At 48.7% G+C, this 72,089-nt stretch overlaps 1 protein-coding gene across 1 annotated transcript; it reads left to right on the top strand.

The window, feature by feature from the left end:
* Positions 1-14,512: 14,512 nt before the first annotated feature.
* On the top strand, positions 14,513-61,339 carry APC2 (APC regulator of WNT signaling pathway 2). Its single transcript, XM_029614072.1, is given in 15 exon segments — positions 14,513-14,653; positions 15,978-16,080; positions 26,688-26,886; positions 28,417-28,525; positions 30,249-30,362; positions 31,118-31,192; positions 38,483-38,557; positions 46,446-46,833; positions 48,367-48,462; positions 50,132-50,271; positions 50,362-50,439; positions 50,881-50,997; positions 52,432-52,646; positions 53,248-56,512; positions 56,515-61,339. Coding segments are annotated over 15 exon segments (7,518 nt in total). The 3' UTR covers positions 58,918-61,339.
* Positions 61,340-72,089: the final 10,750 nt, after the last annotated feature.

Raw genomic sequence — 72,089 nt, 5'->3', positions numbered from 1 at the left:
TTTTGTCACTAAAATAAGTGAACTTCGTCTGTTTGCTATGCTTACATTCACCTTAATTATTGACTCCCCCTTGTAAGTTCTTTCAAAATTTTCACCTTATTTTTGTAATAATTATTATTATCTGGGAAGTGATATATAAATTATTTTAAATAATAAATAAGAATTACCCGGAGATATTCGGTGTTAAGAGTTTAGAAAAGGTTTCCACTAAACAGCTTATAGTACAGGTATTTATTTTTATATTTATAGTATGGCATCGCCAATGTCGCAAACATTGGTAAAATAATAAATATGACTCCGCCCTGCATTAATTAAATTTGTCATTTCCTGTTTATTTTCTGTGACTGCAACAGCTTCCGAAAATATTGAAGTAATTTGCTTTAGTTGCTGTGCTGTGCAGTTGGAAGCCGTGGGGAAGGCCTATGTTTCCTTTCATAGCTCAGCCTATGGTGGAATCTGATTATTCATTTCACTTACAATGAGAGAGGCTGAGGGTCTCTGTGCAGCCAGGACTTAGTATTTGATGGGATCGTGGACCACGTCCCAGATAAATCTGTCCTCTGACACCTTTGAAGATGGACTTGGGGACTTGCCAGTACAGAGACAAAGAGCAGGCCTGCCTTTCTGCTCCCATTGCTTTATTTCCTTCCTTGGGGTACAGGCTGATTTCAGGCCATGGGAGCATCAGGCCCAGTTGTAACGGCAGTGCCTTGTCTGTATGCAGCATTAGCACTTGGCTCTACTTTTAAGGCTGTTTAATTGGTGTGGAAACACCAGGGTGGATATAAGGCCTTTTCCCACCATGACTAAGCAATTCTTGGACTCATTGCACTTTCAGCCAAGGCCTGGTTCTCCTTGCTGGGCCTTGGCCTTGTTACAGCTGGGTTTTGATTCTCTTTACAAGGCTTCAGCCTTGGTTCAGCCTGGATCTGGTGCTCTGTACCAGGCCTTGACACAGCTGGGTGTTGGTACTCTTTACTGTGCGTTGGCGCAAAGAGCCTCAACCTTGGTGCAGCCTGGTTCTGGTTTTCTGTACCAGGCTTCTGGATTCTGGTGCTCTGTACTGGGCCTCACTGCCTTCGCTTGCTGAGAGCTTTGGGGAATGTACAAATGCAGGTCGCAGCTTTAATTCTCTTCTCATCTTTCAGCGATGCCTCATTTAAAGCTAGCAATGATCTTCCTTACATTAATTATCTGCCTGGACGTACATTATCATTAAAAATAGTATCTTCTTGAAAAATCATTGATTTCCTATCGTTGTAAGGTTTCAGATGAAAAGAAATAAGATCCTACGTGAAATAGTACAGAAAGGAACAAGGGAGGGAGGGAACACCCATGCAGATGTGTAAAATTATCTAGCATTTTTTAACATTGCAATATTAAGAATGACCTGAATCTCATCATATTCTGCCCGTTTACATTCGGGTGACTTGTAGGACCACAATGGACCTTGCCCCTGCCCTGCTAAGTTTTGGCCTGATCAGTGCAGTCTTCTGGAAGCCTCTGGCTTTGTGAGGAGGCTTATGCAGATTACCTTGAGAAAGGCTAAAAACAGCTAGAATCAAAGATTGGCTCGTTTGTATGCTTTTTGTTTTACTTTCTTTTATTATTAATTGTATTTTATTTCACATGGAAAACGTTTCTGTAAAATTCTTCTTTTGATGTATACCCTCTGTCTTTTATGATGTTTTTATGTAAACCGTTGTGATGTTTTTCGAACGACGGTATCCAAAACTTTTAAAATAAATGAATAAGAAAGAAAATCTCTTGGTTATGTAAACTCTTTACTTTGCCAGTTGCACTGGCAGCCTAAGGAGCAGAGAATTTCATTTAAAATCCTGCGCATAGTTTAAAGGATTGCATCAGAGCTCCCCTAAGTACCTGGCCAACGTGTTGGTTTCTTATGTCCTGACTAGACAACTTTGCTCATCACAGTTGGCTCTCCTTGTGACCCTCAGTTTGGCAGAGGTAAAATCGTGTCTCACAGTGCTGAAGGCTTTTGCCTTTTTATGGTCCAGCTGTGGAACTCAATCCCAGCTGAGCTATGGTCAGAACTAAATAATTTGACCTTCCGTAAGAAACTCAAAGCTTGTGTTATTGTGCATGCTTTTCATTGTGTTATTGTGTTATTTGACCTTCCGTGTTATTGTGCATGCTTTTCATTGTGTTATTGTGTTATTGTGTTATTTGACTTTCCGTGTTATTGTGCATGCTTTTCATTGTGTTATTGTGTTATTTGACTTTCTGTGTTATTGTGCATGCTTTTCATTGTGTTATTGTGTTATTTGACCTTCCGTGTTATTGTGCATGCTTTTCATTGTGTTATTGTGTTATTGTGTTATTTGACTTTCCGTGTTATTGTGCATGCTTTTCATTGTGTTATTGGGTTATTTGACCTTCCGTGTTATTGTGCATGCTTTTCATTGCACAGAAAGGCTTTTGTCTTTGGGGGAAGTAGTTAGCATTTATCCATTGGTGATTATGGATCTGGATTTGGGTAGTTTTTATCTGATGTAATAACTGCTCATGCCCATGTTTTTTTTTTGGGGGGGGGGGATTGGGTTTATACCTTGCTCAGAGCTACCTTTTGACGGATTGAGTAATAAAGTTGAAATGAATAAGTACATACATGCACCCTGAATCTCACCTCCAGGCCTGATGGATGGAAGCTGTGACCAGGGCTTCTGCAGGGCAGCTCTGCCAGGAGGCCCGCAGCGTGGCAGCAGATTAAGCTTGACATATCTTCTTTGTGTTGGGTGCATGAGGTGCTGTGGGTCTGTATTGTGGGAGCAGGTCTTGGCAGCGGGGGAGGGGGTGGTGGGGGGATGGATTTGGTGCGGTGGTGGGGGCCACTTAAGTCACTGAATGAACGGAACAGCTTTGACACGTGGAGTCTCTGGTACATGTGGGATTTATTATCTGGGCTTTCAGCAGGTACGTGCGGGGGCTTTGGAGGGAATGGTTTGCAGGACCAGGGGACACATTCCTAGCTGTTAGCTGGCCCCAGCGGTTTATGGTATGACTGGAGAGCAAACTGATGTTAATTTAGTCACCTCCCAGCTAAGGCAGCCTTAGCCGATGAATAAAGGGGGTGGGTGGGAATAGAAGACCTTGATCCCTCAGGCTTCTGTTGTCTTCCTCATTGAGGCTTCCCTAGGAGGCCACTAAATGGATTGCAACAATAGTAAATGATGGCTGATAAGGACCAAAATGCTGTTTTATTCCTTCTCATTGAGTCCAGACGAAAAAGCTGATCCAGCCAGAGTCCTCAACAAAGGACTTCTCTGGTAACTTTCCGTTGCACTGTAAGTTGCACGCAAAAGCATTTTTTTTAGGTAATTTTTTTATAACTGGAAGGGATTAATAGACTGTTACTGGTGCAACCGCCTTAATGTTCAAAATGCAATCGCCTCTATTACATTTGCTATATTTGTTTTTGTTTTTGGTTCTTCTTGCCAAGTTCCAAGAAAATCTTTCACCACCGGCTGTTTGCTTCTGCCTTTGATGGGAGAAAAGAAAATCCATGGAATATTTTCCAGTAAGATAGTGCGAGACAATGAAAGGCTTGCTGCTTCGCTTGGTCTTTCCGAGTAGTGTGATTGGTTGTTGCCATAGCACCCAGACAGTCTCCCCTGCCTGTGATTGGTGACTCTGCCTTTATTCACCATCAGGGGAAGGCTCGCACAAGCCTTGTTCACAACACAAGATTGATGAGGCCTTGGAGCCTGCAGGATTGAGGCTTTGTCTCCAGCTTCTTGGTGTTTAACACAAAATACATTTTCTGCTGTTACATTTCTTTTTCATTGTCCTCCCTGGATATGTTTTGTCTTTTTTTTTTGCCTCTGTTCCCCTACCTGTGCTTTCCTATTACTCGGAGATCTATGATTTCAGAGCAGTATGTGATGTTCATGGAATGTGCATGGTTACCATGTCCCTTCCCCAAAGAGCTTGCAGTCTTTTTAAGCACAGGGGTAGTTTAGTTACTTGTTTGTGGAAAGTGTTTTCAATCAAGATTTGTTTCCATAGGCACAGAATGGGGAAGATGCTGCCTTCAGATGGGTTTTTTGGCTGGGAGAACAAAAGCCATTAAGTCAGAGCTTCCCAAACCTGTCCTGGGGACCCCACAGCCAGCCGGGTTTTCAGGATAACCACCATGAATATGCATGAGTTAAGTTTGCATACACTGCGTCTCCTTGATATGGAAATGTATCTCATGCATATTCATGGTGGATATCCTGAAAACCCGACTGGCTGTGGGGGTCCCCAGGACAGGTTTGGGAAGCCCTGTCCTATATAGTCTCTGCTTCCAAGATTTCAGAATCACAGCTGAGATGTTGGCAATGAATAGCACATTAGGACATGAAGAAAAGAGAGACCGTTGACAAAGAGGCTGAAAGAGGTTAGGGTCTAGGGATTTGAGGGCCTCGGTCTCATGGGAGAGTGCAGCAACCTTGTATTATAGTGAGGTGGAGCCCCCTCAGTGTCACCTCAGCTCTGAGCTTCCAGTGAAGTGGGAGAGAAAGGAACGCCTCCAGCCTCTTCCAGGAATGGAAGGATCATATTCAGAGCCCTTCTCTGGGGAGAGTAGCAGGAGGCAAATTCTCGAAAGCCGAGCTGGGCTTTCTGCAGATAAAAATGGGGTTGACGTGGGTGGAATGGCTGAGCCTGCCCACGTGGATTTTCAGCCAGCTAGTAGTCTGCAAGTCTTCCTCTCCCAACCAAGTTATGCCTGCCCTAAACACCTCTTTTTACCGCTGCCAAAGCAATGCGCGCGCTTTATAACTCTATAGTTTGTTTCCGTAACGCACGTCATTTGATCATCAGATATTTTTCAGTATTGAGAGGTTTTGTCTGAAAATACAAAGAAATGTTTTGTACAATAAATCTTACATTGGCGATTTTCGGACTGTTTACGCTGGGGCAAAGCCTGAGGCTACTTTTTATCCATAGACTTCGCCCTGAGTTTCAAGTGAAAGTTTGTGTCTATTTCTGCTTGGAAAAATTGCCTTGGATGTAAAGCACCCATGGACAAGACTGGTACTTCCATTAGGCAAATTAGGTGCATGATCGAAGTTTCGCAAGGAGTGCCAAATACTCTTGCATCGGTCCTTCCCCTGGAAAACAATGCAACGTGGAGTTGAAAATGGAATTTTCCAGTCCCTCCCAAAACGCTCCACTGGGAATGCTTCCCCCGAGCATGGCTAACAGTACGCACGGACTTGTAGCCGGCTTGAGGGAGAGCAATTGCAGGCGGACAATTTGCGTGTGATTAGCTTTGGAAATTGTCCTCGTTATTGTTCAGTGAGTGTGTGTGTGATGACTGGCATGGGTGTGAGGCCATTACGCTGTGGCATAGTTGATGCAGCCTCCTAGGCGAACCCTACGAGGCCTTTGCCGACAGCTGGTGAATGTACCCTGAAGCTTCGCCCATGCCAGCCGCCTCCCTTGTAGGTCGAGCCCTTGGGCTTGGGTGGCCAGCGGGACTTAGGTGGGTCCCAAGTGCAGTATAGCCAACGAGAGTCCAAAGCCATGCCGGGGTCAGGACAGGCAGCAGGCCGGAGATACTGGGACAGGCCAAGGGTCGGGGCAGGTGGCAGTCAAGCGGAGTCAGGTGCAAGGCAAGAGGTCAGGTCCAGGAGGCAGGGAGTCGTGATCAGGTCAGTATCAGCAAGTCAGGCCAAGGATGGTCAGAGACACACAAGAGACACTGGACAAAACAGGCAGGACAGGACAAGGCTGGAGGACAGGAACGCAGGAACAAGAAACCGGGAATGCAGGAGCAAACAGGAGCCAGGAACGCAGGAAGAACATGCACTGCTCTAGGCAGGGGACCCATTCCTGAGGCGAGGCAATGCTGCCGGGGCCTTTGCTTACAGAGCCCAAAAGGGCTGGCATCATTGGGAGGCGCTGCTCTGAAGTTTCCTGCTGTGGGGCCTGTATTATGTTCGCACATGCGCGCCTAAAGGGAGGCAGCAGCCTAGTTGGGATGGCAGCGTGAGCAACGGTTGGCAGTGTGCAGGGACGGCGGCGTCTTGCTGTGACAGGAGGCCTCCGGCAGCTTTTGGCAGCAGCTGGAGTGAGTGCGGCGACCTGCAGGGCAGTCCTACGAGCCATCAAACGTAACAGTGTGACTGTCTCACTGTGTAATTATACCTCAGGTTCAGAACCAATAAACTCTTTTTATTTTCTAAACCCTGCAGTCAGGGGCTTCAAAATCTGAGCAGGTGTTTGGATGGATTCATTTTTATACAACCATTTGTACAGGGCTGGTTTCAGGAATGTCAAGGCCGATTTCCCAACTTGCATTAATTTGCCCCTCTCTGAAATCTCTGCTTTTTAATTAAGACAGTGGGGCCCACCTTTAATTGAGGCAGATGTCCGGCGAAACCCATAAACTCTGCTTACGACGATAAGAAGTAGGGCCTGGTCATAATTTGCTACCTGCGTGTAGTGATTTCTTTCTGCACATTCTGCTCATTGCCGCCTGCAGTTTCATGCTGTCAGTGCTAAATATAGCACTAGAAGACTTAAGGCGAATAATATAATCGTGTCCTTCTCCTGGTGGCGCTCGTGTTGTGTTAGTCATCTCGACATGTCGCTCTGTCAATCTGAGTTATTAGGGCCATCGGGAACCAAGTAAGATGTGCAGTCAGCTCATTAGATATGAGGGATGTGTGTGTGTGTGTGTATAGATACACACCAAACGGTTCCCGTTCGTACAGTGCTTTCTCCTCCTCCTTCTCTGCTCACATCTCTTGTGTCTTTGTAACCCCTCTCCCTCCCCATTGCCGCCTTTGTGTTCATTGCAAAGATTTTGGCACATTTCTCATTCAGCACACTCAGCTCTGTTAATGGAATTTCCATTCTTTTAAACAAAGCTCACAGGGATAACACTACCGTGCCTTGCAAATGCTATTTGATGTCTCTTTCCATTGATTTAGCATCTCTGGTCACTCCATATAAGAACATAAGAAATTGACATGCTGGGTCAGACCAAGGGTCCATCAAGCCCAGCATCCTGTTTCCAACAATGACTAATACAGGCCACAAGAACCTGGCAATTACCCAAACACTAAGAAGATCCCATGCTACTGATGCCAGTAATAGCAGAGGCCATTCCCTAAGTCAACTTTATTAATAGCAGGTAATGGACTTCTCCTCCAAGAACTTATCCAAACCTTTTTTAAACCCAGCTACACTAACTGCACTAACCACATCCTCTGGCAACAAATTCCAGAGCTTAACTATGCGTTGAGTGAAAAAGAATTTTCTCCGATTAGTCTTAAATGTGCTACTTGCTAACTTCATGGAATGCCCCCTGGTCCTTCTGTTATCCGAAAGTGTTAATAACCGATTCACATCTACTTGTTCAAGACCTCTCATGATCTTAAAGACCTCTATCATATCCCCACTCAGCCATCTCTTCTCCAAGCTGAACAGCCCTAACCTCTTCAGCCTTTCCTCATAGGGGAGTTGTTCCATCCCCTTTATCATTTTGGTTGCCCTTCTCTGTATCTTCTCCATCGCAACTATATCTTTTTTGAGATGCGGTGACTAGAATTGTACACAGTATTCCAGGTGCGTCTCACCATGGAGCGATACAGAGGCATTATGACATTTTCCATTTTATTAACCATTCCCTTCCTAATAATTCCTAACATTGTTTGCTTTTTTGACTGCTGCAGCACACTGAGCTGACGATTTTAAAGTATTATCCACTATGATGCCTAGATCTTTTTCCTGGGTGATAGCTCCTAATATGGAACCTAACATCGTGTAACTACAGAAAGGGTTATTTTTCCCTATATGCATCACCTTGCACTTGTCCATATTAAATTTCATCTGCCATTTGGATGCCGAATCTTCCAGTCTCGCAAGGTCCTCCTGTAATGTATCACAATCCGCTTGTGATTTAACTACTCTGAATAATTTTGTATCATCCGCAAATTTGATAACCTCACTCGTCGTATTCCTTTCCCTGGCTTGTTTGGTCATCAGAACGTTTTTATCTGCCGGACCAAACTGGAGCTGTGAACCAGCTAATTGTTGTGAGCGGCCTCAAAGGCCTTGCATTCTGTTACGTGACGGGGTTGTTTTAGTGTGCCCTTGGGCCTCAGCCCGACCCCAGACGGATCCAGGACCGGACCGTAGGTTGACGGTGTGTTCCACCATGGCTGACAGTCTTACCCTCTGCCAGGCTTGCAAGCTCCCAAGGCCAACAACAAGATGATGTTGGAAGGTGAATGGTCCTCCGACCATTCCGAGCCTTTTCGGACCTGCTGCATGGAACAGCATGGCGCAGCAGGCCTGGCCTGAGGTTGAGGGCAGACGGACTTTGACACGAAGACAAGACAGCAGGATCATTTTAACGGCATCGCGGACGAAGACTTGACACCAAGGCTGATGCAGATGGCATCACAGGCGAAGACATGGGTTGATGCAGACGGCATCAAAGACAAAGGCACAGGTTGATGCAGACGGCATCACAGACGAAGGCATGGGTTGATGCGACGGCATCACAGATGAAGACTTGGGCTGATGCGACGGCATCACAGACTAGATGAGGAACTAGGCGAAAGCTGGAAGGATAGACTTTGGCATTGTCTCTCAGGGCGCTCTACTCAGCCCACCTTCACGGGCGGACCCAATGGGCTGGTCGCGGACCACCCTGTCCTACTGCGCGCCCTACACAGCCTGAGGAGGCTGGTCATGGACCACGCTGAGAACGGGACGAGCGCAGGGAAGGATCCAGTCGAAGCAGAACTCCAACGATGAAGCCGGTGTGGTCCGAAGCTCCACAAAGGCTGGCAGGACATGACGGCTCAGGAGCACAGGACACTTGTCCACCTGTAGGCTAGTCCATGCTCGGGCAAGACATCATCCGAGGGACCCCCGGCCTAACAGGTACTGGAAGGCTCAAGAGCGCTGAAGATGAAGACACAGGAGCAGGATATCAAGGAACCTGGAACATCAGGAAACGGATGATCAAAGCGAGACACTAGGACACCTGGACAGGGACCTCAGGCAATGAAGACATAACTTAACGTAGTGAGACAACAAGAACTCCATGGAGAAGACAAAGAAGTCCTGACAGAGCTCTGGCAGGCAGGAGCCTCCAGAGTGAAGCAACTCCGATGCAAGGCCATGTGCCCGACGGTGGTGCTCCGCCGATGGATCCGCCTTGTTTTTGAGTCTTGTTTGTTCCTGGATTGGTTATGGGGCCGAAAATTTTTTTCAGGACTTTGTGTTCTCGACCCGCTGGAGGCGCCAGTTTGCCATTGCTACGACCTGCTGGAGGCGCCAGTTGTCTGGATTTCTTTTTTGAAACGACCTGCAGGAGGCGCCTGCATCCAGACTTTTTTGTCATATTGGCCAGTTTGGGGTTTTTACGACCTGCAGGAGGCGCCTGCTCCCCTACTGGTGCTGCTGGTTTTTTTTGTTTTCCCGCCCTGGGTTCCCTCCCCCAGGTCTTCTTGGTGTTTCTTGGTGCTTCTTGTCTGGGTCTTGTTTGTTGCTTGTTGTGTCTTGTTCTTTGTTGGTTGCTCGTTTGTTCTGTTCTTTGTTTGTTCATTGTTTGTTTTGTTTTCCACTTGTTGTTTCCCGCTTGTCGTTCCTGCGTTTCGTTCCCTCGTTTCCCTTCTCTCACTCTTTGCTCTCTCGCCCTTTGCTCTTTCGCTTTCCGCTCTCTCGCTCTTTGCTCTTTCGCTCCTTGAGCTCCCTTGCTCTCCGCTCCCTTGCTCTCTGTTCCCTTGCTCTCCGTTCCCTTGCTCCCTCTTTTATGTTTTTTGTATTGTCGGTCGCGCGGTCATCGTTCGCCCGGTCTCTGCCCGCGCGGTCACCATTCGCCCGGTCACTGCTCGCTTGGTCTTGTGTTCCCTCGGTCTCATCTGCTCTTGTTCTCGTGCTCTTTGGTCTCGTCGTGACTTCCGTGTTTTTGTGGTTTCCTGCTATTTTGTTTTGTTCATGCTGTCCCCGGAGTTACCAGCATCCATTTTTTGGACCCTCGAATACCTCCATCCGGTACGGATTGATACCCTTATCCTTGAACTGTTCATAGGAGGTTTGAGGAGGGGGGCTTTGAGGAGGGGGTACTGTTATGAATTCTCTGCCTGCGGGTCTCCCCGTGAGCACGCACTCACCCCATGCTGTTTCTTCATCCGACGCAGCTCGTGCCGCCGACGTCGGGCCTCCCAGTGTGGCTGGAGCCGCGGACTTATGTTGCTCTCTCGGCCCGGAGGCCACCCCGGATATCCTTTTTACCGGGGCCGGAGCCGCGGACTTGTCTGCTCATCTTCGCGGCACAGAGCCGCCGCCGACTTCCAACACCCTCGCGGCTGGAGGCCACAAAAGTCTCGGTCTTTCCTGGCGGCTGGAGCCGCCCTCGAGGCTGCCCGCAGTGGCTGGAGCCGCTGCCTACGTCAGGCCTGCGTCTCAGGCCAGCCCTGCTTCCTCTGCGTCAGTGCGTCGGTGCAGGCTGCTGTCCGCGGTCCTGCACAGCTCTCCTGCTTCTCCTTAGGCGCCGGTGCGCGCCTTTCTGCTGGATTTAAAGGGCCAGGCACAGGAAGTGTGCTGGCCCCACCTAGGGAGTGGACTTCCTGCTTCAGCCCTATAAAGGCAGAGCTCCCTTCTTCAGATGGGCCTGCCAGGCTGAAATGTCCTGAGGTGGGAAGCACAGCTGCTCAGGTGTCAAGCATGTATTAGCATCAACTAGCAGACGTTTATTTACAGGAAATGTACCCATGCCACATCTGAAAAAGGATCCGGGTAGCCTCAACTTCAAATGTATTTATTTTTTTATTTATCAAAACAAGCAGACAAATAATATATTTCTATAAACAGTGCCATTATGGTGAACAAAAATATTAACAATTTATACAGAAAGAAAAGGAATATCCTCAGCTTTATACTTCAGACATAAATGATAAATACAGATATATATCGCCCAAGTATGACAAACTATTCTACGCAGCCCTCATCATGAACACAGAAGATACCCGATATTTACTCCAGATTGTATCCTACATAGTCGCAGTCTTATGCAAAGTAAAAGTTGACTTCTCAGTTAAAGCTATTTCATGTACTTATTTGTACCAATGTGACAACAAAGGGGTAGACTTCCACTGCATTGCAGCAGTGAAACAGGCCACACGAATAAGATGATTACAGAGTTTACATTGATAAACATTGAGAGAGGTATCCATCCACAGCCCTATCTCTGGACAAAGTTTCACCTATGGGCAGGACCTCGCCAATTCTGAGTTCAGTCTTTTCTCAAAAGGCTCTGATAAGGCACATGTGCACCAAATATGAAAATAGGAGCCCGCATGCCCACATCCCTGCCAGCAAAGTCTAGAGGACAGTGGTGAAAACTTGGTGAAAGGTAAGGGATATCTATAAATCCTACGCACAAGTTTGTACATGAGTTCCACGTGTCTGCTACAAATAGAGACATTCTGGTCCATTTTTAAAGGCTGGCGCATGCAAATCCTGGGAGATACGTGCGTGTGGCCGGGCCCTGCGCATGCTGAGAGCATCTTAAAAACAGCCCGGCCACGCACGTATCTTCCCGGTACGCGTGGAAATGCCGGGCCGGGGGAAGGATGGGGGCCGGCCAGGACAGCGCCGTGTTGTGTTGTCCCGGTGAAGAGCGCGCCAGCAGCCATCCAGTGCACGCAACTGACTTCTGCCCAAAGGAGATTAAGTTTTAAAATAAAACAAATAGAGTAGTTAGGTGGGGCTTAGGGGTCAGGGTGGAGAGGGGAAAAGGGAGAAAGAGTAGTTAGGGGTTTAGGGAAGTTCCCTCCCAGCCCGCTCCTTAATTGGAGTGGACTGGGAGGGAACTGGGCAAAGGTCCGATCGTGTCGCCACGCATGAGTTAAAAAAAAATTTTCCACCCCTGTGCGTGCGCGTGGGTATTGGATTTTATAACATGTGCGCAACGATGTGCGTGTGTTTATAAAATCACCGCGTCCATGTGCATGTGCCGGGAACTGCGCGGGCCTTTAAAAATGTACCCCATTGTGCGTGGCCTTCCAGATTCTTCTCCAGTTTTCAACATTAAGATCAAATCCGGGATCCTCATGCCACTGTATCATGAGGGACGTCAGGGGCCCTCGTTCCTCTTGCTTCATAATACTAGCCCTGTACGTACAATGGGACGATTACCTTTACTGCTTTCCTCGGCTAGAATCAGCATCTGCTCCATCTGTGAAAGCTTTCTCCGAATCTTGGAGATCCTCTCGACTTTAGCGAGTGTGGCGTGGATTTTATTATAAATATTCCGGGTCTGCTCACGGAGGCCAGACTTCCTCTGAAGGGAGTCGAAAGAAAGAAAGCCATCCTGTATCACCTCAGAGCGGCCCTAGGGATTGCATCCCACCAGCCTCCGAGCTCTGCACGACGCATGGCTGTGGCTGTGCTAGGGTTACCTTTGAGCAGCGTAACATGGTGAAAAAGGCCCCCCCTTCCCAGATATACTCCTGATCTTTAAGTTTCTTTCTCTTTTAAAACTGTTTCTTTATTCAGACAGAGCAATGGCACAGCACAGAGGAACCCGGCTTGAAATCCGAACAGCCTTGATTGCGGGTATCTCATACGTTGCCATTAGTGTGATAGAAACAGTGATGTAGATCATTCTTAAGAACATAAGAACATAAGAACATGCCATACTGGGTCAGACCAAGGGTCCATCAAGCCCAGCATCCTGTTTCCAACAGTGGCCAATCCAGGCCATAAGAACCTGGCAAGTACCCAAAAACTAAGTCTATTCCATGTTACCATTGCTAATGGCAGTGGCTATTCTCTAAGTGAACTTAATAGCAGGTAATGGACTTCTCCTCCAAGAACTTATCCAATACTTTTTTTAAACACAGCTATACTAACTGCACTAACCACATTCTCTGGCAACAAATTCCAGAGTTTAATTGTGCGTTGAGTAAAAAAGAACTTTCTCCGATTAGTTTTAAATGTGCCCCATGCTAACTTCATGGAGTGCCTCCTAGTCTTTCTATTATCCGAAAGAGTAAATAACCGATTCACATCTACCCGTTCTAGACCTCTCATGATTTTAAACATCTCTATCATATCCCCCCTCAGTCGTCTCTTCTCCAAGCTGAAAAGTCCTAACCTCTTTAGTCTTTCCTCATAGGGGAGTTGTTCCATTCCCCTTATCATTTTGGTAGCCCTTCTCTGTACCTTCTCCATCGCAATTATATCTTTTTTGAGATGCGGCGACCAGAATTGTACACAGTATTCAAGGTGCGGTCTCACCATGGAGTGATACAGAGGCATTATGACATTTTCCGTTTTATTCATCATTCCTTTTCTAATAATTCCCAACATTCTGTTTGCTTTTTTGACTGCCGCAGCACACTGCACCGACGATTTCAATGTGTTATCCACTATGACACCTAGATCTCTTTCTTGGGTTGTAGCACCTAATATGGAACCCAACATTGTGTAATTATAGCATGGGTTATTTTTCCCTATATGCATCACCTTGCACTTATCCACATTAAATTTCATCTGCCATTTGGATGCCCAATTTTCCAGTCTCACAAGGTCTTCCTGCAATTTATCACAATCTGCTTGTGATTTAACTACTCTGAACAATTTTGTGTCATCTGCAAATTTGATTATCTCACTCGTCGTATTTCTTTCCAGATCATTTATAAATATATTGAACAGTAAGGGTCCCAATACAGATCCCTGAGGCACTCCACTGTCCACTCCCTTCCACTGAGAAAATTGCCCATTTAATCCTACTCTCTGTTTCCTGTCTTTTAACCAGTTTGCAATCCATGAAAGGACATCACCACCTATCCCATGACTTTTTACTTTTCCTAGAAGCCTCTCATGAGGAACTTTGTCAAACGCCTTCTGAAAATCCAAGTATACTATATCTACCGGTTCACCTTTATCCACATGTTTATTAACTCCTTAAAAAAATGAAGCAGATTTGTGAGGCAAGACTTGCCCTGGGTAAAGCCATGCTGACTTTGTTCCATTAAACCATGTCTTTCTATATGTTCTGTGATTTTGATGTTTAGAACACTTTCCACTATTTTTCCTGGCACTGAAGTCAGGCTTCAGTGCCAGCACGGTGACTGGAAGCCGCCACTTTCCATCCCTTCTCTAGATCGCTCCCAGACACATAGACGGAGAGGTGAATCCGTTGACTGCCCTGCTCTTTGAGAACTGATTTGCTGAGTCTCTGTGGGGTAAAGATGCTGCCGCTGTGGGAGTAGGCATCTGGCTTGTATGTGGCCTTAGGGATATTGTCTTAGATCAGGAACCACGTAAGACACCGAATGAGAAACAGAAACAGGGAATATGGATAAAATGCTTATTGTAAAGTAACTATACATTTAAAATAATTGGTAAAATGCAGAATTGAAGTTCTAGATTTGGATTATTTTTTTCCCCGCTGTTTTGCTGTGCCAAAGATCCTGTATCTCTGCAGATCTGCCCAGGACACATGTGGTGCGTCTTTTCCCGTTTGCAGGAGCTGAGGATGTCAGGCTCTGTTGCATCCTATGAGCAGCTCGTGAGGCAGGTGGAGGCTCTTAAGAAGGAAAACTCTCATCTCCGCCGGGAACTAGAGGGCAACTCCAACCATCTCTCAAAGCTGGAAAATGAGACCTCTGATATGAAGGTTAGAAGCTGCGAGCTCTCTGCTTCAGCCACAGATCTCGGCTTTTGGTACCTGTGGGCACTGTCGGTGCTGCACCGCCCCACTCCCCATCGGATCTGATTGCTTAACACCCCCATATCCAGCAGATCTCAGATTCCATTCTCCCCCCCCCCCCATCATCCCACCTACCACCAAATCCATTCTCTTACCTCCAACCTCTGACCCCACTTCTAAACAGCTCAGATTCCAATCTCCTCCCACCCCACCCCCACCTACCTCCAGTTCCATTCTCTTACCCACCAGGACACCCAAACCAATCCTTTATATCTCACTGACACCTCAGATTCCATTCTTTCCCTTTCCCTTCACCTTGGATCCGACTTCTTATATCCTCCACAGATCTCCAGCTTCATTCTCCTCCCCCCCCACCCCCAACCTCCTATCCAGTCCCTGCACGCTCAGATTCCATTCTCTCTCCCCTACCTCCAATTCTATTCTCTCCCCATCCCTTCTCCCCCCCCCCACCCCCCAACCCTCGATTTTATTTTCTCTTCAGCCCTGTTCCTGATGCACCTTTTGCCCTAACACCAGGAGGGGAGGCCGGTCAGCCGCTCTTCTCCCCTGCAGGCCACAGGGAGAGAGGAGTGGCTGCTCAGCCCTGCAGCTTGGACCTGGGAGTTGGCGGTAGCTAGGGCCACTCTTCAGTCCCCAGGGGCCGCCTCAAGGATGGAGCAGTGGGCGGCTTGTCTATGAGTTGGGGGTGGGGGGTGGGGTGGGGTGGGGGCTGCTGTGTTGGGGAGCAGTGCTGAGCATAATGGGGAGGGGCCCGAGCTATTAGGCTGCGCCCGTGCAGGTCACCCAACTGGAGCCCGCATGGTTCCCATCCAATCCGGAAAGCACAGGAACTCAAACCGACCGCGCTGTGCGGGATTCCCTAGATTGCCGCATGTGCCCAGCGCACCTCCTCTGCCCCCAGGGAGAAACCCCCCCCTCATCCCTTCAGTTTTGTCATCAGAGGGGTCCCCGATTGATCATTTCTGCACTGATGATTTGGAGGAGAGAGGGTGGCAATGACTCTTATTTAATCCCAGCAGGCCGCATGGGGGGAGGACACTGGGGGCAGCCGTTTTTTTTCTCTTCTTCCACAAGGCTGCAGGGAGCAGCAGAACAGATGAAACTGGAGTCGGCAAAGCCGTTTGATCTGCATGCGCCCCCCCCCCGGATTTCTGCCGCCCCAGCAGCGGTCGATAAATCCAGGCCTGCTCCAGCTCTCTCTCTCTCTCTCTCATTGCCAGGCACAGCGCCGCATGCGTTTCTGCTTCTCACTAATTCTCTCTCTTTCTAGGAGGTTCTGAAGCATCTGCAGGGTAAATTGGAGCAGGAGACTGGGGGGGACGCCGAGGTCATGGCCTCCTCTGGCCAGACAGAGTTCCTTGAGCAGCTGAAAGGTGAGAACATTCGGACCTCGGTCTCGGACCTCCAGTACGGGACGGATTCTCCCAGCTCCAACCATTCAAAGATTTCTGACGCTCTGCACGGCTTCCAGTTCTGTGTTTGTTTCTTCTTTTTTTTTTTTTTGTTTGCAGTACCACAGCCAGCACCAGCCTTCCCCCCCCCCCCCACCAATTAAATCTGCTGCAAAATTTTACAAAAAAACCAACCCCCCCTTTGTACCTCTTATCCCTCAACAGATTCCCAAAGAGGGATCCCCAGTCCCCTGCCCCCCACCATTGCTCCATTTTGAAGTCAGGTACTGACAGGGGATGGAAATGCACCTGCCCCCCCCCCCCCTCGCCCCACGACTGTGGGGTTACAGGCTGGGAGGTCCATATGAGAGCTGGAAAGGGCTGGGGCATTTTTTTAAAGGTTAGCAGCGGGTTTAGTCGGCGGGGTAGGGAAGCTTGCTGGCATCTTTTAGTGCACGCTGTAAATAGTACGCACTAAAAATTAAACAATGAACAAGCGAAATATTAACCGGGCAGACTGGAAGGGCCAATTGGTCTTTATCTGCTGCTATTCACTCTGTTACATTTGTGTCAGGAAAAACAGACAGGCCAATATTCAGTGAACCAGTTAGTGGAGAAGTTATCCGTCTAAAGTTAGCCATATAACTTGTCCCGTATATTCAGTGGGATAAACGTCCCGCTGCATATACCAGTCTAAAGTTATCTGGCTACATGTACCCAGATAACTAAAAATCCTAACCGGCTATTTGAATATAGCCAGTTAGATTGTTTAGTTATCCGGCATTGTGTGGCCAGCTAACTTAAGAACATAAGAACATGTCATGCTGGGTCAGACCAAGGGTCCATCCAGTCCAGCATCCTGTTTCCAACAGTGGCCAAAACCAGGCCACAAGAACCTGGCAATTACCCAAACACTAAGAAGATCCCATGCCAGTAATAGCAGAGGCCATTCCCTGAGTCAACTTGATTAATAGCAGTTAATGGACTTCTCCTCCAAGAACTTATCCAAACCTTTTTTAAACCCAGCTACACTAACTGCACTAACCACATCCCCTGGCAACAAATTCCAGAGTTTAATTGTGCGTTGAGTGAAAAAGAACTTTCTCCAATTAGTTTTAAATGTGCTTCTTGTTAACTTCATGGAATGCCCCCTAGTCCTTCTATTATTCGAAAGTGTAAATAACCGAGTCACATCTACTCATTCAAGACCTCTCATGATCTTAAAGACCTCTATCATATCCTACTTAACCAGATATCTTCAGAAGATATCTGGCTAAATAGTGATGTTTAAAAAAAAAAAAAAAAAAGAAGTAATGCGGTCTGCAACCTGATTTTCACCTTCCCACCCCCACTTCACATCCCTTCCTAAATCGTGAAAATGTCCCAGAGCCCAATGCCGGCCCTCCCCTACCTCCTTTCCTTAAAATTTTGCACTGCCACTGGAACCTCCCCCTCCCTCCCCCCCAGTCCTAACATGTGGTGTGGACCCTCCTCCTATCCCCCCAAAACAAAAAATCCTTGTTGGGAGCGGGGTCCAAACTTACTTGCTCCCGGCTCCAATGCAGCTTCTGTCATGGAGCTATGCTGAAAGCGTAAACTAAACAAGGTTTACACTTAGGAACTGTGTGCAGTTTACACTTCCAGCACGGGAAGGAACTGTGTGCAGTTTACATTTCCAGCACGGGAAGGAACTGTGTGCAGTTTACTCTTCCAGCACGGGAAGGAACTGTGTGCAGTTTACACTTCCAGTGTAGCTCACTGACAGAAGCTGCACTGGCTCACCAGGAGCGGGTAAGTTCAGACTCCACTCCCAGCAAAGATTTTTTGGTTTCAGGGGGATGGGGGAAGGGTCCGCGGGGGTAAGGGGGGGCTGTCATGCCAAATTTTAGGCTTGGGGAAGGGTCAAGCGGCAGCACAAGATTTTAATGTTTATAGAAACAGGGAAGAAAGAGTCGGGGGCAGCATCGGACCCTGGGACATTTTCACTATTTAGGAGGAGATGTGAAGTGTGAGGGGTGCAAGACCTGAGAGAACTTCTGTGAAATTTGGGGAGTGAGAAAGAGGAAATTGGACCGCAGGCCCTCCCCTTTTTTTTCAATTTATTTTGAAGAAGGAAGTAATCCAGGCACACAAGGCCGGATAACTTTAGACCTGCTCTGTAGCGGATCTAAAGTTATCCATCTAATTTATCTGGTTACGACTGAAAATCATCTAAGTTAGCTGGATAAGTTAGTCACAGCCCGGAACCCCTCCAGAATGCTTCTTTTTTATTACCTAACTATAATTTAGCTGGATAAATGGCCAAATATTTGAAAAGTTTCCATTTAGACAGATAATTTGTGAGTTAACTTCCTAAATGGCTTTGAAACTGGACCTTGGGAGCTCTGGAATGGGCCAGTATTTGTTCACGGATGGTTAAGGACGAGCTTTTCAGGGCGATATCCCAGGAAAAGGGCTATAAACTCCTTTTCCACTCCAGATAGCTTTAGTGAAGATGGGCAGAAGGGTATGGGAGAGCGGCATTTACACGCTTGGTGGGATTTCCCAGAAGGTGCTTCATTCACAAGAGGAAATGACCAAACAGATTGATGAGATCGCAGATGTTAATCTTCCACAAGGTCCTCTCGTGGTGCTTTTAGGTCTCCTAGTCGCCCGTCTCCAAACCTGCACATCTGTGGAGTGCCACAGGGATTGGTATTGGGACCAGGTCTGTTCAATATCTTTGTGAGCGACATTGTGGAAGGGATAGAAGGTAAAGTTTGTCTCTTTGTGGATGATACTAAGATCTGCAGCAGAGTGGATGTTGCGGTGGAGGTGGACCCTTGAGCCGAGGTGGGGTTGATGCTACCCACAGGGCAGGCCCTACGGGTCCCCACCATCGGTAGGCAGAGCTGGCTGACTGACGGAGGCCGGCTGGAGCTTCACCAATACCAGCCCTCGTTACCCGCAGGTTGAGCCCTTGGGTACCGGGTACCGGAGCCGGCTGCAGATAGGTGGGCTTCCATCCGAGGTCTTCTTATGAACAAGGAGGAGGTCAGCCAGGGACCAGCAGCGGTAGGAGTAGAAGGTCTAAACTGGACGAGGCAGAGTCCCAGAGACCTGGGCGCCAAATGGAAAGAGAGGCAAACAGGGGGAACCCGAGTAAGAACAGGCCAAAGCCTGAAAGGCCAAGTCCAGAATAGATATAGCAGAGGCGTCATTGAACAGGCTAGAGTCAGGGCAGGCGGCAGGCAAGGTAGAATGATAAGGCAAGGCAGTGGTCAGGTCCAGGAGATAATGATGTAGTCAGGCAAAGCAGAGGTCGGGTCCAGGAGATGATCAGTAGTGTGGTCAGACAAAGCAGATGTCGGGTCCAGAAGAAGATCAATAGCGTGGTCGGGCAAAGCAGAGGTCGGGTCCAGGAAAAGATCAGTAGTGTGGTCGGGCAAAGCAGAGGTTGGGTCCAGGAAAAGATCAGTAGCGTGGTCGGGCAAAGCAGAGGTCGGGTCCAGGAGATGGTCAGTAGCGTGGTCGGGCAAAGCAGAGGTTGAGTCCAGAAGTCAATCTGCAGAACAAGTAGAGTAACGCAGGACACAGGAACAAGGAAGGATATCAGGACCAGGATCAGGAACATGGATGAGACAGGAACCAGGTACATGAAGGAATCACCAGAGGAGGCAACGAAGTATACGACCAGTGTGGAGACCTGTTGTAAAGGCAACTAACTGTGGCTGGGCCCGGCCTTATATACCGGGACCCAGTGACGTCATCATCTGGGACCGCAGGTTGGTTTCCTGCCGCAGCCCCTTTAAAGGAAGAGGAGATGCGCGCATGCGCGCCTAGAGAAGGGCGTGGTGCAGGATGGCGGCATCTCCCCGCGGACCATGTGGGGAGGCCCGCCGCGGAGCACGGGCATCCGTTGAGGAGCCAGGAACATCGGGGGTGGCCCGAGGTCGAGGATGGCGGCCCATGGCTGCAAGGGAAGTGGAGCCAGACGCTGGAACAGGCGAATAAGAGTAAGAGGCTGGCCACGGGCCTGCCGCAGCTGGCACACGCAACAGTACCCCCCCCTTATGCCCCCCTCTTGGAGGTCTGGGTTTGCCCGAATGGGCACGGTGAAATTGTAGGAGGAGGCCTTTATCCAAGATGTTATGAGCTGGCTCCCAAGAATTTTCTTCTGGGCCGTAACCCTCCCAAGAGAGGAAGTATTCCCACTGATGGCCCCTATGGTGGACATCCAGAACTTCATGGACCTTGTAAGTAGTATCAGCAACCAAGTGAGATGGTTCAGGTACCTTACGAGAAGGCCAGGAAAGAATCACCGGCTTCAATAGTGACACGTAGAATGTGTTGTGGATACCCAGGGTCAGAGGCAACCGGAGCTGGTAACAGGTCCGATAAGAAGGGTGACTGGGAAAGGTCCAATGTATCTAGGTGCAAATCTTCGGGATGGTACTTTGAGCCGGATGTATCGCGTACTTAACCAGGCTTTTTGACCAGGAAGGAATTCAGGAGCAGAGCGTCGATGGGTATCAGTGGACTTCTTAGCCCAGGCCGCTGCTTGACGCAGACGAAGATTTGTCTGATTCCAAAGGGTTTTAAGGGCATCAGCAGTGGTCTGCGTGGCTGGCGAGGGCATCGCCAGCGGAATAGGTAATGGAGGCCTTGGCTGCCTACTATAGACGATGGTGAATGTCGATACTCCTGTGGTAGAGGCGATCTGGGAGTTGTGGGAAAACTCCGCCTAGGGGGGAAGTGCTGCCCAGTTGTCCTGCCAATCATTTATATAGGCGCATAGAAAGGCTTTTAGGGAATGGTTCATATGTTCGGCTTGACCGTTGGCCTGTGGATGGTAAGTTGTGGTAAGGCTGATGTTAAGGCCAAACTTGCAGCATAGAATGCACCAATAGCGGGCTACGAACTGGGGGCCTCTGTCCAAGACTATGTCCTTGGGTAGGCTGTGCAACCGAAATACATGAAGGAAAAAGAGGCGCGCCAATTCTGGAGCAGAGGGTAGGCCAGGCAGTGGAACAAAATGGGCCATTTTAGAAAACCTGTTGATGATGACCTATATAACAGTGATTCCTTTAGACGGCAGCAGATCCACAATGAAATCCATGGAAAGATGTGTCCACAGCTCCTCCGGAGCAGGAGATGGCTGGAGAAAGCCCCAGGGCCGACCAACTGGGGGCTTCTGCTGGGTACAGGTATTGCAGGAGTCAACATATGCTCTGGCATCAGTGGCCATGGTAGGCCACCAGAAGAATCGCTGGAGTAGAGCAAGAGTTCATGCCCATCCTGGATGACCGGCAAATTTAGAATCATGCGCCCATCGGAGGACTCTCACAAAGATGGCAAGGCACAACTGTTTTCCCTGCTGGGACCGGGAAAGTTGCGGATAAGCAGATACATGCGGGATCGATGATGTGACTAGGCTCTTCAGGAACATCTTCGAGTTCAAAGAGGTGAGACAGGGCATCCGCCTAGAGGTTTTTCTCAGCTGGGCGATACCAGAGTTTGAAATTAAACCTGGAGAAAAACAAGGCCCAGTGGGCCTGACGAGCGTTGAGACACTGGGCATGACTCAGGTGTTCGAGGTTTTTATGATCCGTGAAAATTGTAAACTTGTGCTGAGCGCCCTCTAACCAAGGGCGCCATTTCTCTAAGGCAAGCTTAATTGCAAGTAGCTCCCAATCTCTGATACTGTAATTCTGTTCTGCGGGGGAGAACTTGCGGGAGAAAAAGGAACATGGAGTCAGGGTCCCAGATGTCGAATGTTGGCTCAAGACCGCCCCAGCCCCAATAGCAGAGGCGTCCACCTCGACCAGAAAGGGGCGGTTAGGGTCTGGGTGACGTAGACAGAGTCCAGCAAGGAAGGCCTTTTTAAGACATTGAAAAGCAGTGAGGGCCTCTTGGGACCAGTTCCGAGTGTCACGGCCCTTGCAGGTCATAGCTGTGAGGGGAGCCGCCAGAGTAGAATAATTGGTGATGAAATGGCGGTAGTAATTCGTGAACCCTAGGAATCGTTGTAGAGCTCAGAGACCCACTGGTTGGGACCAATTTTGGATTCCTCTAAGTTTCTCTGGGTCCATGGAAAACGCTAGTTGTGAAATAATGTACCCTAGGAAGGGCAGACTAGATTGCTCAAAAAGGCACGTCCCGTTTAGCAAAAAGATGGTTCTCACGAAGACATTGGAGGACCGTATGAACATCTGCATGGTGAGTAGCTAGGTCCTTAGAAAAGACAAGAATATCATCTAGGTATGCAACAACTTTAACATACAGGAGGTCTCTGAAGATCTCGTTGATCATTCGCTGAAATACAGCAGGGGCATTACAAAGGCCGAAGAGCATTACCAGATATTCGTAATGCCCGTCCCTGGTATTAAAGGCCGTTTTCCAGATGTCTTCAGGGCATATGCGGACCAGGTTGTAGGCTCCACGTAAATCTAATTTAGTAAAGATGGAAACCCCTTGGAGACAATCGAACAATTCGGAGATCAGAGGCCGAGGATACTTGTCTTTACGAGTTATGGCATTTAAGCTGTGATAGTCAATACAAGGCCTTAAGGATCTGTCCTTCGTGATGAAGAAAAATCCTGCTCCGGCGGGAGAAGTTGAAGGTTGAATGAACCCTTTAGCCAGGTTCTCTCAAATATACTCCATCATGGCATGGGTCTCGGGTTGTGGCAATGGGTAAGTCCGGCCTCGAGGAGGAGTGGTACCAGACAAAAGTTCGATTGGACAATTGAACCTACAGAGAGGCGGAAGGATATCTGCCTTCTGTTTTGAGAAGACATCCTCAAAGTCTGCGTAGGAAGCTGGAATGCCGGAGGAAGTGGTCACTAGAGAAACTGGTGACAGGCAGGGCTCCATTCAACGAGCTGGAGGGATCCCCAATCAAATTGGGGGGAATGACGGTGGAGCCAGGGTAGTCCCAGGATGTGGAATTCCACCTCTTCAACATGGAAAGCGCCAGTAAGAAGGTGAACTGGCTCGGTTAGCAAAGAGATCCGGCTGGGTAGCAGCTCACCATAAATAGATGCAATACATAAAGAAGTTTCCAGGGAGCGGGTAGCAATACCTAGGATCTGAACTAAGTCCTTGAGAATAAAATTTCCCCCTGCTCCGGAATCAATCAGAGCAAGGACAGGGAAGGCCCGGGAGTCCCAGGTTAATGTAACTGCAAGAGACAACTAAGGGGCCGGAGAAGTAGTGCCCAAGTTCAGAACCCCTACTGAACTTAGGCCCGGAAGTTTCCTGGACGGACTGGAGAAGACTGGAGACGGTGGCCTGAAGCTCCACAGTATAAACATAGGCCCGATTGCCTCCGCTGGAGGCGCTCTTCTGGGGACAAACGCCCATGGCCCAACTGCATGGGCTCTTCCACTTTAGCCAGAGAGGAGGTCCTGCCAGAGGTGGGACTCATGGTAGGTGGTGAGCGGGAGTGCTCCAAGGTGGACCTCCTGGGTGTTCGAGCCTCCCGATGGCATTCTTGGAGGCAATGGTCAATGCAGCCTGTCAGGTTTTTGAGGTCCTCAAGGGAGGATGGGAGCTCATGGGCTGCCAGTTCATCTTTGAGCTGAGGAGAAAGTCCATTCAGGTAGATGGCTCGGAGGCAATCTTCTTGCCAGGAAAGCTCTGTAGCCAGAATCCGAAATTCTATGGTATAATCAAACAGGGTCCGTTGACCTTGCCGCAAATGAAGAATATTGGTGCTTGCCACAGCCTGCTGTCCAGGATCATCAAAAGTCCAACGGAAGACAGTCACAAAGCGAGATAGTTCTTGTAGGAGCAAGTCCAATTGCTCCCACAGGGGCGAAGCCCATGCCTACGCCTTACCCTCCAATCGAGACAGAATGAAGGTAACCTTCGTGAGTTCATCTTGGAAGATGGATGGCTGCAGAGCAAATTGCACATAGCATTGGTTGATAAACCCTCTGTAGAGCTTGGAATTACCATTGAAATGAGGTGGAGCTGGTAGGGCCAGCAAAGCCCTGGAAGAGGAGGGAGACCGCTGTTGGTTGGCCGAAGCTGGTACTGGAACTGAATGACCAGATTGGGCATCAAGCGGGGCATGGAGACTCTCGATGGAGGTGGCCAATGCCTTGAGAAACCGCTGCTGTTCTTGCACTTTAGAGGCCAGGCCAGGGATGGCCTGGAGGGCATATGGCTCCGCCGAGTCCATGGCCTTTGCAACCTGTTGCGTAGGAGGTGGACCCTTGAGCCGAGGTGGGGTTGACGCTACCTGCAGGGCAGACCCTACGGGTCCCCACTATCAGTAGGTGGAGCTGGCTGACTGACAGAGGCCGGTTGGCGCTTCGCCAACACCAGCCCTTGTTCCCTGCAGGTTGAGCCTTTGGGTACCGGAGCCGGCTGGAGATAGGTGGGCCTCCATCATTCTTGTGAATGAGGAGGAGGTCATCCAGGGACCAGAAGCGGTAAGTGTAGAAGGTCTGATCTGGACGAGGCAGAGTCCTAGAGACCCGGGCAGAGACCCGGGCAGAGTCCTAGAGACCCGGGTACCCTGCAGGTTGAGCCTTTGGGTACCGGAGCCGGCTGGAGATAGGTGGGCCTCCATCATTCTTGTGAATGAGGAGGAGGTCATCCAGGGACCAGAAGCGGTAAGTGTAGAAGGTCTGATCTGGACGAGGCAGAGTCCTAGAGACCCGGGCGCCAAATGGAATGAGAGGCAGACAGGGGATGCCCGAGTAAGAACAGGCCGAAGCCTGAGAGGCCAAGTCCAGAATAAGTATAGCAGAAGCGTCATTGTACAGGCTGGAGTCAGGGCAGGTGGCAGGCAAGGTAGAATGGTAAGGCAAGACAGTGGTCAGGTCTGGGAGATAATCAATGACGTAGACAGGCAAAGCAGAGGTTGGATCCAGGAGATGATCAGTAGCTTGGTCAGACAAAGCAGAGGTTGGGTCCAGGAGAAGATCAGTAGCATGGTCAGGCAAAGCAGAGGTCAGGTCCAGGAGATGATCAGTAGCGTGGTCGGGCAAAGTAGAGGTGGGGTCCAGGAGAAGATCAGTAGCGTGGACAGGCAAAGCAGAGGTCGGGTCCAGAAGAAGATCAGTAGCGTGGACAGGCAAAGCAGAGGTCGGGTCCAGGAGATGATCAGTAGCGTGGTCGGGCAAAGCAGAGGTCGAGTCCAGGAGAAGATCAGTAGCATGGTCGGGCAAAGCAGAGGTCAAGTCCAGGAGATGATCAGTAGCGTGGACAGGCAAAGCAGAGGTCAGGTCCAGGAGATGGTCAGTAGAGTGGTCGGGCAAAGCAGAGGTCAAGTCCAGAAGTCAATCCGTAGAACAAGTAGAATAACACAGGGCACAGGAACAAGGAAGGATATCAGGACCAGGATCAGGAACACAGACGAGACAGGAACCAGGAATACGAAGGAATCACCAGAGGAGGCATCAAAGTACATGACCAGCTTGGAGACCTGTTGCAAAGGCAACTAACTGTGGCTGGGCCCGGTCTTATATACTGGGACCCAGTGACGTCATCATCCAGGGCCGTGGGTTGATTTCCCACTGCGGCCCCTTTAAAGGAAGAGGAGATGCTTGCTGGGCAGACTGGATGGACCATTTTGGTCCTTTTCTGCCATCATTTCTCTGTGTCTGTTTCTTGCTCACTCATTACTGGCTGCTGATTTCTGTCTCCCCCCTGAGAGTTGGTTTCATAGACTGCAGCCTATACGTGGGATGCAACAGAGAATCTTATCCACTCTGGTAGGGAGAAAGTGTCCTCTCATGCCAAGGGTTGGGGCCCATTCCATGATTTTGTAAGCAAAGATCTAGCTATATGTCCAAAAGCTGAGGCCCTGGAATCATTTTATTCACCCCTGAGCTCCCCACGAGAGTTCAGGTATAAATAATACATGTGTTGAGTCAATTTTTTCCCCATAAATTGTTTTATTTCAGACTGCCAGCAAAATATGGTACCTATACATATATATATATATATATATAGAGAGAGAGAGAGAGAGAGAGAGAGAGAGAGAGATACACACACTACAATATAAGTACATATATCTGACATTATGGATTAATAGAAATGGAAAATACCTGGGTTGTTGTCAATTAAAGCTCATATATGTTGATATTCAAAAGATTTACCTGGCTCCCATTTGACTGGTTAAATCTGTGCAGTTAAAATCACCCAGATAAACACATTTTACTGAGTAAAAATGGGGCTGAGGTAATAGTGTTCCTGGAGTGGGCTTTTGAATTTAGCCGATTAGTGCAATTTAGCTGGGCATCCCCACCTGTGCAGAGAGCAGGCTTAAATTTGCCCACTCACAGCTGGATTGGTCAGATTTAGCTGCATCTTCTGCCGCACAGTTAGCCAGGTAAGCGTGGCTGAAGAGTCATTTAAAGATAACTGGATACATCTACCCCGTTCTCTCATCAACTCTGCAGGTTTTTGAAAGTCCACCACATAGTACTGCAGCCCCAGTAGGGACCAGGCCCAATCCCCCTCCAAACAAAAACAAAAAAAAAAAGCCACCTGCCTTGCAGAATCGTAGAGAGATCTTGCTTTTTTTTGGGGGGGGTATATATATATATTTTTTAAATTATTTTTAAGTACAGCTTTGTTTCTGCTTCTCTCAGCTCTTCAGATGGACATCACAAGTCTGTATGACTTGAAGTTTCCTACCCCTGCCCTGGACCAGACTTCCGAAGTGCCCGCTAGGCCAGGCTGGCCAGCAGAGGGAAGCCCGGAGCACTCTGCCACTCTCCAGAGGAAAGGCAGCCTAAGAGACCTGAGCAGATCAACCTTAAAACATCTGGATGAGCTGGACAAGGAAAGGTACAAAATACTTCTCAACAACAACAAAAAAAACCCCCAAACAAACCCAGATAAGTGCACCAGCATTAAAGAGTATAGACCTCAGATCTTGTTAATTTCAGAAGCAGCTGTCGTTGACTGATGCTGTGACCCTGGGGTTGTTGCATCACCTCCCTGTGCTGTAGCTACCTGCTAATAAGTGTCTAGCTGAGATGCCAGATTCCATCTTCCTATAAGGCAGGGGGTCAGTCTTCCGTCCTGCAGTGTAATTAATGACACTGCAAGGTTCCACGGTGGGCCCGAGTCCCTCGAGAGTGACCCGCATTTCTTTCTCTAGCTATGGTTAGAAAGCGACTGTGCTGTTCGTACGTAGAGAGACGGCAATTTTCAAAGGCATTTCAGCAGGTTAAACTGTGCTTTACCCGCAGGAATAGGGTCTCTGAGAATTGCTGCTCCGCGCGCCCTTTTATCTGCACATAGAGTAGGTGTCCCAGAGGGTGGCGTCTGGGTGGGGTTGGCACTTAGCCGCCTGCTTTTTTATTTTAAAAAGCATGCACATAATTTTTCCGGCTCAGTTTTGAAAGGTGACATTTTTTTCTCTTTGAAGTCTGACATGAGGTCTGCGGGTGAAAGGTATCCCCGCAGGCTTTACACTTCTGTGCGTAGTCTGAAAATTGCCCTCAGAGTGAATACAAACATCCAAACGGTGGTCGTTTGTCTTCTGTCACAATATGACATAGGTGGCAAATACACATGCATCAGCTAGGCACAAGAAACAAACCTTTCGCAAAAGAAAGCTTGCTCTATAACAAGAGGTCCCTCATTGTAAAGAAGTGAGGGAAAGATCGGCTGAGGGTCTGTGGCATTGTCCACATGGGCCTAAGGGTCCTTACCTGCAGGCTGCAACTCCCAGAAACCAGGTGAGCCAATGCCAGCAAGTTGGTGGTGGCTGGATGCTGTCCAGCAGGGCCATGGGGTGTTTAGGCAGCAGCCTCCCTGGTTTTGGTAGCTGTTTGGATCACTGAATGGCTTGGTGATGAAGCATGAGGGGTAGGGGCAGGGAGTTGGCTGCTGGATTAAGTATGGGATCTCGTAAGCTCATCTACCCAGACGAGTAGAGGGAGCAAAGAATAAACCGACTTGAGTAAGGTGTGATATCCTACAAGTGGCCAAGCTTCTGTACGGAGATGTATCCCTAACAGTGCAGCCGGGAATCGCTGGGCAGACTGGATGGGCCAGTTGGTCAGTTTTCTGACCTCGTTTTCTCTGTTCAGTGCTGCATGTCTGCTGGTAGGTGCACAAAGTATTACAGACAAATGCTAAGCACCACAGGAATTTGGGCGGGTGGAGCTCTGGGCAGCCTCACAGCCTGTACATAAGAAATGCCATACTGGATCAGATCAGTGGTTCATTGAGCCCAGCATCCTGTCTCCGACAGAGGCTCATCCAGGTCACAAGTAGCCGGAAGGATCCCAAAGAAGAGGTCCGATCCTTCTTGCCCATGAAGTAGTGCAGGTGTGATCCAAAATCTTTCTTTATTTCCTTGTTTAGGTGCTTCCTTCTGAGTGAAATTGACAAGGAGGAAAAAGCAAAACTATGGTACTACACCCAGCTGCAAATCCTGTCCAAGCGTCGGGAGGCGCTTCCCCATGTAGAAACCGTGAGTAGAGTGTAGTGTAAGGATCTTGAAGCCTAAAGTCAGCCATGTAACACTAAAGAATTTTCCTCCTGTTCTCCCTGCATTTTGTCAGAACACACACACACACACACACACACACACCAATCTGAAGGATGTGCACATGGATGCTAGAGGATGGGATGTGCACATGGACGCCAGTGGGTGGGATGTGTTCACAGGCACCAGCAGGTGGGATGTGCACATGGACGCCAGTGGGTGGGATGTGTTCACAGCCACCAGCAGGTGGGATGTGCACATGGACGCCAGTGGGTGGGATGTGTTCACAGGCACCAGCAGGTGGGATGTGCACATGGACGCCAGTGGGTGGGATGTGCACACAGGCACCAGAGGCTGGGGTGTGCTCAAGGATGCTAGCAGGTGGGATACACACATGAGGTCCAGAGGATGGGATGTGCATATGAACAGCAAACAGTATTCCAAAACCTATTCTCCAGATGATAAAGATTTCACTCAGGCCGATTCAGTAAAACATGTGGGAGAGCCGGCGCTCTGAGTTGAGCGCCTGCTCTCCCGACACGCGCCCAGGCACCTCTCCCGGGCATGCGATTCTCTCGTTAAATTAGGTGTCGCGCTAATAAGGAGGCGCTAGGGACAATAGCGCGTCCCTAGCGCCTCCTTATTAGCGGACGTGGCGGCTGTCAGCGGGTCCGACAACCGACGCTCAATTTTACCGGCGTCAGTTGTCAAACCCGCCGACAACCACGGGTTTGGAAAACGGACGCCGGCAAAATTAAGCATCTGTTTTTGAACCCGCCGACCGGCGGGCAGATTTTTTTTTTTGGGGGGGGGGGGAGGATTTCTGGGATTTTTTAATTTTTGGGGCCTCCGACTTAATATCGCTATGATATTACATCGGAGGGTGTACAGAAAAGCAGTCTTTTCTGCTTTTCTGTACACTTTCCCGGTGCTTTCTAAGGTATTTCTGAGAGTAAATTGTGCAGCTTGGCCGCACAGTTTACTTTCAGTATTACGGGGAAATAACTAATAGGCTCATCATCATGCATTTGCATGTGATGAGCGCTATTAGTTTCGGGAGGGTTGGTCGCGCTTTTCCCACGCGCTATTATTACCCCTTACAGTATAAGGGGTAATAATAGCGCGTCTAAAGCGCGAGGCCAGACGGGGGCTAAAAGGTGCGCTCGGCCGAGTGCACGGTTCTGTATCGGCCTGGCTGTTTGTGATCTCAGAATCCATCAGCTAAGGAAATGATTATGATATTACTGAGATTTGATTGATAGCATCATTGATTGAGTAAGGCAGCAGACGACCATCCAATGCTGGGCCCTGGGGAACTGATTCACAGACCTTAGGGGAAAAGCACAGGACGGCTTCTATAGCCAAGTCCAAAAACAAAGCAAGTTAAAAACAGCAGCATTGTCTGAATTATCAAGAAGGCTGCTCACCCAGTAAAAATGTTGCTAGCAGTAATTTTGTTATAGGTTTGACAGTTGATTGGTTGATCGTTAATTGACATAGGGTTTGGGGGTGACCTGCACGGAGCACCAGTCGCCACCATGGGAAATTTGCTGGGCAGACTGGATGGACCGGACGGTCTTTTTCTGCCATCATCACAATGTTACTATGTGTGTGTCTGCATTAGGGAATACTGAGTGCATGTTCCTGAAACGGCTCTCTAACAATCTCTTCTTTACATATTTTTCTCACTTTCATTTTCCGGACTCAGTTCTCTCTGCAGATGGATTTGATCCAGCAGCAGCTGGAATTTGAGGCTCAGCACATCCGGTCTCTGTTGGAGGAGAGGTTTGGGACGACAGATGAGATGGTGCAGAGGGCCCAGGTACTGGAGAACTTCACGTCTCCCCCTCAGAGGGGATTCAGCGTTTGGTACTGGGCTCAGCTCCAGGGTAGAAAGGCAGGAGATGAGCGTTCGCGGTGTTTGTGGAGCGGATTTATTGGGTGCGCAGTCTGGCACACAGATTGTCCTCCTGACAGGGGGCCAGAGTTCTGACTTGGCAAAGCCCTTGTGCTTATGGTTGGCCTGCAGACCATGCATCTTACTGGCCAATAAGTCATTTGTTGCACCTTATCTGCATCAGCTCGTCAGGGCAGCCAAGTATGCCTTCTCCTGATGAGCAGTCCCAAGCCTTTCTTTCTTATCCCTGATGGGAGGCGACAATTTTTCTGCTCCCATTACCTAAGGCCACGCCTTTGTGCTTGTGCAGCTTGCACGAACGTGTCAGGCATGAGCTCTGAGCCATCACTCATACCTGGGACTACTTTTCCTGCCAGGCCTCGCAGCGGCACTTTTGTGGGATCCTGACACCGCATGCATCTTCATTCCTGGAATCCCCCCTCTTTCTAGGAGGAAGAACCATCCTTAGTGAATGGGTCAGAGAATGTATGCAAGCCCCTGCTCCTCATACACATTTCTAAGCGGAAAACAATGCATCCCTCTGGAGGCCGAAGTGCCCACTACGTGGCCTGGTTGCCCAAAAGCTCAGAGAGCCAATGGCATTGTGTCAATTACAGCAACACAAACAGTCTCCCACGGGCAGCCGTGAACTTTAGGTCTCGTTCTTTAAATCCTTGCAGATCCGGGCATCCAGGCTGGAACAGATCGAGTCAGAGCTGGTGGATGTTCAGAAGGTGCAGCACGGGCAAGCACAGGTGCGCAGAGTTTGGGGGTTTTTTTTGCATTTAGAGTTCACACCTGTTCTAATGGGGGCAGCCATGTGTCCACAGCTTGTGTGCGACCAGGACTCGGACTAACTGTTCTACCGAGAGAGGGAAAAACCTGTGCGGCAGAAGTGTGGGTATGTGTGAGCACAGCTCAGAGTGATTGTTACATAAGATCTGCCTCATCTGGGTATGTTAGCAGGGAAAATCTAAGCAGAAAAATACCTGTCCTAAAATTACCTTGGTAACTTTACCTGGCTTAAGTTCCGCTGAATATCCAGGCAAAGATACAAAGGAAACTTTACTGTTCACTGCACCACTAAGTAAGAACCTCAGTAATGCCTATGGGCAGCCATCCTGCTGTGCGAGACACTTACTTTGGGGCCAATGCAATAAAATGTTCTTAGCGTACACATGGCACCCGCAAGGGGGGCGCCATGCAATAAACAGATTAGGGGGTTGAGCTAGCAAGGAGGCACTAGGGTCGCTAGCGTGACCTTAGCGCCTCCTTCCTAACGCGACCACACGGTCTGCCGGTTATGAACACCGATGACGATAAATAATCTGCGTGCTACAGGGATGTGAGTGAATGAGAGTAGGACACAGCGTGACTCTTTTATACCTGAGGGGGGGGGGCACATAATTTGCGTGCTACAGGGATGTGAGTGAATGAGAGCAGTGTTGGATTCGTGGACCCTTGAGCCGGCTGGGACAGATGATGATGCACCGTGGGAAGGCCCACAGTGGATGTCAAAGACGGGAGGCAGCAAAGGGCAGGAGACCAGAGGGATCTTCTCCACTGAAAGCCCGAGGTCCTCCCAGGAGGAGCCCGTGAGGATCCGGGCCTCTTGGACTTACGTGCGGTCTCCTGTGGGCCGGTGTCTGAAGAGGAGTTCCAGAGTATTGAAGAGAGGAGAAGCTGAAGAGGAGTTCCAGAGTATTGAAGAGAGGAGAAGCTGAAGCCAGGAGGCCAACCGGAACTTCACCACTGGAAGCCCGCGGCCTCCCCGGGAGGAGCCCGTGAGGACCCGAGCCGCTTGGACATAGGCAAGACCCCTGGACGGTGCACAACCAGATACCGGAGGAAGAGAAGAGTCGGAGGCCAGTGGACGAGCCGAAGTCAGAAGCCAGAGGATGAAGGACAGCAACTAGCAACCTCTGGGAGCAGAGAGAACCTCGTTGCAAGGCAAGGAGTAGATCTAGATGCAGGGTTTAAATACCCTGAGAGCGTCTGACGTCACCCCAGGCTGCGCTATTCCTTCCCACGCTGGCCGCTTTACATGTAGAGCCCCTGTGCAAGCGCATCTAGGGGGGGGGAGCTAGCCATGGAGCATTGGTGGCATCTCCCTCGAGGAGGGAGCGCTGCGGGCCGGAGCCAGGCAGGCCTGTACAGGCCGCAAAGACGCCGCAGCGGCCCGGACTGTCCCCGAGGTAGCTGGAGGGACCAGGGCACGGCCCGGGACTGCAACATCCACGGCTCAGAGTGACTCTTATACCTGGGGTGGGGTGGGTACATAATCTGTGTGCTACAGGGATGTGAGTGAATGCGTGCAGGACTGAAGGTGGAGCTGCAAAGGTTAAAAGTGTTCAACAGGCTTGGACCTTGTTTAAAAATACAATCCTAGAGGCGCAGTCCATATCTATTCCACGCATTAAGAAAGGTGGAAGGAAGGCAAAATGATTACCATCATAGTTAAAAGGTGAGGTGAAAGAGGCTATTTTAGCCAAAAAAACATCCTTCAAAAATTGGAAGAAGGATCCTTCTGAAAAAAATAGGATAAAACATAAGCATTGTCAAGCTAAGTGTAACGTATCAAAAAGAACAATAGACAATTTCCACAACAACACACAGTATCCGAAAAGGAAATGTCACTTGTATTTAATCACCGATCCCAAAAAATTCAAAATGATAATTATCATCAATTGTATGTGATTTTAGTTAAACCGCATCATCAAGCCTGACGGCGTGTGCTCTATATTTCAACTCGAGAACCGCCCGGTCTTCTAATCATTTGCGGCAAAATTAGATCTTTGTCAAAATCTTTTTTCTTTAGCTTTTTCTATTTTTCTTTAGTTTTCTATTAGTTTTCTCAAATGCATATTCATTATATCTTACATATCAACCTTTGGTCTTCTATTCGGCCGTATGTTGAGCTTGAATTAAAAGATTCTGACATCAGCAGTGCTTATTGAATAGAAGACCAAAGGTTGATATGTAAGATATAATGAATATGCATTTGAGAAAACTAATAGAAAACTAAAGAAAAATAGAAAAAGCTAAAGAAAAAAGATTTTGACAAAGATCTAATTTTGCCGCAAATGATTAGAAGACCGGGCGGTTCTCGAGTTGAAATATAGAGCACACGCCGTCAGGCTTGATGATGCGGTTTAACTAAAATCACATACAATTGATGATAATTATCATTTTGAATTTTTTGGGATCGGTGATTAAATACAAGTGACATTTCCTTTTCGGATACAAGTTAAGTGTAAAACATTGATAAGACAGGCGAAGAGAGAATTTGAAATGAAATTGGCCATAGAGGCAAAAACTCATAATAAAAACTTTTTAAAATATATCCAAAGCAAGAAACCTGTGAGGGAGTCGGTTGGACCATTAGATGACAGAGGGGTTAAAGGGGCTCTTAGGGAAGATAAGGCCATTGCAGAAAGACTAAATGAATTCTTTGCCTCCGTGTTTACTAATGAGGATGTTGGGGAGATACCAGTTCCGGAGATGGTTTTCAGGGATGATGAGTCAGACGAACTGAACCAAATCACTGTGAACCGGAAAGATGAGGTAGGCCAGATTGACAAACTAAAGAGTAGCAAGTCACCTGGACCGGATGGTATGCATCCTAGGGTTCTGAAGGAACTAAAAAATGAAATTTCTGATCTATTAGTTAAAATTTGTAACCTATCATTAAAATCATCCATTGTACCTGAAGACTGGAGGGTGCCAATGTAACCCCAATATTTAAAAAAGGCTCCAGGGGCCTGACTTCAGTGCCTGGAAAAATAGTGGAAACTATTCTCAAGAACAAAATTGTAAAGCATATAGAAAGACATGATTTAATGGAACACAGTCAACATGGATATACCCAAGGGAAGTCTTGCCTAACAAATCTGCTTCATTTTTTTGAAGGGGTTAATAAACATGTGGATAAAGGTGAACCGGTAGATGTAGTGTATTTGGATTTTCAGAAGGCGTTTGACAAAGTCCCTCATGAGAGGCTTCTACGAAAACTAAAAAGTCATGGGATAGGAGGCAATGTCCTTTCGTGGATTACAAGCTGGTTAAAAGACAGGAAACAGAGAGTAGGATTAAATGGTCAATTTTCTCAGTGGAAAAGGGTAAACAGTGGAGTACCTCAGGGATCTGTACTTGGACCGGTGCTTTTCAATATATATATAAATGATCTGGAAAGGAATACGACGAGTGAGGTTATCAAATTTGCAGATGATACAAAATTATTCAGAGTAGTTAAATCACAAGCAGACTGTGATACATTGCAGGAGGACCTTGCAAGACTTGAAGATTGGGCATCCAAATGGCAGATGAAATTTAATGCGGACAAGTGCAAGGTGTTGCATATAGGGAAAAATAACCGTTGCTGTAGTTATACGATGTTAGGTTCCATATTAGGAGCTACCACCCAGGAAAAAGATCTAGGCATCATAGTGGATAATACTTTAAAATCGTCGGCTCAGTGTGCTGCAGCAGTCAAAAAAGCAAATAGAATGTTAGGAATTATTAGGAAGGGAATGGTTAATAGAACGGAAAATGTCATAATGCCTCTATATCGCTCCATGGTGAGACCACACCTTGAATACTGTGTACAATTCTGGTCGCCGCATCTCAAAAAAGATATTGTTGCGATGGAGAAGGTACAGAGAAGGGCAACCAAAATGATAAAGGGGATGGAACAGCTTCCCTATGAGGAAAGGCTGAAGAGGTTAGGGCTGTTCAGCTTGGAGAAGAGACGGCTGAGGGGGGATATGATAGCGGTCTTTAAGATCATGAGAGGTCTTGAACGAGTAGATGTGACTCGGTTATTTTCACTTTCGAATAATAGAAGGACTAGGGGGCATTCCATGAAGTTAGCAAGTAGCACATTTAAGACTAATCGGAGAAAATTCTTTTTCACTCAACGCACAATAAAAGCTCTGGAATTTGTTGCCAGAGGATGTGGTTAGTGCAGTTAGTGTAGCTGGGTTCAAAAAAGGTTTGGATAAGTTCTTGGAGGAGAAGTTCATTAATGGCTATTAATCAATTTTACTTAGGGCATAGCCACTGCTATTAATTGCATCAGTAGCATGGGATCTTCTTAGTGTTTGGGTACTTGCCAGGTTCTTGTGGCCTGGTTTTGGCCTCTGTTGGAAACAGGTTGCTGGGCTTGATGGACCTTTGGTCTGACCCAGCATGGCAATTTCTTATGTTCTTATGTTCTTATACCTGGGGTAGCACATAATCTGTGTGCTACAGGGGTGTGAGTGAATGAGTGGAGGACTGAGCGTCACTCTTTTGCCTGGGGACGGGGGCACATACGGTAATCTGTGTGCTACAGGGATGCGAGTGAATGAGTGGAGGACTCAGCATGACTTTTATACCTGGTGGGGCACATTATCTCTTTGCTACAGGGATGTGAGTGAATGAGTGCAGGACACAGCGTGACTGATATATCTGGGGACGGGGGCACATAATCTGTGTGCTACAGAGATGTGAGTGAATGAGCATAGGACTCAGTATAACTCTTATCTGGGGGAGCACATAATCTGTGTGCTACAGGGATGTGAGTGAATGAGCATAGGACTCAGTATAACTCTTATCTGGGGGAGCACATAATCTGTGTGCTACAGGGATGTCAGTGAATGAGTGCAGAATCAGTGTGACTCTTATACCTGGGGGGACACATAATCTGTGTGCTACAGGGATGTGAGTGAGTGAGTGCAGGAGTCAGTGTGACTCTTGTACCGGCGGGGCACATAATCTGTGTGCTACAGGGACGTGAGTGAATGAGGGCAGGACTTAGCTGGGAGGACACATAATCTGTGTGCTACAGGGATGACAATGAATGAGTGCAGGACTGAGCGAGACTCTTATACCTGGGTTAGTACATAATCTGTGTGCTATAGGGATGTGAGTGAATGAGTTGAAGACTGAGCGTCACTCTTATGCCTGGCGACGGGTGCACATAATCTGTGTGCTACAGGGATGTGAGTGAATGAGTGGAGGACTCAGCATGACTCTTATACCTGGGGGGGGGGGGGGAGCGTACATAATCTGTGTGCTACAGGGATGTGAGTGAGTGAGTGCAGGAGTCAGTGTGACTCTTGTACCGGCGGGGCACATAATCTGTGTGCTACAGGGACGTGAGTGAATGAGGGCAGGACTTAGCTGGGAGGACACATAATCTGTGTGCTACAGGGATGTCAATGAATGAGTGCAGGACTGAGCAAGACTCTTATACCTGGGAGGACACGTAATCTGTGTGCTACAGGATGTCAATGAATGAGTGCAGGACTGAGCGAGACTCTTATACCTGGGTTAGTACATAATCTGTGTGCTATAGGGATGTGAGTGAATGAGTTGAAGACTGAGCGTCACTCTTATGCCTGGCGACGGGTGCACATAATCTGTGTGCTACAGGGATGTGAGTGAATGAGTGGATGACTCAGCATGACTCTTATACCTGGGGGGGGGGGGGGGCGTACATAATCTGTGTCTGCTACAGGGATGTGAGTGAATGAGTGCAGGACTGAGCATGACTCATATATCTGGGGACGGGGGCACATAATCTGGGTGCTACAGGGATGTGAGTGAATTTGTATAGGACTCAGTATGACTCATATCTGGGGGGGCACATAATCTGCATGCTACAGAGACATGAGTGAATGAGGGCAGGATGAGTGTGACTCTTATACCTGGGGGGCACATAAGCTGTGTGCTACAGGGATGTGAGTGAATGAGTGCAGGACTGAGCGTGACCCTTATATATGGGGAGGGGGCACATATTCTGTGTGCTACAGGGATGTGAGTATATGAGTATAGGACTCAGTATGACTCATATCTGTGGGGTCACATAATTTTTGTGCTACAGGGATGTGAGTGAATGAGTGCAGGACACTGCGAGACTCTTATAGCTGGGGAGCACATAATCTGTGTGCTACAGGGATGTGAGTGAATGAGTGCAGGACTGAGCGTGACTCTTATACCTTGGGACGGGGGCACATAATCTGTGTGCCACGGGGTGTGAGTGAATGAGTGGACGACTGAGCGTGATTCTAATACCTGAGGTTGGGTTCATATAATCTTTGTGCTAAAGGGATGTGAGGACTGAGTGCAGAACTCAGCGTGACTCTTATACCTTGGGACGGGGGCACATAATCTGCGTGCTATAGGAATGTGAGTGAATGAGTGCAAGACTCAGCCTGACTCTTATAAGAACATAAGAACATAAGAACTTGCCATGCTGGGTCAGACCAAGGGTCCATGAAGCCCAGCATCCTGTTTCCAACAGAGGCCAAACCAGGTCACAAGAACCTGGCAAGTACCCAAACACTAAGAAGATCCCATGCTACTGATGCAATTAATAGCAGTGGCTATTCCCTAAGTAAACTTGATTAATAGCCGTTAATGGACTTCTCCTCCAAGAACTTATCCAAACCTTTTTTGAACCCAGTTACACTATCTGCACTAACCACATCCTCTGGCAACAAATTCCAGAGCTTTATTGTGCGTTGAGTGAAAAAGAATTTTCTCCGATTAGTCTTAAATGTGCTACTTGCTAACTTCATGGAATGCCCCCTAGTCCTTCTATTATTCGAAAATGTAAATAACAGAGTCACATCTACTCGTTGAAGACCTCTCATGATCTTAAAGACCTCTATCATATCCCCCCTCAACCGTCTCTTCTCCAAGCTGAACAGCCCTAACCTCTTCAGCCTTTCCTCATAGGGGAGCATCCGGCAGTTCTGTGAGGTCAGGAGGGGTAAGAGGGGCTGGAGCATGTCTCTTCTCCCTGCTTTATTCTATTGTGCTTCCTGCTCCAGACCCTCTCCTCCTGTCCTCTGCAGTGCTGCTCATTGCCACGTGGCCAGGAGGGAAAGAGCCACAGATTGGCCACCCCTGCCGTAATGGTATTCCCCTGGGATCCCTGTGGGTCTGGCAGGCTGCACCAGTATGGGAGCACTAAAGGTTGGGTTCCTTGGTGGCCAGGCTGCCTGCAATGAATTGAGTCCATGCCTTTTTCTCTGTTTCTGTCAATATCTGAGAAACAGGAGAGTCCAGAGAGTGATGGGGGCCCAGCAAGCTCTACGCACGACGAGGAGGAAGCCGGAGCAGCAGAAAGCAAGGTACGGTGCTGTGACAGTGTGAGGAGGGGAGGGGCAGGGCAGGGAATGGCGAATGGGATCTAACCCAAGTGATTCATGAGCGGAAACTGTGAACCGATAGCAAAATGTATCAGTACTCCAGGTTCAGGCCCTCATCTTATATTAAATATGTTTTTAAAATCAATTGGAGAAAGTGACAGTTTTGTTAGGAAGAATTGCTCTTATCCATGATAAAACGTCTCTATAAGCACTTCCAGCAGCACCCACTCTTCCCTAACGCTGATCCGGAAAGAATAAGTGTAGCACAAACAACTGAAGAGTGGCCTCGGGGGGAGCAGACAGTGACATCCGATGCATCCCAAGTTAGGAACAGATCAGAGACATGGGACCACAGAATTGGCTGGCAGCTGGGTTTGCCTGGTGGGGTCGCCGGTGCTGGCGATTACTTTGGTTTTTGTACTGTGCTTAGAGATGCATATTTAGCGCGCCGTAAATAAACTCTCAAACCGTCAAGCCCCGTTCCCTGTACGTACCTGGATCAGTCCAGACAGTGGGTTATGTCCCCAATCCAGCAGATGGAGTCAGCACAAGCTTTGAGGGGGCGTATCCATATATACTACTACCCCCTCTGCAGGAGTTCAGTATCTTCTGACTCCAGCAGATGCGAGTAGGGGAATCAGGCTTCCCCTCCTTTTCCTTTTTCTTCACTTTCTAGCTTGATTATGGCTTGTTGTTGTCTTTTTCTGTGGATCAAGTTTGGATCAAGTTTGTATTAAGTTTAAAAAAAAAAAAAAAAAAAAGGCAGAGTTCTTTCAACTTCTGGGGAGTGGCTTATCTTCCTTGTCTCTTCTCTGCGGCCTTGCTGTTTATTTCTCGTTGCAGCCAGGGGTAAGTTTGTTTTTCCTTTGTAGTTTTTTCCTTCACAGCTCAGCCCCCGGTGCCCGCGAAAGCCGGTGGAGCCGGCCTCTTCGCTCTTTACTCCCTCACCCGCGGCCATTTTACAGCTCCTCATGGGCTGCTGAGCCATTTAGGGAAAGATGTCTGGGGCGGGTCGTGTGGCCGGGAAGGCCCCCCCGCGGCACCCTCCTCTATTTTCGGACAGCGGGCAGTGCGGGCCGACCGGGCCCCCCCGCAGCGGCGCTTTTGTGCGCGTGGCCCCCCCCCCGTGGCTTTTTCTTTTCTCCTACAGCGATCCCGATGCCGCGGCCGTCCCGCTGTGCGGCCTGCGGAGACCCGGGGTCCCGGATTTCCCGGGAGGGCATCTGTGCACGATGCCTCCCCGGGGGGGAAGGTACCTCACAGTCCCTGACTGATTTCTCTTTTTTGCCCGGGCGGCGCGGGCCGGCCACTCCGCCATTTTTGGCGGGAACGGCGGCCATTTTACATTCTGAGCGCCCTGAGGCGCAGGCCACGAGGGAGAACGGATCCCTGGAGGACTCTACCAGCAGGGGTGTTCCCCCGATTTTGGTGCAGGAACCAAGCACTCAGAGCCAGGGAGCAGGAACCACGCCGCCCCCGAAGCGCACCCGAGCAGGCCGGGGTTCTCTCCGGAGTTTATCCTGCTCATGCATACCGCTTATCTGCAGGGGCTGGAAGCACCTGTGGGACCCCTCCCTCCTAAGATCCCTCGGATGTCGCCCTCGACGCCGGCCCCCCCCGACCCTCCGGGAGTGGGGGCCTCCCGCCTTCCTACCCGGGTCCGATCCACGCCCGCGGCAGTGGGGGCGGTGCCAGACCCAGCGGGACATGGACTTGACCTCTCGGACGGGGGACAAGGGGACGGCACGCAGGAGGGGGATGATCCGCGTACCCTACGCCTCTTCCAGAGGGAAGAGCTGGACGACCTCATCCCGCAGATCATCCAAGAATTAGATTTGGACCCGCCACCAGACCCGCCTGCCCCAGTAGCTCCCGCTGTCGTCACTTCTTCAAGGAAGGGAGATCCTGTCCTGGCGGCACTCCGGCTGAGGGCTCGGGCTTTTCCCATTCATGACTCGTTTTTACAACTTCTCACCAGGGAATGGGACACCCCGGAGGCCTCCCTGAAGAGCAGCCGGGCTATGGAAAAGCCGTACCCGCTCCCCGAAGATTTTCTGGACCTCATCAAGGTCCCAAAGGTGGACTCCGCAGTGTCGGCGGTCACGAAGAGGACGACTATCCCAGTGACGGGAGGTGCGGCGTTGCGGACACACAGGATCGTAAGTTGGAAGTTTTCCTTAAGCGGGTTTTCGAGGTCTCCGCTCTGGGTATGCGGGCGGTGATGTGCAGTTCGCTTGCCCAGCGGGCTAGTCTCCTTTGGGTGCAACAACTCCTCACGTCTCAGAACCTGCCGTCCGATGAGGCTGCCCAGGCAGATCGGCTAGAAGCCGCAGTGACGTATGGGGCGGACGCCTCGTACGACCTTTTTCGGGTCCTCGCAAGATCCATGGTTTCGGTAGTGGCAGCACGACGACTACTGTGGCTACGCAATTCGGCGGCTGATACGTCCTCTAAGTCGAGTCTGGGCTCTCTTCCCTTCAGGGGCAAGTTCCTCTTCGGGGAGGATTTGGACCAGATCATCAAGTCCCTGGGGGAGAACGCTGTTCATCGGCTGCCGGAGGATAGGTTTCGACCATCCAGAGCATTTTCTTCTTCTCAGACCAGAGCCAGAGCGCAACGGCGCTACAGGGGATACAGACAGGCGGGCTCCCGGTCATCCGCCCCCAGGTCTCAGCCCTGGTCGCGCTCCTTTCGCGGGCGTCTGCCCGCACGCACTACTCCCGGAACCGGGAACCCCTATACCAAGTCTTCACAATGATGCCAGTCTCGCCCACTCCCCTGTCCCCAAGATTGGGGACCGACTAACGTATTTCTACGCGGAGTGGGCACGGATCACCTCGGACCAGTGGGTCCTGGATACCATAAAACACGGCTACGCATTGGAATTTGTCCGCCCCCCGCAGGGAAGGTTCATCTTTTCCCCCTGTGGCTTGGACCTCAAGAGAGGAGCAGTGCAGCTGACTCTGGACAGACTCCGGGAGATAGGCGCTATTGCGCTCGTGCCCTTCGGAGAGGTGGGCTCGGGCCACTATTCCATCTATTTCGTCGTACCAAAGAAGGACGGTTCCTTCCGGCCTATCCTAGACCTCAAGGAAGTCAACAAATCCCTTCGAGTCGTTCGGTTCCGCATGGAAACGCTCCGGTCAGTGATTGCGGTGGTGCATCGGGGGGAGTTCCTCGCCTCCCTGGACTTAACAGAGGCCTACCTGCACATTCCCATCCGCCCGGACCACCACCGTTTCCTTCGTTTCAAAATTCTGGACCAGCATTTTCAGTTCACGGCTCTCCCGTTCGGATTGGCGACGGTGCCGCGCACCTTCACCAAGATCATGGTAGTCGTGGCGGCAGCTCTCCGGAAGGAGGGCATCCTGGTTCATCCTTATCTGGACGATTGGCTCCTCCGGGCGAAGTCATTCGATCATGGACGCTCAGCGGTGACTCGAGTAGTACGGTTTCTACATTCCCTGAGATGGGTAGTGAACTTCTCCAAGAGCTCCCTCATGCCCTCGCAACGCTTGGGTTTTTTTGGGGGGCGACCTTCGACACCCTACTGGGCAAAGTTTTTCTGCGCCAGAACAAAGCTCAATCCTTGCGGGATCACACACGACGGTTCTCTGCGTTACCAGAGCCCACCTCCTGGGACTACCTGCAACTCCTGGGAGTGATGGGGTCCACCATCGACCTTGTACCTTGGGCTTGTGTCCCTCGATCTGCCAAATTGGGTGGTGGTGACCACCGATGCCAGTCTAGCAGGCTGGGGTGCAGTCTGCGATCGAAGCGCCATGCAGGGGACGTGGTCCACGGTGGAGGCGAAGTGGTCAATCAACCGTCTGGAAACCAGAGCGGTCCGGCTAGCTCTGCGACATTTCCTCCCGCTTCTTCGGAACCGGGAAGTCAGAATCCTATCGGACAACGCTACCACCGTGGCCTACATCAACCGACAAGGAGGCACGCGCAGCCCGCGCTCGAGGCGGCGCTGCTGATGCAATGGGCGGAGCGTCATCTCGTCCGGCTAGCGGCCTCGCACATCGCCGGTGTGGACAACGTCCAGGCGGACTTCCTCAGTCGTCAACTGCTGGACCCCGGAGAGTGGTCTCTCTCCGACAAAGCGATGCAACTTCTCGTCCATCGGTGGGGGGCCCCCCACTTGGATCTGATGGCGTCCGCTCTCAACGCCAAGGCTCCACGCTTCTTCAGTCGCCGGAGAGAGCGCAGCGCGGAGGGAGTGGATGCCCTGGGCCTCCCGAGACCGCCACATCTTCTGCTCTACGCTTTTCCACCATGGCCCCTGGTGGGCAGGATGCTCCGCAGAATAGAAAGCCATCAGGGGACCGTGGTTTTCATCGCCCCAGAATGGCCCAGGCGACCCAGGTTTGCGGACCTGCTACAGCTGGTGATCGACGGGCCAATCAGGCTGGGGCACCTCCCCCAGCTCCTACATCAGGGCCCGGTATTTTTCGAGCAGGCAGAACTCTTCTGTCTTGCGGCCTGGCTTTTGAGAGGCGCCGCCTCCGGCGTCGGGGCTACCCGGAGGCAGTAGTATCCACGCTATTGCGGGCACGAAAGACATCGGCCTATGTTCGGGTCTGGAAGGTGTTCGAGCTGTGGTGTACCACCCAGGCCACGAGACCCGCTAAGGCTTCTGTACCTCAGATCCTTCAGTTTCTACAGGCGGGGGTGGAAAAAGGGCTCGCCTATAATTCACTACGGGTTCAGGTGGCCGCCCTTGGTTCACTGTTGAGCGATGGGGGCTCTCTTCTACAGTATCCTGACTTTGCTCGTTTTCTCAAGGGTGGCAAGCATATGCGTCCTCCGTTACGGGACCCTTGTCCCTCCTGGAGTCTTAACCTTGTGCTTTGCTCCCTGTCGGGACCACCGTTTGAGCCGCTGCACAGCACAACGATAAAGGATCTCACTCTCAAGACTGTATTTCTTGTGGCCATCTGTTCCGCTCGACGCATCTCGGAGCTGCAGGCTCTGTCGTGTAGAGAGCCCTATCTCCGTTTCTCCGACTCTGGAGTTTCGCTTCGCACCGTTCCCTCCTTCCTTCCGAAGGTGGTTTCTGCATTCCATGTGAACCAGACGGTGGAGTTGCCATCCTTCTCTTCCTCAGAGCCGAAGTCTCTCCGTCTCTTGAATGTCAAGCGCACTCTGCGCCTCTATCTGGAGGCTACAAATGAGTTCCGGACCTCTGACCATCTCTTCGTACTCTGGGCCGGTCCTAAGAAGGGGTCTCAGGCCTCGAAGACTACCATTGCCAGATGGCTGAAGGCCGGCATTGCTGCTTCCTACATTGAGGCGGGTCGGACTCCCCCACCCGGAATCGTAGCGCATTCTACACGTTCTCAGGCGGCACCTCGCCTCTTCAGTCTCTGGACACTTTGGCGAGCAGGTTCTCCGAGCAGGCCTCGCAGGACCCCACCCGATTTAGGGAAGCTTGGGTACATCCCACTGTCTGGACTGATCCAGGTACGTACAGGGAAAAGAAAATTATTATTTACCTGCTAATTTTCGTTCCTGTAGTACCATGGATCAGTCCAGACGCCCACCGCGTTTGGGTTCTTGATCCTGCTCAGCTCTGCTCTTCTTGCTTGCAGTGTTCTGTGTCTTCACAGTCGTTTCTTTTCGCTGTTTTTCACAGCTCCCTACAAGTTGGTAGGATGTTTGCAGTTACTTGTTGCGGTTACAATTGTTTTCATTATCTGTTTCCACAAACTTGATCCTTCGGGGGTTTCTACTCTGGCTTTGATATACTCGATACTGAACTCCTGCAGAGGGGGTAGTAGTATATATGGATACGCCCCCTCAAAGCTTGTGCTGACTCCATCTGCTGGATTGGGGACATAACCCACTGTCTGGACTGATCCATGGTACTACAGGAACGAAAATTAGCAGGTAAGTAATAATTTTCTTATGCTCATGCAGCGCCAGGCCTAAGTGGCAGGTTAAGCAGAGGACCTGAGAGACCAGATGTTTGGGCAACAGCCCCACCAGTCCTGGGCAGCAGTTGGAGGTTATTCCAAAGCCTTCTGGTTGAAATGGGAAGCTGGGCAGGAGCTGGGCGTGAGCTAAGTTGTGGGGGTACAAATGAGAGAGAGAATAAAATGTCCTGGAAAAGGAGATCCTAAAAGCTTAGTAGTGTGGGCAGGAGTAATGGGGCAGACGGGATGGGTCGCTCGGGCTTTTTCTGCCGTCATCCACTATGTTAGTTATGTAAATTACCTGAAGCATGGACTCAGGGAGAGATACTTTTTTTTTTTTTTTTTAACATAATTACATTTGTATTGAAGCAGCCAGTATGCTAAAAAAAAAAACAGGAATAAACATGTTGTTCCAGAAATGTCATCCCTGGAAAAACAGGCGGGACCCATGGTTCAAGATTTTCACAAAAAGAATCCTTTTTACCACCACCCTCCCCCTCTCCCATCCTCACCCCCATGCCAACCCCCCACGATTGCTTCTTAATAACAGCGTACCACCTAGAAGTGACTGTATTCATATCCAAACGAACAAACTCTTCAAATGTTATCACGACACCATTTGACATATGGTTCCCACATACTTAAAAATGAATCTAAGGCGTCCTTCCGCGAGGCTGTTCATTTCCCCATATAATATACATTCCCACCCACATTTAGTTAATGGCAGCAATGAAGGCACGGACAGTTTCCTCCAATAGGCTGCAGTTTTGCATTTAGCAGCAAACACAAGTGGAGCAGGCAGTTTCCCTTTTTTAATAGGTAGATCAGTATTTAATAGTTTATTAAAACATTTGTATGCCACGCTGCCCATTGTTCTAAGTGACTCACAACAAAATATTCAAGTGTAAGATAAAACATTAAAGTTAGACAAATAAATACAAAATCAGACTAAACAGAAAAGCATTAAATACAGTGAACATTAAAAACAATGAAACACTTAAACCCAAGTCACCAGCCAAAAGTTAAAGAATATCCACAATCTCCCCTGCAGATGACCATCATTATTCACATGGGCTTTTAAAAGTCTATCATTCCATTAGAGATCTGTCCTCAAAGTGCGCAGCACGATACAAACCAAACAGCAATACTCCATGGAGACTTACCCCCTCCCCCCTCCCCTTAGTTTCCCAATCTCCTCTTCATTGCCTCCTAACCCCAGGATCATCCTTCATTGCCTCTCTCATCTCCTTCCAGAGGGGAGAAGGCGGCCACCGCTTTCTTCACTCCTCTCAATCTCTGTCCCCCAGCGCTCCAGCCTCCCCCACCTCCAGTGCCTTGCTGCCATCCCCTAGTCAACATCTTCACCACAGCCCCAGGGGTGGCTCTCGTTTTCTCTCCTCCCTGGGTCTCTCCCAAACACTAAGCTCCCGCTCTCCTCAGCCTCTTCTGTCCCTTCCTCAGTCTCTCGGGTAGGAAAGAGAAAAAGCAAAAAGACCTTAAGCTTCCTTAGGTACTGATGGGATAGATAATTTTAATAACAGGGTGGCCAGGATAACAGTTGCAGATATATTCCAAAATTAAATAAATAAATAAATTGAGTACAACAAAAAGAAGAGAAGTTAAGAATAACATCAAAAGAGAGAATAGGGCCAAGATGCAGTCTATTTAGTGCTGCTACTCCTCTTATTTAGTGCTTGTGAGACACTGAGCACCTAGGGATGTTGCCTCTCGATCCTGATCTCTAACCACTGGTCCCTTCTTACACCCCCTGGGTTTTACGCACTGAAAATATGCAGAATCCTTAACTGAGCAAAGGGATACCATCTCCACCTGCAAGGTACCTGTGACCTGGATTGGCCACCGTGGGAGGCAGGATGCTGGGCTCCATGGGATCTTGGCCTGACCCGCTTGGCAATCCTTATGCTCTTATGTTCTGATGTGATCCTCAGGTGGAGGTTGTCTTCTGGCTCTTGTCTATGTTGGCGACACGAGATAAGGAGGACATGTCTCGTACCCTGCTTGCCATGTCCAGCTCACAGGACAGCTGTATCGCCATGCGCAAATCCGGCTGCCTTCCGTTCCTGATCCAAATCCTGCATGACACGGACCGGGATGCCACAGCTCCTGCTGGGAGCAGCAGCAAGGATTCCCGCATGCGCGCCAACGCAGCTCTGCACAACATCGTCTTCTCGCAGCCGGATGAAGGGCAAGCCAAGAAGGAGATGAGGGTTCTGCACGTGCTGGAGCAGGTTCGCTCCTACTCAGAGACCTGCTGGGACTGGCTGGAGATGCAGAATAAAGACAGCGGAGGTGGAAGGGAGCTGGATGGGAACTCTGGTAGGTACCTGGGAAGTTAACAGGGAAGGGGGTGAGACAAACCACCGGACCCCCATGGGACGGAATGGGCAGTTCTGAGCTGCAGTCGAGGGAACGTTTTCCTGGCACAAACCCCTAGAATGAGGCGTCATGAGATGAGGGTGAAAGGGGGGGTAGACTCGGGAGTAATCTAAGGACATATTTCTGTACTGAGAGGGTAGTAGATACATGGAACGGCTTTCCTATAGAGACTAGAATAGTTTCTGAATTGTAAATGGATTATAAAGTTGAATTAGTAGGTAACAATGGGGACAATTTTAAAACCCCACAAGAAGCTTGTAGATTTGAGGGTTCTTTGTAGCTTGCAGATGCAGAGTAACGCCCAGGGATATCCTGCCTTGCCAACCTCCTCCACCCTTTGCCTTCTCCCGGTGGCCAAGAGTGTGTATGCTGAGAGTGATTTTCAGCCTGAGGAATGTACCCAGTTAACTGCTTACCTAGACAAATTCCTTTAAAATTTGCCTTCCTAATTCCTAGGTATAGCCCCTCTCCTTTGCTGTAATATCCCCCCCCCCCCAACTTTCTACGATACACATGTAAGGGGGATAACATATCACCCATTCTGTATAGACTCCACTGGTTACCAATTGGCCCACATATACCTTTACAAAGTGCCTGCCTCATTTTAAAATCGCACCAAGGTGCATGTCCAAGTTATTTGAGTAACTGTCTCACGTGATACAGACCAGTTTGGGAGCTATGTTCCTCACAGGCTTGCTTATTAACTATTATACAATTAAAATCAGTGCATCTTACTATGACATGCGAAGGAGCATCCAGTAATATGGAATGAGCTGCCTTTGGAGGCAAAGGAGCATTATGGGTACTTGGTCTTCCGCAAAACTCTGAAAACCTGATTTTTTTCCCAGAAGACTGTCGACTGAGCCAATATGTGCATTGTTTTCAGCCTTAACATCTTGACTGCTGTAATGTCGCAGTATAGATGATAGTATTACTGCCATTGCTAGAGGATTAAGATGCTGGGGCTTTTCTATGCTATGGATACTTTTGTTGTTGTTTGTGAATGCCTGGGTTGTGTTTGAGGTTATTCTGTTGGTTGGTGGGTATCTTAATACTGATATAATTTAGCATCGCTCTGACGTGTTTAATTAGGAATACTGTACATCCTGGACATCGCTAGCTTTTTATTTCCCATGATTTGTTTATCTTGCTCTGTATTCAGCACTGTATGCTGAAATATTTATGAAATATTATTTTTATTGTAGTTACCCACTAGGAGCGTACACTGCAATCTAGTGGGCTAAGCTGATAACAAGTAGGCACAGGCCCTCCCTTCCCACCCCAGTTCTGATCCTTGAGTCCTCACCGGTAGGAGAGAATGCTGTTACTGCAGTACTTCTCCAAATAGTGCTGCTGAAGGCACTTCATTGTTCACCAAGCCATGCTAAGCCATTAGCAGTGAATCTGCAGGCTAGGTGATATCAGTGAGTTAGCCCCTAAAAATGGTTTATCAGCCACTTTTTCTTCCTACAGGACCAGGATCTATTGAGCCACAGATCTGCCAGGCCACTTGTGCTGTGATGAAGCTATCGTTTGATGAGGCCTACAGACAAGCCATGAACGAGTTAGGTATGTTACATGCACCATGAATAAGGCAGATATGTTACAAACACGCTGGGGCCATTATTTGATACAAAGCTGAGCTCCTAAATTAGAAGCTATATTCAGCCAAATTTAGAAGCCTAAGTATTCTGTTGAAAATTCACATATTTTAGGACCCTAACGGTTAGGCCCCTATATTAAGCCTGCTATTCATTTGCCTAGATTTAGGGTCCTAAATTATGTGCCTAATTCTGAAAATCAGTACTTAGCTCCTAACTTTGTTTCTCTGCCCTAACTTTGACCCCTAATGAAAGTAGGAGCCTAAATGTAGGCACCCAGCCATAGTAAATTTTCGAAAGGGCAGTTGAGGAATCTATCTCCAAAAGTTAGAAGCCTGAACCCTTTGAAAATTGATCCCATCATGACTAAGGCAGGTATGTCACACAAACACACACAATGACTAAGGCAGGTATGTTACACACATACACGCCATGAACAAGGTAAATATGATATATGCATACTTACACCATGACTAAGGTTCGCACACACACACACACACGCACCATGATTAAGGCAGGTATGTTACATATATATATGCCATGAACAAAGTAAATATGTTATATGCACACTCACACGCACCATGACTAAGGCAGGTATGTCTCACACACACACACACACACACACATGCACAATGAATAAGGCAGGAATGTTACACACACACGCACATAATAACTAAGGTAGGTATGTTGCACGCACATGCCATGAACAAAGTATGTTTAATGCACACTCACATGCACCATGAATAAGACGGGTATATCACACATTAACACCTGTTGAATGAGTTAAATATGTTACATGCACACTCACACGCACCATGGCTAAGGCAGGCATGGCACTCACATACATGCCACGAACAAGGTAAATATGTTATATGCACACTCACACACATCATGACTAAGGCAGGTATGTTACACACATACATACGCACAATGACTATGGCAGGTGTGTCACATGCAAATTCACACGCACTATGACTAAGGCAGGTATGTTACACATACACATGCCATGAATGAGGTAAGTATGTTACATACACACTTACAACCATGACTAAGGCAGGCATATCACACACATACATGCACAAACCATGACTAAGGCAGGAAAGTTACACACACACACACACACACACACATGCCATGAACAAGGTAAGTATATTACATGCACACATACCCTGTGAATGAGGCAGGTATGCCACACATACACACACACATATGCCATAAATGAGGTGGCCTGTGTGTGTGACATATGCATCTCATTCATGCATATGTGTGAGTGTATATTGAACACACATACATTCATGCCATGAATAATTTGGGTATGCTATATAAATGCACAAGCACATATGTGTGACCCGTGAATATGCCAGGTAGAACTGGATCTACTCTTTGGGATCCCACCAGGTACGCGTCACCTGAATTGGCCACTGTTGGAGACAGGATGCTAGGCTTGATGGACCTTTGGTCTGATCCAGTTTGGCATTTTTTTATGTTTCAGGGTATATTCGATATGCACAAGTCATGAATGAGCAGACTATATTGCACAGCAAAACACACATGTGCTCTGAGTGAGCCAGATAGGTCACTCAGATAAACAGAATTTCAGTCCTTCCTTGCCAGTTCATTTTGTCCTGTTCCTGCAGGCGGATTACAGGCTGTTGCTGAGCTTTTAGAGGTTGATTATGAGATGCACAAGATGACAAATGACCCGCTTAACCTTGCCTTGAGACGCTATGCAGGCATGGCCCTCACCAACCTTACCTTCGGAGATGTGGTGAACAAGGTAGGACTGGACGGGATTGTTGCAGGAAGGCAACTGGCACAGCAGCTGAGCAGAGGTCCTTACTGTAAATCCTCCTCTTTTCCTTGGCAGGCAACTCTGTCCTCCAGGCGGGGCTGCATGCAGGCCATCGTGGCTCACCTGGCATCGGAGAGTGAAGAGCTTCATCAAGTGAGTGATCCAGAGTCTTCAGCACGGGCGAGGGAGCTGACAGGCTGAAGAGCTGGAATAGGAGGAAGGGAAGAGGCAGTAGTAGGTGGTGGTGATTAGGGACGAGTGGGAATAAACAGGCCGTTACTATGGAAGGTGCAGTGCTAGCTAGAATGGAACTGTTTGATTGGTCTCACCTATTTCCCAGAATGCACTAGCCAGTTGGAAGCCTGACTGATCCCGCACGGGAATCTTTTCCCAGGTCCATAAAATCCTTCGCTAACGTCCCTGTTCCGTGATTAGGACAGGGAGGGTGAGGATTTTTTTTTTCCCAATGAGAGTATAAAATCGGGAGCAGCCTCAGCTGCAGGAGGCAGGGACCGAAGGCAATGGGCAGGCCAGCCTCAGTTTTTGCAGATTGCTGTGCGGGGCACTTAAGTCCCTGGTGCCCTTTTTTCGCAGGTGGTCTCCAGCATCCTGCGCAACCTGTCCTGGCGGGCAGACATCAACAGTAAGAAGATGCTTCGCGAGGTGGGCAGTGTGAGCGGCTTGGTGCAGTGCGCCCTGCGAGCCACAAAGGTACAGGCCCGTTCTTAATCCATGGATGCATTTTCATTCCCCTTCCAAGCACTTGGGGCTGGGCTGTCACAAATCCTTCATTTTGGTGGACTAGGGTTTCTGAGACACAAGGGGGGGCAAGCCCCTCTATCTGTCACTGTTTCTGTGGCCTTATTTAGAAGTTGTGTTCTTCACAGTCTCTAATCCTTGCCAGAGCAATTTTGAAAACTCAGCAGGCAGGGACCGCAGATACAATAGTACACACGGGCTTTGCACCTGTATGTCCTTTCCCTTCCCTGCCTGAACCCCACTCCTGGCCCCCATCTCTTTTTAACAGTCAAAAGTGTGCATGCACATTTGGGCGATATTGAGGAAGAGAATTCTTCACATGGGGCAGTCTAGCCGTATAAACCATTATTGACACAGCTAGAGGTCTTTGAAAACTGTCCTCTGCATGCCTGTGACCTGCTGTTCAGTGAGATACGGAGTTTGAATGCATGTGGGATTAAAGAGAGGTAACTCTCTGCAGAGGGAGGGGTGCAGTCAGGCCTGCTATATCTGAGCCTTAAGTCAGTAAACTTCTGGAAATGACAAAAGTTCCTGTTCGCCTCCTCCCCCCAGTCCTGCCCCTCCTTTCCCCCTCCCTGCCGCCATCTAATCCTATCCCTTCCCTGGACCTCCGATTCCTTCCCTCCCAGCCCCCCTGCAGATCCACCCTTGTCCTGGACCTCTGATCCTTTCCTTCCGGCTCTTGCATCCTCCCCTACTCCCCTGCAGACGTCTAATCCCGCCCCTGCCCTTGACCCCTGATCCCTTCCCTCCCACCCTCCCGTAGACATCCAGCCCCACCCCTGTCCTGAATCTGTGATCCCCTTCCTTCTTGCTCCCTCCGCCTCAGGCTCTGGTATCAGCAGAAGGCAGTGAGTGCAAGGACTGAGTTAGACTGTGCACTTAACTGGCACCACAGCGACCCTGGCCCCTTCTGGGCTTTCACACAGGCCTGTGAGCACAGGGCCGACTGGGAGCCATTCTCACTGCATTCACTGACAGCTGTGCCAGAGTCCTGAGGATTTGTCAGGGAGAGGGAGTTCCACCTGAGGGACAATGCGGGGATCCTAGCGATGGCGCTGGCGGGGAAGGGGTTTGAGTTCCATGGAGCATGGCATCAGCATCAACAGTACTTAGGGGGTGGCAAAAGCCAATTTCTATCACTGGGTGCCATCACAGTATTCGGTGACTGAAATTTGGACTGGCGTTTGAGGAGAACAGAGGCATTACATCCCTCCCCTATGAAGAAGTTTATTTAATAAAGGTCCCCACATGCTTCAGAGGACAGCAACAGAGCCCCTCCCTTTCTGTTAGTTAAGTGCCCTCCTGGTCTTAGACCTCCAGCCTCGGAGCTGCCTCACTGTAAAGATTTTTTTTTTTTTCCCCCCCCTTGGCTTTATTTGCTAGGAATCAACATTGAAAAGCATCCTTAGTGCCCTCTGGAACCTGTCGGCCCACAGCACAGAAAACAAGGCGGCTGTGTGTGCAGTGGAGGGCGTGCTGGGCTTCCTCGTCAGTACCCTCACCTACAAGTGCCAGAGCAACTCGCTGGCCATCATCGAGAGCGGAGGCGGAATCCTGCGCAATGTGTCCAGCCTCGTCGCCACCAGAGACGATTACAGGTCTGTGTCTGGGCTCTCCGGGGGCCATGCACGCTCACTTCAGACGTGCTATGGTTTATTTCTCACAGGTCAGAGAACCTGAAAGCACAGAGCTGCTTTCAGGGCACATGGAAACATGGTGCTTTGCCTAAATGGAAGCCTTTGTAACTTCGGCTCCTGAACTCCACGCACACGCAGTGGTGATCCCTTGGAATAACGTGTGAGCATGTGTGTGTGTGTATGTGCATTTGTGTAGCCTGCATTGCCTCTGCTTGTGCTGTACTGGTTCTATGGTGGGGCACAATGTGTATACCTTTCCCTTGGGGAAGTAAGGCTCCCCATTTCTTATGACAGAGCAGAAAGAAAAGGAATGAATAGTGATGTCTCTCATTTAGCCATGTAATCTCACTGCACGATGAATATATATGTTCTTGGATTTTCTGTTCATATCAACTACCACCTTTTTTGTGAAATACTGCTTAGGGCCAATCGTATCACAATCTCTCTGATTTATGAAATATATCTGGCATAGTTTTCTACTATTACTCTCAGACATAATGTATTTTATAGTGTTTAAAGTGTTTACAATTTTAGCATAAAGATCTCCTGTCTTCTCTTACAGACAAATTCTCCGAGACCATAACTGCTTGCAGACTTTGCTTCAGCACTTGAGATCTCATAGTTTGACTATTGTCAGCAATGCTTGTGGGACATTGTGGAATCTGTCAGCCCGGAACTGCAAGGATCAGGAGTTGCTGTGGGATCTGGGAGGGGTAAGCATGCTCCGCAACCTTATCCATTCCAAACACAAGATGATCGCCATGGGCAGTGCTGCTGCCCTTAGGAACCTACTGGCCAATCGACCCCTGAAGTACAAGGATGCAGCTGTCATTTCTCCTGGGTCCTGCATGCCTTCTCTGTACATGAGGAAGCAGAAGGCCTTGGAGGCAGAACTGGATGCCAAGCACTTGGCAGAGGCCTTTGATACCATGGAGAAGCAAGGCTTGAAGAATCAAAACATGAAGAAGCCTCTGAGACACATTGAGAGTCTCGTAAAAGACTATGCCTCAGACTCCGGTTGTTTTGATGACGATGAAGCTCCCAACGTATCTAGCAGTGTTGAAATGGGAAATAATTCTGTATTGTCGATGTTTCTCAACTCTTCATTCCTGCAAGGACAATCAGTACCCAGGAGCATCACCCAAAGCAGGTGTACAGAACCAGAAAAAGAAAGCATCAGTTCACAGTTGGAGGTGAAGAAGTCCCAGAATCCAGAGGATGAGGCTTCCAATTCAGCCGAAAAGCTGGCTAACAAGATGTCCACCACGGTGGCCAAGATTGATAAACTAGTAGAAGATATCTCCACCATGCATACCTCTTCTGATGATAGCTTCAGCCTGAGCTCTGAGGACCATGGTATGGACTGGCACTGTTGTTCTGATGAACTGCATGAAACTCGAGCTCAGTCTTGTTCACCTTGCAGGTTTTCTGACTCCAGCAGCTTTGTAAAGCATGAGTTTCCCAGTAGAGCCCTTACCCTTCTGCGCCTGAAAACGGCCTGCACTAGCTTATCCACTGACAGCCTGAACAGCGGCAGCACCAGTGATGGATATTGCACCCAGGAACACATGAAACCGTGCTCTAGAGCCTCCTTCATTGACTACAAGCAAGAGTTCCAGAGGAACCAGAGACGGCCCAGCAGGTTGGATTTGAAAAGTGTATTAATGAACAAAGCAGAGAAAAATAACTTGCCACAGAATCAGATGAAGGAGTCTGTGGAGCAGGAAAAGGTGGATTTGAAAGCCTTCCATGAAAAAATGAAGAAAACGGTCACTTTCCCAAATCCAAGCAACATTAAAGACCCTGGGGGCAAAGATCTTCAGCCAAAAAAGGACACAGCTAGCAATCTCTCAGCTGACACACTGGTTCATACCATTAAACTTTCACCATCTTACCAGCATGTGCCTGTGCTGGAAGTCTTGGTTAAGAGCGGTTTAACTCCTGGTGTGAGATTCCCCAGCAGTAGCAACTCTTCAACCTGGTTCCCTAGTGGCTCACCACAGATAGGTGAGGATCTCAGCACCACATCTGAGAAACTGTCTGCTCAGACTCCCACACCACAAGGACCAGAATCTTCCCAAAAATACTCAGTGGAAGATACTCCAGTCTGTTTTTCCAGATGTAGCTCTCTGTCTTCCCTTTCTTCGGCTGACAACATTTTAGATGAGCAGAACCATAGTGAGAATGAAATAGACAGCGACTCCTCCTTAGAAATACTGGCAGTGGAAGCGAGCAGCATCCAGTCCAAGAAGAGCAAGAGGAAAGGTAGAGAAAGACTCATCCCCGAGGGCTCCACAATGACAGCCGTTGGACCTGGCATCTCACAGCCTATTGCCATCCCTTTCCCAAAGCGAGAGAAGCTTTTTCTGCGGGAAACATCTCCTTCAAGGAATGAAGACATGACTCCTTCAAGTTCCTCAGAGAATTACATCCAAGAAACCCCTCTAATGATGAGTCGCTGTAGCTCTGTCAGCTCACTGGGAAGTTTTGAGAGTCCCTCCATTGCCAGCTCCATTCAGAGTGATCCATGCAGTGAAATGATCAGTGGGACCATAAGTCCCAGCGAACTGCCTGACAGCCCTGGACAGACAATGCCCCCCAGCAGGAGCAAAACACCATCTTTTGACCTAAGCAGCCACCCAGAGAAGGAGACCAGTCAGTTCAACATCCAGTGGGAGAACAATGTCAAAAAGTTCATGGAGATCACTGATTTTAAGGAAAGGTTCCAGTTTCATCCAGACATTGACTCCATGATATATTTCACTGTGGAAAAGCCTAATGAAAATTTCTCCTGCGCATCAAGTTTGAGTGCTCTCCCACTCCACGAACATTATGTTCAGAAGGAAGTAGAGTTGAAGCTGATCCCTCCCTTTTCAGAAAAGAACAGCCTGAAATTTGTAGCACATGAAAAGAGAGAGGAAGGCAGAGATGAAAGACTTTTGGGGCGGATGAATGCAGCTGAACCTCATGAGCTGAACTCAGATGATGACATTGAGATTTTGAAAGAGTGCATCAATTCAGCTATGCCACCAAGGCTCAGGCGGGTGAAGACTACTCTCCTCTCCAGTCTGTCAACTCAGAACTTGAATGCTCAGACTAAAAATCCTCTCCAGCTGCCGGTTTATATGCTGGTGCCAGCTCACACTCAGTTAGACAAGAACCATCAGCTGGACAAAGACATGTTCCGAGATGACTCTTCCTTCACTGATTCTGCAGAAGGGACCCCCATTAATTTCTCCAGTGCTGCCTCCCTCAGTGATGAAACGTTGCAGTACCCTTTGAAGGAAGAAGCAACAAGGAAGCAACATGTAGGGAGAAGGTTGAAAAAAAAAGGTCTTATGGCATTGGGGAGTTATAGTGCCAGTGACATGCAGCTGCAGAGAGAGAGGAGGACACTTGCTTCTCAGGATGGAGCAAGTCAGAAAGGAGAGTCTAGCGCCAGGGTCCCCACCAAGAACAATAACACCCAAAAGCACAATGTGCCAGGAAAACCTTTTAACTGGTTACAGACAAAGACCAGTCATGCAACTGATGCGAAAAAAGGCCAAAAACCCTTAGTGAAAAATAGACCAAAATTAAATTTACACATTGAAAGGCAAGGTAATATTAACTCTCAACTAGAGGGCTTCCACCAAACAACAGATGCAACACAGGGGGAAGGTGTTCACAAGAATCTTACCTTTCACTCTGTATGCCACACTACGCCTACAGAAGAAGCTGTTTATTGCTTCTATGAAAATGATTCTGATGATTTGCCGGATACCGTAAAGGACTCACCCAAAATAGGCAAAATACTGGCCAAACTTTGCAAAAAGAAGGTTATGGTAGATCCGGGATGATGAGGAGAGAACAGAACAGAGGTTTGAAACAGATTTCCCAGGGCAGAACCAAAATGTCTGCTGCAAAATTTCAGAATACTCTGATTGTAGATGAAACTCCACCCTGCTATTCCCTCAGCTCTTCTGTGAGCTCTTTAAGCGATTTTGAACTTTGTGATCTCCAAGAAAGATCGCAGGTTCTCAACAAAACCGCCAGACATGTGACTCGGAGCAGAATGAAGGCATCAGCCAAGGTGAATGAAAGAAGCAGCTCTCAGAGCTCTATGAGCTTCGACTCTGATAACGACCTGATCCATAGATGCATCAGTTCTGCCATTCCAAAAAAGAAGAAGCACTCATCCCGGAGGAGGAATGCAGAACGGAAGCAAAAGTTGAAAACCAATAGTAATCTAAATCCAAAACATGTAGTTTGCAAAGAATGGAAATCTCAGGGGGTGCAGGATTTAGTGGATGAAGTGGCATCAGACAAAGGATCTGATTTAGATAGTGTAGAGTGGAAGGCAATCCAAGAAGGTGCTAACTCCATTGTATCTTGGTTGCGTCAAGCATCAGCTTGTCTGGCCAAGGAACACTCCTCTGAATCCGATTCCATCCTGTCTTTTATGTCAGGGCTGTCTGTTGGTTCAACACTGCAGCTCACTCTTGACAAGAAAGATAAAAAGCAAAGTAGGACAGAGAGCTGTGCCACAGCACATAGAAAAGTTTTTCAAGAGGGAAAAAAAGTGGTGGAGACCAGAACTACACAGAACAAGATTCCCAGGACTGATAAAGGTTCAGGTCAGCAGAAGCCAATTCCAAATTTGCCTGTGGTCTTCAGAGGAAGGACAGTTATCTATATGCCCAACATGGTGACAACTTCTTCCAGTTCTACATCTACTCCAAAGAAAACTGTAGCTACAAATGATGCCCTAAGAAAGACGCCCACTCCAAGTCAACCAAGATCTCGCAGTTTACACAGAACCGCAAAACCTACAGAGATGGCTGATGTCACTTTGCTGAAAAGGAGTGCCACCCCTCCAGCAAGAATGAATAAAGGGCCTTTATCAGGGTCCTCTAGAAACTCAACACCATCTCGGCAACCTCAGAGAAAGTCACCTTCCCCCCCACAACTAAACAAACAGCCTACGGATCAGAGGACAAAAGCAGGAGGAACTCAATCTGTTTCCAGTCCAAAAGCACATTTTAAATCTACAGCCAACAACCACAAGACTCAGAAATCACCTGTCCGAATCCCATTCATGCAGAAGCCAAACAAGAAGCCCATGCCAGGAATGAGCCCAGCCTCTGCGCTGGATATGCAAGTTCATGGAGCCAGACAAAGCCCAATTGGGAAGAAGATCATCCAGGCCAACAAGCTGGACTTGATGCGTATGTCTCCAGCTCGATCGGGCAGCACAGAGTCAGATAGGTCTGGGTTCCTGAGGCAGCTGACCTTCATCAAAGAGTCATCCAGCCTGATCATGCGTCACAGGTCAGACCTGTCCTCCTCTGAGTCCATGCCATCCCTCTCCCAGAGGCCTTCTCCAAGAAAGGGCCGACCAGGGCTGCCAGCAGTGTTCTTATGTTCCTCCAGGTGTGAAGAGCTCAAAGTGCCAAAGACAGCAGAGACCAGGCAGAAGCCAGTGGGGACAAGAGCAACCCCCGCCAGCAAAGCCGCAAGTGAGAGGCCGCCTAGGAGAATAAGTTCAGAGAGCCCTTCCAGGCTTCCTGTGAAAAGCCATCCTTCCCCTCCTGAGGCCTTCAAGAGGTATTCTTCTTCCCCTCACATTAATATTAAAAGGACCATCAGCCCTTCTCAGTTGTCATCCTGTTCCGAGTCTTGTGCAAAAGAGAAATGTGAGGAAAGAGGCAGCAGGCAGCTGGGGAATGCTGCAGAGGCAGAGCAGGACCCAGGGGCGGTAAAAGGAACGTGGAGAAGGATCCGGGATGAAGACATCCCCCATATCTTGAAGAGCACGCTGCCCTCGTCGGCACTGGCTTTGGTAAACAGCCCCCAGGAGGAGCCAAGTGCCAGCTCCCAGGTGGATATTGAGAGGAAAATGAGCGATGCAGTGGTGCAGACGGAGGACCTCTCCATCACAAAAACCAACTCTAGCACTTCTCCAACCCTGGAGATTGCCCCTCTTTCCACACAGGGAGGTGCCAAGGCCCTGTTAGACATGCAGGCGGGATCCAACCTCATCCGTGGCGACTCCACAGCATTCAGCCTGACCAGAATTGCTAAGGCCATCACTTTCACTCATGAAAGCCCCCCAGCTGCCGTGGGCCCTTTGCTGGCTAGTAGGCACACATCCCCCAGTAGGGCAGTGCGGGTAACGCCATTCAACTATATCCCAAGTCCCAGTGCAGTCCAAGCACTAAATGATAAAACAGAAAAGATGCAGGCTCAGTGAAGGACGGGCAGTCCTTTAGGATCTACGTTTCAGACAGCACCTTCATGAGAAGACGGCGGATGAAGAATAAAGCACCTTTTTTCAGGCTTATTGAATTGCTTTTAGAAACAATTTGCTCAGGAGCACATACAGCTTTCTTTCATGTGGAAAGTAGAGCTCAGAAGAAAAGAGCAAAGTCTTTTCTTGGTTTTGTTTGGAACTTCAGGACAATTTTATGTCGGGAACCAGTGTCCACACCTTGGTCCGTGGGATCCGGAGGTGCTGCTGTCGTTTTCCTTCCTGCCCGAACTGGACAACTTGGTGTCGGTGCTGCTGGGCGCTTTTCCCTTGCTACCTGCATCCATATCGCTGTTTATGGACAGATTGTCTGAGGAATGGTAGAGGGAGGGCCCTGAACTCATCATATTCACGTTCTGGGCCTGACCCCAGTTACATCCTCTTTGCGAAGAAGTCTGAAACCATGAAGGGGTTTTTTTTCCCCCCCTTAATACATTGTTTTTAAAATCACTGAATGCAGGAGAAGCAGCACTGAGGAATCAAACCCTGCAGGGTTCATGCATGGCAGCGTCTGAAAAACCCGCCAAGTAACTCTTTGACCATGGCTCAGTCAGTCACGGACTAACAAGTTTTTTTTAGGACAATCTGTGATTTTCATGAGAAAAGTGCGGGTCCAAAGGATTTGTTTGGGGAGTTAAGGAGATTAACTACTGCTTCCCTCACTGCCAACCTGCTGCCCTGGGATTTAAGGGGAAGCCACAGGATCCTTGTCCCCTTCACTCCCAACCCCAAGAGAAACTCTTGGCATGTAATATTTAACTGTGTTTGCCCAGATGCTAAAAGATCCCTTCCATGGACAGCAGTGAACCTATAAGCAGCTCAAGACCCCCTAAGAAATGCTTAAAGCAAAGTGTGCATTAGGTAAAGCATGCAGCTCACGCCCTGCATACTGCCACCAAGTACCCAGTTATTATAACTAATTACATGTATTGCACCTTGAAAGGAAGCTAGGGATTAAAGTATATAAGGAGGACAGCTACAAATAATAGCAGACAAACACAGATGCAAAATTGACAGAAGTTATAAACCCTTTCATTGTTGGAGGCTGAACAACTGTAATTATTCTGACTAGATAATTGTTAATGACTAATTTGCCACAGTTTGTGTTGTGTAACCCACTTTCTGGGACTGAGTGAAGCAGCCAGAATGTAAATAGTGTATATTCTGATAAGGGTAGGAGCACCATAGACCTATATATGTGTAGCTTCTGAAGAAGGGAAAGGGTTTGTGTGACACTAGGGATGGTCTGTGATGTTTATAGGAGACTGTGACGCTGGGAATAATCTGTGCGTCATGGGAAACTGGGACTACTCTTCCCTCTAAGCTGTGTGCATGCACATGGAAAAACATAGCGCACACAAGAAATCCCAGTATTATTTGCATTGCACACAAATTTGAACTCGGCTGATAGAAAGTTGCACAAAAGAAAACGGGCACGTAGATTTTCAAAAATAAGAGAACATTGACTGTGACACTAGGGGAAAACTGGAAATGATCTGTGATACTGGGGATGGTCCGGGTATCATAGGAGACTGACAAGGACTGGGATGTTAGTGAGATCTGAGGTGCCTTTCAGTATCCATCTGTGTGTCATAGGAGTCTGTGACACTAAGGGTAGGCTGACATTGGGGAGGGGGTGTGTGGCAAGGGAGACTGTGACACTAGGAATGGTCTATGTGACACTGGGGTTGAGAGACTGACCGGAAATGGACTATGTGTCACAGGAGGCTATGACAGTGGGGATGGTCTGTGTGGCACTGGGTACTGTCTCTGCAACACTGCAGTCCTTGCTGACAAATTTTGTCTACATTCACATGCAGATTTCCACTTCAATTTATTCCTATCAGTGACTCCCACTTAGGATTTAAGAAGCAGCAGCACATTAAGAAGTGTCTCTGTAAAATCTTGCCTCCTAACAATCAGGTCAGGACACAGTGGAAGGCACCTCAGATCTCGCTAACATCCCAGTCCTTGCCTTGCCCTGAAATTAATTTTTAAAAAGGTCAATCAACAAGTAACACAAGTCAATAAAATGTACCTTAGGAAATGAACTATGTTTCAGTATTCTGAGTGCGAAGCTGTTCTGAGAAGACTCAGGTTTCAGTTCTTTTTATTTTAAAAACATAAAAATGTAGTGTAAGGAGATAATGTTGTATAATTTCAACAGGTGTTTGAAGGCAAACAGCCCAACCTCTCACCCCAACTCTGAGTGTTCCCAGATACTACCTTTGCCTGCATGTACCCCAGGCACAGATGAGAGCTGAAACCTGACAGTCTCCTCAAACAGGCCTGGATGTAGCAAGATTTACTGACTTCCAGCTGTGCTGAATCTCTGCTTCCTGACACAAACCCCTCCAGCTAGCAGGCAGGGAACAGAATGGGGGGGCCTGGAGCACAGACAACAAAGGGGGATAATTTTGATAAGGTTAGAAGGAGAAGAGAGACTGGGGGATGGGAGTGGGGAGAAGGGGGCAGAGTGTGAAAGATTAGAAAGGGGATGTCAGGGGAGCAGGACCACAGCACAGAAGAGACACCTACATCCTTTCCCCCATCCACCGCAATTCAGGTTCTCTCTCCCTTGATCTCATTCTCTATCCCCCTTCCTCTTCCTTCGCTCCAGATCCTGAAACCCACCTCCCAACATATCCTACTCCCTTCTTCCCTTTCTCAATTCCAGAACCTCCCTCATTCTCCCATTCCAGGTCCACGATTGTTCCCCTTTCCTCTGTCCTCCCCCCATCCCGTTCACCTTCTCCCCACCCCATTCCTAGTCCTCCTCCTCCTTTCCCCTCAGGCTTTCCTTCTCCTGCCCATCCCTGTCCTGATACTTAAGATCCCTTTTCCTCACCCAATAAAAAAAAAATGATACTCACATAAGCAAGGCTGGAAAATGACTTAATTTGTATAACAATCTTATAGATGGAGCTGTTTACCATTGTGTTTCAGAAATTTTCCATTTTTGCCACAGCCTGAGCTGCTAACAAACTGTGGGGCTGTACCTAAGACTTCCTGCTCCCTGTTGTCCGACCTTACCCAGGGGGGCAGATCAGATGACAGCAGCAACAGTGCCAGGGGTGGTAAAATCCAAACTCCATCTCTATCCTCAGCATAGCTTTATGGTTGTTTTTTTAAACTCTTTATTTTTGAATTTTCATGGCATACAATTAATAAAACCAGAGCATATCACTCAAAGCTGACTAAGAAAGGTACATAGACATGTCACAGGCTAGCAGAGTAGCTGAAATTCTTAGTTACATTTAAACAGACAAAACTGTGGCAATGACACGTCCTATCCAATAACTAGTGCATCCCATATTACACAGAATTATGCAGTTGATGATGGGGCCCCCACTCCCCATCATATTGGAAACTCTTTCCTGTAAGACCATAGTGCAATTTTTTCAGTATCTGAGACAGTTTGCACCTGCGTTCACCAATAAGCCCTTTCAATAAGCCATATTTGGGTTGGTATTCCAGAAGGTATTAATGGTAAATAGTGGCAATTGCCCACTAGAGGGCAGTGCACCATCTCTTTTCTAAGATACATTTTATTGACTTGAATTATGTTTCCTACACAAAGAATATTTGGACTAGAATGGAACATGTGTCTCTCACAGAGGACCCAAATGAAGTGCCTAGAAGCCCATATGTAGAATCACAGCTTCTCTCGTGACATGTTAACGTGTGGTATTGGCAGGGATAAGAACATAAGAAATTGCCATGCTGGGTCAGACCAAGTGTCCATCAAAACCAGCATCCTGTTTCCAACAGAGGCCAAACCAGGCCACAAGAACCTGGCAGTTACCCAAACACTAACTAACGTGTGGTATTGGCAGGTATTGGTAGGGATCTTTTATTAAATGAGTGGCACGCAATCATGTTTGAAACATATAGAAACATAGAAGTGACGGCAGAAGAAGACCAAACAGCCCATCCAGTCTGCCCAGCAAGCTTTCACACCTATTTGTTTTCATAATCTTGTTACTCTGACCGCTGAGGTCAGGGCCCTTATTGGTAACTTTTTGGTTCCAATTCCCTTCCACCCCCACCATCGATGCAGACAGCAGTGCTGGAGCTGCATCTAAGTGAAGTATATAGTTAATTGGTTTGGGGTAGTAACCGCCGTAATAAGCAAGCTACTCCCATTTGTTTACCCTGCATGTGCAATTCAGCCATTGTTGGTTGTCTGAATAAAAATCCTCTTTACTTAATTCCCTCTGTTGCTGAAGCAGTGAGCTGCGCTGGATACTTATTCCAAGTCAAGTATCATGCTTAATTGATTCGGGGTAGTAGCCACCTTAACAAGCAAGCTACACCCATGCTTATTTGTTTACCCAGACTATGTAATTCATTCCTTGTTGGTTGATGCTGAATATAAATCATCTTTTCTTCATTTTCCCTGCCGTTGAAGGAGAGAGCTATACTGGATGTGCATTGAAAGTGAAGTATCAGGCTTATTTGGTTTGGGGTAGTAGCTGCCGTAACAAGCAAGCTACTCCCTGCTTTTTTGTGGATGCAAATCCTTTTTCCACATTTCCTCTTGCCGTTGAAGCATAGAGCAATATTGGAGTCGCATTAACCGTGTGTATGTTTAGGGGTAGATTTTATAAATTTCCACGCACGCGAACAAAAGTACGCTGGATTTTATAAGTTACGAGCGTAGCCGCGCGTATCTTATAAAATCTGGGGTCAGCGCGCGCAGCCTGTTCCCTCTGAGGCCGCTCTGAAATCGCCACATCACTCGCGGCATGCCCCCGAAACGCCGCGTCACTCGCGGCACGCCCCCCTGACACGCCCCTCCATACAAGCCCCGGGACTTACATGCGTCCTGGGGCTTGTGCGCACCGCCAAGCCTATGCAAAATAGGCTTGGCGCGCGCAGGGGGGGTTTGGGGTAGGTTTTCAGGGGGTACGCGCATACCCCTTTGAAAATCTACCCCTTATTGAATAAGGATATTAATCTCTAGGTAGTAGCCGTCATTCCCGCAAGCAAGCCACCTCTTGCCTCTTCTCTTCATTCACATCCTCTAGACTTTATGGATCCAGTGTTTATCCCACGCCCCTTTGAAATCCTTCACAGTTTGGTCTTCACCACTTCCTCCGGAAGGGCATTCCAGGCATCCACTACCCTCTCCATGAAGAAATACTTCCTGACATTGGTTCTGAGTCTTCCTCCCTGGAGTTTTAAATCGTGACCCCTGGTTCTGCTGATTTTTTTGCAACGGAAAAGGTTTGTCATTGTCTTTGGATCATTAAAACCTTTCAAGTATCTGAACGTCTATATCATATCACCCCTGCTCCTCCTTTCCTCCAGGTTGTACATATTTAGATTCTTCAATCTCTCCTCATAAGTCATTCTATGAAGACCTTCCACCTTTTTGGTCGCCCTTCTCTGGACCGCCTCCACCCTGTCTCTGTCCCTTCGGAGATATGGTCTCCAGAACTGAACACATTACTCCAGGTGAGGCCTCACTAAGGCCCTGTACAAGGGGATAATCACTTCCCTTTTCTTACTCGATATTCCTCTCTCTATGCAGCTCAGCATTCTTCTGGCTTTAGCTATCACCTTGTCACATTGTTTTGCCGACTTCAGATCATTTAGAGACTATCACCCCAAGGTCTCTCTCCTGCTCCGTACATATCAGCCCTACTCCCCCCATCGAATACAGTTCTTTCGGATTTCCACACCCCATGTGCATGACTCTGCACTTCTTGGCATTGAATCTCAGCTGCCATATCTTCGACCATTCTTCCAGCTTCCTTAAATCCCGTCTCATTCTCTCCACTCCTTCCGGCGTGGTGCAAGATTAGCCAGGTATGCAGTTCTGGAAGCCAAATTGATATTATTATAAAGCAGGTTTGACGGTTACATTTCTAGGTGCTTTATCATTTCTGGGGTTTGTTTTTTTTTTAAGAGTAAAAAGTACTGCAGTGAAAAGTTCTTCCTGCAACCCATCGTGTATTGGTCTGTTGTACACTGGCAAGCACTGTATGACACTTGACAGGGAATGTCAGCCAGTCAAGCACAGTGATTGGCTGACTGATCCCTGCTGCTTTATAATGTGCAACCACACTGTATGCTGGATTGGGTGTGCTGACATCCCACCATGCTCCTTACTGCACCTTTGAGGTAAGCAACGAGAACTAGGAGCTCTAATCACTAAAGACCTCTGGCTCTACCATCTCCAGGACACACTTCATAGCACCTAAGGATTACCTCCTGTCCACTCCCATTATCTCACTGACTTAGACCATAATGTATGCCACGCTGGGTCAGACTAAGGTCCAGCGAGCCCAGCATCCTGTCTCCGACAGTAACCACTCCAGCTCGCAAATAGCCAGCAGATCCTAGAAAGTAGAACTATTCCTTGTTACTCCCAGGGATAAAATTGCTTTCTTTAGTCTTCCTGGCTAATAATGTTTTATAGACTTTTCTTCCAGGAACTTGTCCAAGCCTCTTTTAAACTCCGCTATGCTACTTGCCTTGACCACATCATCTAGCATCAGATTCTATTGTGATTCTTAGTGCAGGTTTGGATAAGTTCTTGGAGAAGTCTATTAACTGCTATAAATCAAGTTGACTTAGAGAATACCCACTGCTATTACTGGCATCAGTAGCACAGGATCTACTTAGTGTTTGGGTACTTGCCAGGTACATGTGATTTGGATTGGCCACTGTTGGAAACGGGTTGCTGGGCTTGTTGGACCCTTACTCTCACCCAGTATGGCAATTTCTTATGTTCTTGTGTACAGCTTGACTGTGCTCAGAGTAAAAAAAAAAAAAAGTACTTTCTACACTTTATTTTAAATCAGCTGGTTACTTCTTGTTCCCTTGTTTTAATATTATTTGGAATGGTAAATAGCCATCTTTTATTTACCTGTTCCACCTTACTTGTGATTTTAGAAACTTCTATCACGTCCCCTCTCAGCCATCTCTTTTCCACTCTGGAGCCTTAACCGGTGTAGCATTTCATAATAGGGGAGTCATTCTAGCCCCTTTATAATTTTTCTGCTCTGCAATTTTTCTAGCTCTGCTATGGCTTTTTTGAGATGGGGGCAATAGCAACCAAAACTGCACCCAATACTGCAGGTGTGGTTACACCATGGATCAATACAGAAGCAACATGATATTTTACATTATATTCTCCAATCCTTTTCACATAATTTCTAAGATTTTATTTGCTTTGTGGACCACCATTGCACACTGATCTAAAGAGTTCAATGTAATTATGCATAAGGGCTCCAAGGTCCTTTCCCTGAGTGATGACTTCCAATACAGAACACAGCATTGGGTACCTGCCATTAGGATTATTTTTACCTATGTGCATTACTTTGCACTTTTCCACATTAAATTGTACCTGACGCCTAGCTTTCTACTCTCACAAAGTCCTTCTGCTGTACTTCCTGGCTATTTTGAATAATTTTGCATCATCCACAAGTTTTATCACTTCTCTCCCTTTTGTTTTTTCCAGCTCATTTATGAATATATTTAACAGTACAAGCCCCAGTACCAGGCCCTGTTGTACTCTAACAATGACCATTTATTTAGTCCTGCTCTCTTTCTTTTAAACAAAGAGGACATGGCTTCCTATCCCATAACTTTTTAAGTTCCTGAGGAGTAGATCTTGAGGGACTTTGTCAAATGCCTTCTGAAAATCCAAATATACTATGAGACCCATAGTCAGCTGCTGGGCAGCTTGGCAAGTTAGCTGGATAAACTTAGGTGGCTATCCTAAAATTAGCTGGATAAGTTTATTTGGCTAGCTTTAGGATAGATCTATAGGAAAACCTGATTTAGCCAGATAACTCCGCTCCATTGTGAGACCGCACCTTGAATACTGTGTTCAATTCTGGTCACCACATCTCAAAAAAGATATAGTTGTGATGGAGAAGGTGCAGAGAAGGGCAACCAAAATGATAAAAGGGATGGAACAGCTCCCCTATGAGGAAAGGCTGAAGAGGTTAGGGCTGTTCAGCTTGGAGAAGAGACGGCTGAGGGGGGATATGACACCGGTGTTTAAAATCATGAGAGGTCTAGAACAGGTAGATGTGAATCGGTTATTTACACTTTCGGATAAAAGAAGGAGCAGAGGGCACTCCATGAAGTTAGCAAGTAGCACATTTAAGACTAATCGGAGAAAATTCTTTTTCTCTCAATGTACAATTAAGCTCTGGAATTTGTTGCTAGAGGATGTGGTTAGTGCAGTTAGTGTAGCTGGGTTTAAAAAAGGTTTGGATAAATTCTTGGAGGAGAAGTCCATTAACTGCTATTACTCAAGTTTACTTAGGGAATAGCCACTGCTATTAATTGCATCAGTAGCATGGGATCTTCTTAGTGTTTGGGTAATTGCCAGGTTCTTGTGGCCTGGTTTGGCCTCTGTTGCAAACAGGATGCTGGGCTTGATGGACCCTTGCTCTGACCCTTCATGGTAATTTCTTATGTTCTAACTGATCTGGCTAACTTAGCTCCTCCCAGTTACAACCCCGGAATTCCTCTAACTCATCCAGCAAAATTTTAGGAAGATAAAAAATTATCTGTGTTGCGAGCGTGAACCCTTGGCCCGAGGTGGTGTTGGCACTACTTGTGGGGGAGACCCCCCCCCCCAACAGATCCCCACTGTTGGGAGGCGAGGCCGGACGGGAAGCAGAGGCCAGCAGGAGCTTCGCCACTACCAGCCCATGTTCCCCGTAGGTTGAGCCCTTGGATGTCAGAGCCGGCTGGTCTTAGGTGGGCCTCTGCGTGGATGATCCTGTGTAACATGGCCAAACAAGGTGGATGGCAACCAGGAGCCGGTGGTCCGAGGCAGGCAGCAGATGACATGGTCAGATTCGGTCCAGAGGTCAGAGTCAGGCAGCAGAAGACAAGGTCAAGAGCCAAGGTCTGTCTGAGGGAAGAGGAGCAATGGAACTGGAACTAGAATGCAGGAACTGGAGCTGGGAATCTGGAGCAGGAACAGGAGACTGATACAGGCGCAGGAATGCAGGAACAGGATCAGAAACAGCAACCCAGGAACACTGGCAGAAGACAGCGAGGAGACCTGTTGCCAAGGCAAGCTCTAACTGTCAGAGCTTGCCTTGGCAAGCTCTGACAGGGCCACTGATGTCATCACTAGGGGCCGCGGGAGCTTTTCCCACCATGGCCCCTTTAAATCCCCGACAGAGGCACGCGCCTAGGAGAGGGGACCGAGGAAGAAGGCAGCTGTGGCGTGGTTGGCACGGCAGCATTTCCCCGCCGCAGATGGGAAGCTGCAGGAGAGAACGGAGGACTGTCCCGGATTGAGCAGGGTGCCCGGGAGACGGCAGGACCGCGATGGCAGCTGCTCACTGCAGCTGAGGTGAGGTCGGGGCCTGGCCCCAGGAGGTAGTGGCCACCAGCCTGCGTCTGGGAACTGTAACAGTTCCCTCCCCCTTATGGCCCCTCCTTGGAGGTCTGGGCTTACAAGGATGAGAAGTGTGGAACTGTCTCAGCAGTTCTTTATCCAGAATATGGGCAACTGGCTCTCACAAATTTTCTTCGGGGCCGTAACCCTCCCAGGAAAGGAGGTACTTCCATTTTCAGCCCCTCTTCCAGACATCAAGGACTTCACGTACGTGGTAGGTAGGGTCCGGATCCGAAGTGAGTGGAGGAGGTTCAGGAGGTTTGCATGAAGGCCATGATAGGATCAGAGGTTTGAGTATTGACATGTGAAATGTGTTATGGATCCTTAAGGAAGGCGGAAGGCAGAGCTGGTATGATACTGGTCGAATGCGTCTGGCGACTGAAAAATAGCTGATAAATTTTGAAGCCGGGCACTAAGAGGGAAGTTTCACGCGTATGTGGCGTGTGCTTAGCCACGCTTTACCTCCAGGATGGAACACTGGGGCTGGTCAGCAATGGGCAGTGGTAGTTATTTTGGCGCGATTGGCAGCCTCTTGGAGCATCCTGGAAGTGCGGGTCCACACCACAAGTAGAACCTGGGCGGTGGTTTGGGCAGCTGGGGAAAAGATGGACAGTCGCATAGGAAGAGGTGGTTGAGGCTGTCGGCCATAAACTCTGGAGAAAGGTGAGGCTCCAGTGGATTCACGGACGTGGGAATTATGAGAAAATTCCGCCCAGGGTAGGAGTTGAGACCAGTTGTCCTCCTGCTCATTGGAGTATGCTCTCAAGAAGGTCTTCAACGAGCGGTTGGTACGCTCTGCCTGGCCATTTGCCTGGGGATGATACGTGGTGGTAGGCATAGCTTCACTCTGAGCTTTTGAAAGAAGGCGCGCCAGTACTGGGCTTCGAACTGGAGCCTGCAGTCTGAGGTGATGTATTTAGGCAGGCCGTGTAGCCAGAACACATGGATGAAGAAAAGGCGGGCAAGTTTGGGAGCTGACGGCAGAGCAGGAAAGGGAACAAAATGGGCTATCTTTTAAAAATGGACCATGATTACCCAAATTGTGGTATAGCTATTGGAGTTGGGAAGAGCCACTACAAAGTCCATGGAGACATGAACCCAAGGCGCCTTCGGAACAGGTAATGGTTGGAGAAGTCCCCAAGGCCGCCCCACCAGGGTCTTCTATTGGGTGCAGGTGATTGGGTGGAGTTTGCCCTTCAAGGAGCATTGACTAAAGATGATTCCGACCCCCACGGCAAAGGCATCCACCTCAATGACAAACAGTCAACTGGGATCAGGGTGTTGCAGGCACAGCTTCTTGAGGAAGGCCTCCTTGAGGGCCTTAAAGGCCGAGATAGCCTCGGGGTTCCAGTTCTTAGGGTCACGCCCTTCCGTGTTAATGCTGTGAGGGGTGTTGCAATGATGGAATAGAAGGTGATGAACTGGTGGTAATAACTGGTGAACCCTAGGAAGCGCTGAAGAGCGCATAAGCTGGACAGTTGAGGCCAGCCCAGGATAGACTGGAGTTTGCTGGGGTCCATGGCAAAGCCATTCTTGGAGACTATGTAGCCAAGGAAGGGTAGACTCGGCTTCTCGAACACACATTTATCTAATTTGGCGTACAGGTGATTGACATGAAGATGCTGGAGAACTTGGCTCACGTCCTGACGGTGGGTTTGTAGGTCTCAGGAGTTGATCAGGATATTGTCCAGATAAACGAGATTCCCAGAATATCTTGTTCCTCATTTGCTGAAAGACCGCTGGGGCACTGCAAAGGCCGAAGGGCATCACGAGTACTCGTGATGCCCATCCCTGGTATTGAAGGCAGTCTTCCAGACGTCCGAAGGGCGAATCCAGACTAAGTTGTAGGCCCCTTTCAAATCTAGTTTGGAGAAGATGGTAGCGCCCTGCAAGCAATCAAATAGCTTGTTTATTGAAGATAGCGGGTATTTATCTTTGCGAGTGATTGTGTTAAGGCCCCTGTAGTCAATACGGGGGCTCAAGAATCCGTCTTTCTTAGTTATGAAAAAAAGAAAAGACTGCCCCTGCGGGTGAAGAAGAGGGCCGGATGAAGCCCTTGACCAGATTTTCCTTAATGTACTCGGCCATCGCCTTGGTTTCGGGAACTGAGAGCAGGTAAATGCTGCCTCTAGGGGGCAAGGTCCCTGGGAGAGGTTCTATGGCACAGTTGAACTTCCGGAGAGGTGGCAGGATGTCAGTCATCTGTTTAGAGAACACATCGATGTAGTCTACATATGGAGCTGGGACTCCGGGAATCGTCGTGGTCAACGGAAGAGACAGGGAGGCCTCTACTGGCTTGATGGGTTTCAGGCAGAACCCCCGGCCATATGGACCCCATTCTGAAAGTTACAGAGTTGCCCGGTTGAATTGTGGGGAATGGCACTGGAGCCAAGGGAGGTCCAAAACCACCGGGTGGATAGACTTCTCCAAGATGTAGAATTTCATTTCCTCGTGGTGGAGGGCTCTAATCTGCAGCTGAATCGGTGCAGAGACCTGCAAGATTCTCCCCTGCAGGGGATTTCCATGGATTGAAGTGATGGTTAAGGGTACCTTAAGCGGTTTGATGGAAATATGCAGGTGGTGCGCCAGGTTTTCCCACAGGAAATTCCTGCCAGCCCCTGATTCGACCAGGGCTAAGGTCAGGCAGGAGCGGGAGCCGCAGGTGAGCTTCACTGGAAGGGAAAGTTGGAGGGCTGGATTGGCTGTGCCTAGAGTCAGGGCCCCTGCTGGCCCTAGGCCGGGGAGTTTCCCCAGACGGACTGGACATTGGGATAGGCGATGTTCTGCAGCTCTGCAGTATAGGCAGAGTCCGGACTCGGTTCTACGAAGACGCTTTTTGGGAGAAAGTTTACCTCATCCCAACTGCATGGGTTCTTCGGAGCCTTGAGGGCTCTCAGCTCTCGGAGGGGACTTCCCTCTGGTGGAGGAAGAGCGAGCTGACTCAGAAGGTGGACAACGAGAAGGATGCAGTTCTCATTTGCGCTCCTGGGCCTGTTGATCGATACGACCGGCTAAGTCAATTAAACCCTCCAGGGAGTCTAGTAACTCGCGGGCAGCGAGTTCATCCTTCAGTTGTATAGACAAGCCATCCAGAAAGATGGGACAGAGGTAATCCTCCTGCCAACCCAACTCCGTGGCCAGCATGCAAAACTCAATGACAGAGTTGTTGAGAGGCCGCTGGCCCTGGCAGCGGAGGAAGAGGTCATAGCTGGCGTTCTTGGATCTCCCCAGGTCATCAAAAATCCTCCAAAATTCTGTGACAAAACAAGGCAGGTGCTGAAGAAGACCATCCAAATGTTTCCCAGAGCAGGAAGGCCCAGGATGGAGCCCTGCCCTCGAGTCAAAAGAGGATGAAGGTTATTTTGGTCATCTCTTCCGGGAAGATGGAGGCCTGCAATGTGAAATGCATATAGCACTGATTTATAAACCCTTGGCATAGCTTCGGGTCACCATTGAATCGAGGAGGTGCCTGTAGCAAAACAGATGACCTCTGTGGTGCTGGATGGGGTTTGGCACAGCGGCTGGAATAGGACTAGAGTCCAGGCAGCATCGAGTCACCTGCTGGAGGCTACCAAAGCCTCAAGATATTGCTGCTGCTGCTGGATCTTGAGGGCCAGGCTCAGAATGACCTGCAGGGCAAATGCCTTTACTGGGTCCATGGCCTTGGCAACCTGTTGCGAGCATGGACCCTTGGCCTTACCTGTGGGGGAGTCCCCCGCAGGTCCCCACCATCGGG

This window comes from Rhinatrema bivittatum, chromosome 8, assembly GCF_901001135.1.
Source record: "Rhinatrema bivittatum chromosome 8, aRhiBiv1.1, whole genome shotgun sequence".
Taxonomy (NCBI): Eukaryota; Metazoa; Chordata; class Amphibia; order Gymnophiona; family Rhinatrematidae; genus Rhinatrema; species Rhinatrema bivittatum.
The sequence above is the reverse complement of the archived record's forward strand: the minus strand, read 5'-3'. Positions and strand labels throughout refer to the sequence as shown.